This window comes from Rhinopithecus roxellana, chromosome 3, assembly GCF_007565055.1.
Source record: "Rhinopithecus roxellana isolate Shanxi Qingling chromosome 3, ASM756505v1, whole genome shotgun sequence".
In the NCBI taxonomy this organism is placed as follows: Eukaryota; Metazoa; Chordata; class Mammalia; order Primates; family Cercopithecidae; genus Rhinopithecus; species Rhinopithecus roxellana.
In genome coordinates this window covers 28,947,610-29,019,698 of record NC_044551.1, presented here as the reverse complement: position 1 = coordinate 29,019,698, position 72,089 = coordinate 28,947,610, and the positions used below count along the sequence as shown (strand labels likewise).

Genomic DNA, 72,089 nt, shown 5'->3' with positions numbered 1-72,089 from the left:
AGATTTCATTAGACTTACTTACTATCATGAGAACAGCACTGGAAAGTCCTGCCCCCATGATTCAATTACCTCCCCCTGGGTCCCTTCCATAACACATGGCAATTCAAGATGAGATTTGGGTGGAGATACAGCCAAACCATATCATTTCATCCCTGACGTCTCCTAAATTTTATGTCCTCACATTTCAAAATAAATCATGCTTTCCCAACAATCCCCACAAATCTTAACTCATTTTGGCATTAACTCAAAAGTACACAGTCCAAAGTCTCATCTGAGACAAGGCAATGAGCCTACAAAATCAAAAGCAAGTTAATTACTTCCTAGATACAATGGTGGTACAGGCATTGGGTAAACACAGCTATTCCAAATGGGAGACATTGGCCAAAACAAAGGGACTACAGACCCCATGTCAGTCCAAAATCCAGCAGGGCAGTAAAATCTTAAAGCTCCAAAATGATCTCCTTTCACTCCATATCTCACATCCAGGTCACACTGATGCAAGAGGTGGGTTCCCATGGTCTCCGGCAACTCCCACCTGTGGCTTTTCAGGGTATAGCCTTCCTCCTGGCTACTTTCATGGGCTGGCATTGAGTGTCTGTGGCTTTTCCAGGTGCAAGCTGTTGATGAATCTACCATTCTAGAGTCTGGAGGATGGTGGCCCTCTTCTCACAGCTCCCCCAGAAGGTGGTCAGTAGAGACTGTGTGTGGGGCTCTGACCCCATATTTCCCTTCCACACTGCCCTAGCAGAGGTTCTTCATGAGGGCCCCACCCATACAGCAAACTTCTGCCTGGGCATCCAGGCATTTTCATACATCTTCTGAAATCTAGGTGGAAGTTCCCAAACTTCAATTCTTGACTTCTGTGTATCCACAGGCTCAACACCATGTAGAAGCTGCCAAGGCTTGGAACTTCCACCTTCTGAAGCCATGGACCAAGCTCTATGTTGGCCTCTTTCAGCCATAGCTGGAGCAGCTGGGACACAGGACACCAAGTCCCTAGGCTTCACACAGCATGGGGACCCGTGACCTGGCCCATTAAACCATATTTTCCTCCTAGGCCTCTGGGCCTATGATGGGAGGGCCTGCCATGGAGACCTCTGACATGCCCTGCAGATATTTTCCCCATTGTCTTGGGGATTAACATTCAACTTCTCATTGCTTATGCAAATTTCTGCAGCCAGCTTAAATTTCTCCTCAGAAAATGGGATTTTCTTTTCTATCACATTGTCAGGCTACAACTTTTCTGAACTTTTAAGCTCTGCTTCTTTTATAAAACAGAATGCCTTTAACAGCACCAAAGTCATCTTTTAAATGCTTTCCTGCTTAGAAGTATCTTCTGCCTGAGACCCCAAATCGTCTCTCTCAAATTCAAAGTTCCACAAATCTCTAGGGCAGGAACAGAATGCTGCCAGTCTCTTTGCTAAAGCATAGCAAGAGTTACCTTTGCTCCAGGTCCCAACAAATTTCTCATCTCCATCTGAGACCATCCCAACCTGGATTTCATTGTCCATATCATTATCAGCATTTTGATCAAAGTGATTCAATAAGTCTCTAGGGAGCTCCAACATTTTCCACAGTTTCCTGTCCTCCTCTGAGCCTCCAAACTGTTACAACTTCTGCCTATTACCCAGTTCCAAAGTTGCTTTCATATTTGCGGGTATATTTTCAGCAGTGCCCCACTCTACTGGTATGAATTTACTGCATTAGTTCATTTTCATGCTGCTAATTAAGACATACCTGAGAATGGGCAATTTACATAAGAAAGAAGTTCAATGGACTTGCAGTTCCACATGGATGGGGAGGCTGCACAATCATGGCAGAAGTTGAAAGATACATCTGATATGACATCAGACAAGAGAAGAGAGCTTATGCAGGTAAGCTCTCCTTTTTATAAAACCATCAGGTCTCATGAGACTTACTCACTATCACAAGTACAGCATGGGAAAGAGTTGCCTCATGATCCAATTAGCACCCACCAGGTCCCTCCTACAACATGTGGAAAGTCAAGATGAGATTTGGGTGGAGACACAGCCAAACTAGATCACTGAATAAAGGGGAGTCTGTGCAGTGATTAATAAAATATGCTGGACATATATTAACAACTTTGGACAAGTTAAGATTAACAATCAAAGGATTTGCAAGTAAGCTACCTGATTGCATAGATATAACCATGGCACTAACCACACCCATATCTGGTCAACTATAAAAAAGTCTTCACATGTCTCACCTAGTTTTTTTCCTCTCCTAGAACCTTTGATAGCTATTTTGTTGTTACTAAATTTGGGTCCCTTGCTTGTTAAACCTCTTAGTAAAATTCGTGTCTTTTAGGCTACAACAGTTCCAGGTAAAGACAATGCTGGTACAAGTCTTACAACCCATCCCATCTACTGACCTGGAGAATAAATGTATCCTGCCTCTGAGCTCTTTATATCAGGTATCCAGAGATTTTTACTTCTCCAGTGCTAGGCAGAGCCTATGCCCATAAGCTCAGCAGAAAGCAGTTACAGAAGACAGACCTCCACCCTTTAATAGACCCTTAAGTTTGAGGAGGAATACCTAATCTCTAAGGGTGGAATTATATGGGAGGTGGGACTCAACTCCAGAGGTGGGGCTCAGATACTGGACCAAACTGAAGACTAGCTAAAACAGGTCTGGGGCAGAAGCGGTTTTCTATAAGTCACATCCACAAGTGTGCCTTGTCAGGTTACCATTGCCATGGTAACACTCATAGTTACTGCCCCTTTCCATGGCGATGACATGATGATCCAAAAGTTACTACCCCTTCCATGGAGATTGCTGCATAAACTGTCCCTTAATCTACATATTGTTAAAAGTGGCTATAAATGTCACTGCAAAACTGCCCTGAGCTCTACTCTGTGCCTGTGGGTTAGCTTTGTTCTACAGGAGCAGTCACAGAGCTATAACCATAGGAAATGTAACACTACTGCTTTAATAAAGCTGATTCTTCTACCTCCAGCTTGTCCTTAATTTCTTTCCTGGGCAAAACCAAGAACACTCACAGCCTAAGGCCCACTGTGGGGCTTGCCTGCCCCATATCAGCTTGATCTTCTGTTTAGACCACTCAGACTTTTTCCATATGAGCAATAATACTATTTCACTTTCTTGTCATTCACGTGTTCACTGAAGTAGCATTTTTAATATACTTCAATAACTTTTTCTTTGCATTCACACATGGCTAACTGGCATAAGAAACCTAGCTTTTGGCCTATCTCATTTTCTGACATGACTTCTTCACTAAACTTTATCATTTCTAACTTTTGATTTAAAGTGAGACCTGTGTGGCTCTGTTTTCACTTGAACACTTAGAGGCTGTTGGATAATCTTTAATTGGCCTAATTTCAGTACTGTTGTGTCTCCAGAAATATGGTGGGATTACAGGGAGAGAAATGGGGCAATGGCTAGCCATTAGAGCAGTCAGAACACATTTATCTATGAAGTTATTCATCTTATACGGTCGTGGTTCATGGCACCTCTAAACAATTACTAGAGTACCATCAGAGATCACTAATCATAGATCACCATAACAGTTATAATAATAAAGTTTGAAATATTGTGAGTATTAACAAAATATGACCCAGACATGAAGTGAGCACATGCTGTTAGAAAAATGACACTGATAGACTTGCTTGACATAAGGTTGCCATAAGCATTCAATTTGTAAAAAAGAAATGCATTATCTGTGGAGTGCTATCAAATGAATTATGCCTCTATACTATAATTTTGCAGCATACCAGTACGAGGGGAAGCTAGTGAAGTGTATTTGTGAAACTTTTCTGTAAGTGTAAAATTATTTCAAAATTTAAAAAGAGATCAAGTAATGATGGAGATTAATTTCAAGTCCACTAAATCTTACTGAGAAGCTTGTTTTATTAATACCAAAGTTGATTGCAACAATCTAAAGGAACAATCAGAGACCTCATTTTCAGAGATTATTTTTCATTTAGACAAGATGTTGATTCAAGGTCACAGGCTGACTCTATAATAATAATAAATAAATAAAAAACTCTATAGAACAAGGAAGGAGAGATTCAAAAAAGGAGGGAATTTAAAAAATCTTACCAGGGAAGAAGGGAACCTTTGGATAGTGTCCATAACATATATTCATATGTTATTTGTAGGTTTTTGAGTTTACACAGACTAAACAATGCATAACGTTATATTTGTTATTACAAAAAAATTGAAAACTTGCTCTTAACTATAACTTTAACTTTACTAGTTAAATGGATTTATTAAAATTATCATTGAGATTTTTAATAATAAATTGCAGGCATCTTTGATAACTTTCTTGAAAGTGAAGGGATATTGCTTAGCATTTATTTATCATTCCCCATCTGATGAGTCCTTTCTAAACATTAAATTCTTATACATCTGTATAGACCTAAAAATAAAATCTCTAAGACAGAAATTTTAAAATATCTGTGCAGATCATAGAAAGGATGGTGTTCTAGTCCTAAAAGAAAATAAAATTTCCCTTTGCCCTTTAGCTTCTTCTATTTTATCCCAACCATGTTATTTTTCAATAGATTTTATTATAGAAAAGTGAATGTGAAATGTTTCATCTCCTTAACTATAACATTCAATTACTGCAGTTCTCTACTAAAAGCCTTTTATCCATAATGAAAGGAAAAGTGGGTCAATATAATATTCAAATAAGATTAATGGATACGTGATTTTAAAGTACTCTGAAAATATAAATTGCTCTTCAAATATCAAATATTATAACATATACTTTCCTCCATGTAGAGTTTTATCACAAAATGTACTAATATTTAGATCAAGTAGGAGAAATTTGTTTCAATGTCAAGAGATTTTACAGTGAAGATGTTAAAGAAAGGGAGAGCTAGAAACACAAAAGGATCATTTGCACATGAAATAGTTTGAATTTACATTAAATTTTATGACGTTTAAGAAAATTCTGAAAATTGTTTAGTCAAAGCTGGAGATTATAGAAGAATTTGCAAGTCTAATAAAACTTTCAGTCTCGCAAAACAATATTTAGAGGCTGCATGATGTGACACATACTGCAGGTAAATTCACTCAATATCCATTTAAACCTTTGTTCCTGATGTCTTTCAACATAGAAGTTGAAAGGATGCTACCACTCTTTCCCAATCTGCCTTTCGATTAGGAATGGTTATGTGATGCAAATTTCACACACGCGGCTTGTGTAGCAATGAATGAGTATTCTAGCCTCTTTCTCCCTTTCTGGAATGTGGATATGATGCTTCGATTTTCAGCATCTCTCTTGTGAACATGAGGACAAAGGCCTTGCCTCAGGAGCGTAAAACAGAATATTGGAAGAACTAGACTCCTTAAAAATGTCAGTAACCTGGCACAGTTCCAGACTGTCATTGATGTTTGAGAAAAACAAACTCCATGATTGTTTAAGTGAATGGAACATGTTTTTTCATTCCTCACAACTGATTGTAATTCTATTTGACACACATGACCTTCGGGGCATGAGGAAGAGACTATGTCTGATTCACTTCTGCTTCACAATGCCAGGCACACAGAAGATATGGAGTCCTTATTGCTAAATCATGGACAATGCAGGATGTTACCAACAGAGAGATAATGGGACTTTATGACAAATGGTCAGAAAGTCAACAAAAAAGCAGGATATATGGAAAAGAATGCTGTTACACAGGCAGCAGATACTAAGAAACTTGTTAACAAAGGAAGGTGCTCCAAATACTTCTCTGGCAATCCAGGATGAGACACCAATGTCTAGTGGAGAAGGAAGTTATGTCACAGGCCTATTCTAGAAGGAATAAGTACTAAGCATTTTATCCACTTGGAATTTAAGCACAAAAACAAGTGGAAGATTCAGTCATTCCTTCATGCACTCCACAACATTTATTCGACCCTATGTGATTAACAACATGCTAGAGTAGGGGTCAGCAGTCTATGGCCAGCAAACCAAATCTGGCCTGATGCCTATCACAGTAAATAAAGTTTTATTGGAACATAACCATGGTCATTGGTGTACGTATTGCCAGTGGCTGTTTTGATGCTACAATAGCACAGCTTAGTAGTTGTGATAATTTGCCAGCTCCTGAGCTAAAGGATGGGGGCACAAAAATGCTGCTGATGAAGGACTGATCCCAGTCCTCAAGTAGCTTCAGTATAGAGTGATAGGCAGAAATATCAATGAGCAATGTCTATATAGTCATTAATGGATAGAGACATATATAAAGAAGTGCCATGAGAGCACAGGGAAAAAAAACCCTGTCTCCATCTGGAATTCAATAAAGATGCCAGGAGGAGGTGTCTCCTGACCCGGGGAAGAATAATAATAATACTTTTTAAAAAGGTGGAAAGTGAATTTCTGGGGGACAAAAGCCAGGAGCAATGAGGCATAAAATAGACAAAGTGAGAAAATATACTCATTTTTTGTTCTAACATGGGAATCGTGAAGTGTAGTCTCAGGAGACTACAGTAGAGTCAGAAGCAGGGCCTCTGGATAGTCATGCTGAAAATGATTTGAACCAGTCAAAAGCAAGAGTTTGACAAAATTCAAAAATCTGGTTTCAGAGTGGATATTTCTTTTCTAGTTTTTTTTTTTTTTTTTTTTTTTTTTTTTTTTTTTAGGAGATGGTGCAGTCAAAATTCAGTAAGGAAAGAAATTGTGGAAATGGGATAGTTTATGGATGAATTTTGTTTCTTATTTACCTTCTTATTCATCTCCTTATTTATCTTTGTTTCCCAAACATTCGACACTGCATGGCACACAGTACTTTTTGTTTAAATGATCGTCTTTCCAATTGCCCTGAGAATACTTAGTGGCAGCACTTGCCGCTGTGGTGTTTACCCAGAGATAACTTTGCTAAGAAATAGCTCGCTTCTATTATTATTTTTGCATCGCTCTAGTATATTAACTTTAGAAAGAAAAGATATCATTCTATTTACAGTATTCTGCTTTTAGTAGTGGTATTTTCATTTACATAATACAGTAATGCTTGATTGCTTAAAATGTCACATCCTAGAAAACGTAGCATTCCTACGTGTGATGCTAACATCGTTCTCGCACAGTTGTTGTTGGCTGAAGATTCATTTGATGAATCTGATTTTTCCAAAATAGATGAAGCTGATGATTCGGAGGATTCTGATGCTAGTCCTGTTTACAAATAACTCTGAAAACAGTTTTTATATTTTATTTTCACGTTGAAAATCAGTCAAGTTTGCTTCAACCTCAAAGAGAGTGTTTATGTAAAATTAAATGAGACCTGGAAGTGAGTTGCATTTTTTTTCTAAACGGGAAAATGATAAAAATTAATAAAGAAACAAAGGTTAGGAACTGTGTAAAATAGAAAACAGGAAAAAAATATTGTTAAAAAACTTTGTTTAGTAAAAAGTAGTGTGAATAGAGGGAGTAGTGTGGTAGTATGTATGTCAGAAAGAAAAATGGAGAGTCCAAACTTTAAAGCATCCTTACTGGTTAACAGTGACTATCAGATTACTCACAGGTGCTACTTTTCCACCAGGATAAAAAAATTAACGGAATAATTGTTGTGATACTCCTGTAAAAAGAAGAGTTTGTTATTCCCAATAGCTATGGCAAGAAATATTAACTCATGTTGAAGTGAGCTGGTGTGTTTCTTTCTTCCTCCCCAAGTTACAAATTTAATAGTGGTAGCCAGGAATGGGAACTCTTTTGCTACTCTGAATATCAGAATCATGTTTCTAACTGTGTAATGAAGCAAATTGGATTGCAAAAAAGAACCGGATAAAATAATATCATATCCTTGGAAGATTTACACCTGACATAAAATGGAAAGGAAACAAGTAGCTTTTCTGTGTGGAAAAGTAAACATATTTTACATAGAAATTTTAAATGCATATGTCCTAAGTCCTGATTCCACCCCACTGAACAAATTATAAGATATACTTAAAGACTTGGCTGTCAAAGTATTTCTGAGCCATAGATTTTTCAAATAAATGCAAATTTTATAAGAATCAGACACTTGAGTGATGAAAGAGGAGGTTCCAAGAAGAAAGAGTGTCTTTTCAATCAGAGGTATCTGATTACCTGTAATATGTAGGAGGAAAATTAAATAATGAAAGTGCGTAAGTTACACATGCAAATAAATATTTCAAGGTCTAAGAAAAATCATTCCATAGAATTCATTCTTCAACAAGTTAACCAAGAGAAAGATTATTTCTTCATATTTCCAAATGGCCATTCCCTAGGCAGAAGAGATATTGACAACTTACCTATTCTCCTGCCTATTCATGTCTTTTGATCAAAATGGAATTATTCATTTTTGTTACCTGTGTTAATATTTTAATACTGCATTAATACTTTAAAATAGAAATTAAGAAAATTCAAAAGTAGGCTGTCTATACAAATAATTAAAGATGTCTATACAAAATCTACTTTAAGGTTCAGAATTAATCATTGGTATAGGAGGAACATGATATGGTTAACTGACCCTACAGAACAATATATTTGGTGTGTATGTGGAATTTCTACATATGGATATCTTCAAGCCCGTGATGATTTGTTAGGTTTGATAAAAATCATATGCATCTGGACATCAGAAAGAACCCTTTTACAAATACTATCTTTCATTTTACTCTTATAAAACAAGATTGAATGGAGTTTAATGGCAGAGAATTTATTAGAGAAACAGAATCTAGGTAATGAATGTTGTAACTGTATTTGTGGACATTCAATGAAAGTACATTTTCCCCATAATTTGTTATTTTTTCACATTCATTTTCTGTTGGAAGACTTGATATTTCATTTTAAGTGCTGTATTGAAGGGCCATTGAACAGAAGGTGCTAGTTAAAAAAAAGTGACAATATAAATGGAATCAGTTGTATATTCCAATTATATATGGAGAAACGAAGAATATTGTGCAGTCCCTAGGAACTAACCTAGCACATTTAGAACGTAGCTTTTTAGTTGAGTGCTTATTATCATTGTTTCCTCTAATTTTTTGTGTAGAATTTGTTTTTGTAGGTATACCTACACTCATCTTAAAAATACTAAAAGCCTGAAAGTAAAGATAAAATTCAGTGAGGGGCATGGGAAAGAAAAACCAAGACAAAGTTTGTCCTCATTTGTGACTTACCCAGGCTTCATTTATATCCCTACTTGTGGACCCTTGCTCCCTCCAATTCATCCTGTATGCCACTGTCATTCTATTGGTTCTTAGGGTCCTCTGCAATGCAAGATATCTCATCTAGTTATTATTTTCCAAAGACTACCCAAATAAATAAAACAATATAAATTGGAGAAAAATCTTTTTAACACTAGATAGAATGGCTAGAAGGAGGAAAAAAGAGAGAAAAAAAGGTAGAGGGGGAATGGAGAAGGGAGAGGCAGAGGAAGGCAGAGTAATATATATATATATCAAATATATATCAAACATATATCAAAATATATATATTAAAATATCAAAATATATATCAAAATACATATATATAAATATATATATATACACACATTGAGATGGAGTCTCGCTCTGTTGCCCAGGCTGGAGTACAGTGGCGTGATCTCGGCTTACTGCAAGCTCTGCATCCCAGGTTCATGCCATTCTCCTGCCTCAGCCTCCTGAGTAGCTGGGACTACAGGCGCCTGCCACCACGCCTGGCTAATTTTTTGTATTTTTAGTAGAGATGGGGTTTCTCTGTGTTAGCCAGGATGGTTTCAATCTCCTGACCTCGTGATCCATCCACCTTGGCCTCTCAAAGTGCTGGGATTACAGGTGTGAGCCACCACGTCGGCCTAAAAAATGTTTTATGATGTTTGAGAATCACCACAATATTATACTTAGGATGTGACTAGAAATGATTTATATAGTACTACTTGTACTTCCATTTTTCCACAGTTTTGTGCAATTAATATGCACATTATTGTCATAATAAATTTTAAAATGCAAAAAAGAACCTTTTGCTATCTGACACTCTCTTACGGATCTCAACTTAATCTTCCACTCCTTCCAGATTTCTACCTTCAGATGCAATTCACACTGAAAGTAATCTGGCAACACACCATGTACATCTTTGAAAAAGTAAAATCCATGGACTTTTCTTTATTCTTTGAAAAGTTCACCCACTTATCTTTTTCACTCTTCTTTAAGGTCCCTTTATTGACTACTACATCCTTTCTTCATTTCTCTATCTTCTGTTTTCTGTAAATAATGATATTAGACACAGAAAATGTAATACAGAAATATAGAATCAAGTTGTAATATTTAAGATATTCTGAACTTACTTATTTGAAACCTTTTCAATTACTTAAGACCAAGAAAGATACAGAAAAAATTCCGTTTCCTTCCAGGGCTAGCAAATGTGTAAACACAGGGTAGTCACTAAAATATCTCATTGATTTTCATTCCATTTCCCTCTTTCTTTCTTAAGAAATGAATCATCCAGGGGCTCCATTATATTCAATGGTTTAGAAATCAATAATCACCTACTAAAGGGCTTAGAATTTTAATTATTAACATAGCTGCCATACTGTGTTTTCGTCAATCTTCATATTCACTTTTATGCAAGTAATTTGCTTTTACAATCAGATACAAGCAGCAATTTAAAACCAAGATATTAAATAGATCATCACTGCAAGTGTATAATACCCAAGGCAAATTTGTTCTTTGAGAATAAAAAAATCAAAGTTTATATTTATAAATCTCATCAAAGTCCATATTTTTCGGACCACCTATAGTTGATAGGCCTGTTGTCAGGCAATTCTGTTCCAGGTTTGAAGACCACTATTTTATTTAAGTATCATAGTAGTAGTAGGTCTCAAATACTCAAAGGTAAATTTGTCAGAATCTAAATGTTTCACTTTCACTCTGTCTCCCACTCATAGAGGTGTCTGAAACCATTTTAGTTCATCTATATGCAAATTTACATGGTTCATCTTCCTAGTCTATTATAACAAAGAAAGCAATTGAAATGATACAAAATGATTTTATCCATTCAGAGCTTTGGTTTATAAGAAATAGGCATTGATTTTTTATGTAAAAATATTAATGCTATTTGAATTTAAGACTAATGAAGATTTATAAACAGTGAAGGTAAGCTAGTAGTTGGTTTGTGTAAAATGAATAACATATAAGAGCATTATGTCACTCAATAACCGAAGATGTTATTTCTTGTCCAGATCAACTACATTTAATACTAGCTAAAAGTATTTATTATGTCTTTAATGATTCTTCCCTTGCTCTGGCACTGAAAATATTGTGTTGAAAATCTCACAGAAATGTTATCAATACAATACCAGAGCAAATAGCAAATTGTGGTTATATTGTTTCTGAGTACCACTCAAATTATGTGATGTTGTGTTTGAAAGAGGGATTAAGGTAGGAATGAATCTGATGCTAAATGAAATAGCTTCAGCAATGACAGGCAGTCACTTTTGTAGAGATAAATGTTAGCTATCTATGTTTTAATTTCCTTATGAAAAGTTACTGCTGAGAAGAAGCCGCCTATCCAGGAACTGTATTTTCTATTCCTTATCCCCATTCCCATCTCCTTTGAATGTAGGTAGAACCACGTAACGAATTCTTGTTATGAGAATAGAAGTGACATGTATAACTAAGACATGCTTTTAGCTAAAAGGAATGTCTAGTGAAAGCCAAAGTAGAAGGATTCTGGTTTCCTGATTCACCATGTAAAAGAAAACAGCTTGCTGAACAAGAAAAACAGTATTGGACTACTATGAGAATAAAATATAAACCTCTCTTGTACACATCTACTGAAACGTTGTAGTTTGTTTTATGCCACATCTAGCATTGTTCTTACTGATTTTTTAAAAATTATATATACAGACATAATTTCAATTTCAGTAAGTACAATGAAGTACAAAATTAATTTGAGATATTCTGAAAAGATACTGAATAAACTCCTGCACAGAGTACCGATAAACTGAGAAAAGGAGTGTGACCATTCACAACGAAATGGTGAACATTAGAGGCATTCGTATAACATCAAAAATTGTAATATATTACTTTCATGTTACTTTACATTACTTAGAAATACAGACAATTCAGTAATAAGGACACAGAATATAGTGTCTGATCACCGTAAGAGGAGAGATATATTATTCACCCTTGAAAATACATTTAAATAACAACACGAAAAGGAGCAATTAGATTACAAAGATTATAGATGTATTGAATGTTCAGGAAATTGGCCAGAGACAACAGATATTAAAAAGTTGATAGTTATTAATATTCAGACAATAATAATCAAGTTTATAGAATACTATGATTAATGAACATCAACAACCTTTGTGAAAATAACTATGAAATTTCACTCAAATTTTTGAAAAGTACCCTGAAAGTCACAAGCTGACATGAAGTTTCAGAAAAGTGAATAAAAATATCAAATAGTGTGCATGAGACCATATATATATTTTATTTTAATTTATAAATTTAATTTATGAAATAATACTATTCTTTCAATGAACATAACAATATATATGTTATTTAATTTATGAAATAATATTTCTTCAATGAATATAATAAGTGATATCATAATCTCTATATAAGTAATGGGATATTTAATATAATTTTGGATTAAATATTTTGACATTTATATGTACAATTTATTTACTTTCTATGTCAGGGTCTGTGTCAGATTTTAGTATTAGCACTGAATTATCACTCATAAAATAGTGTACATAATGATGTAAAGTTTTAAATAATATTTTAATGAAATAATATGACATTTAAAGTTTAGTGTCAGCATTGAATGTCACTCAGAGTGAACATAATTATATAAAATTTGAAATAATATATTAATGAAATAATACGTCATTTAGCGTTTAACATAATTTACCAATCCATATGTTTCTGGGTGTTCCTTGAGATTATTTTTCTTCCTTAAAGTTTTCTTCCTTAAATAATTGCCTAGTGACAAGTTAGAATTATGTAGTAATTATTTAAAGGTATTTTACAATCTATTAGGTTTTGTACAAGTACAGTGCTCTTTTATATTTTGTTAATCTTCATACTTACTGTTATTTCTCTGTGTAATTGGTGATTTATTATAGTAAGCCATTTTAAGTAATTATGTTTTTCATTTTAATATTGTTTTTGTTACATGAAGCCCCTTGTAATCCATATGTATGTGGGGATCATGTTTTCTACTTCTTAAAAAAACACTATTAAAATATTTAAAAGGATCGCAGTAAATCTGTACATCAGTTAGGGGAATATTGTCATCTTAATAATATCAGATGTAATTCATGAACAAGGGTGGTTTTTTCATTAGGTCTTGTTTAATTTATTTCAACAATGTTTTCTAGCTTTTAGCATACAAGTCTTTCACTTCCTTTGTTAAATTTATCCCCAGAAATTTTATTCTTTTGGATATGATTGTAAATAGAATTTTTAATCATTATACTATGTACCTTGCAACTGCTGGATTTGCTTATTACCTCTAGTAGTTTGTGTGTGAGTTTCTGTGTTTGTGTGTGTGTGTGTCTATTTTATGGAATATTCTCTCTATAAAATCATTTCATCTAAGAATAGAGATAGTTTTACTTCTCTTTTCCTAACGTGGATCCCTGTTTTATTTTTCCTGCCTATTTTTAACTGGCTAGGACTTTCAATACACTGTGAAACAGCAGTGGCAAACTTGGTCATCCTTATCTTGTTTCTGATTGTAGAAAAAAAAAACCTTTCAGTCTTTTTGCCATTGAGTATGATATTGGCTGTAGGTGTTTTATAAACACCCTCTATCACGTTAAGGAAACTCCCTTCTATTCCTAGTTTGTTGAGAGTTTTCATCATAAGGGACATTAAATTTTGTCAAATGTCTGCATCTATTGAGATGTTTTTTCCCCCTTTGTCCTAGTATTTTGGCGCATTGATTTTCTTATGTTGATCATCATTGCATTCATGAGGTAAATCACACATCTTCAGCATATGTCATTCTTTTATTGTGCTCTGAAATTTGATTTGCTATTATTTTGTTGAGGATTGTTATGTCTGTATTAATACAGGATATTGATTGTAGTTTTCTTTTCCTGTAAAATCTTTCTGTGGTATCATGGCAATGCTGGACTAAGAATGTGTTAGAAAGTGACCCCTCCTTTTCCATGTTTTGGAACAACTTGAATAGGATTGGTGTTGATTCTTCTTTTTTGTTTGGAAGAATTTATCAATAAGTGAAGTCACCACTAAGTAAGGTCATAAAGTTTTTGTTGTTGTTGTGAGAGTGAGATGTTTGATTGCTTAATTAATTGCTTTCTTTATTATAGGCCTATTTTGATTTTCTAGTTCTTCTTGAGTCAGATTTGGTAATTTATGTGTTTCTACAAATTTTTCCATTTTGTGTGGATAATCTAATTTTCATATGTGCAAACGTACTGTACACATAAAAAAGCACAATATAGGCCGGGCGCGGTGGCTCAAGCCTGTAATCCCAGCACTTTGGGAGGCCGAGACGGGCGGATCACGAGGTCAGGAGATCGAGACCATCCTGGCTAACACGGTGAAACCCCGTCTCTACTAAAAAATACAAAAAACTAGCCGGGCGAGGTGGCGGGCACCTGCAGTCCCAGCTACTCCGGAGGCTGAGGCAGGAGAATGGCGTGAACCCGGGAGGCAGAGCTTGCAGTGAGCTGAGATCCGGCCACTGCACTCCAGCCCGGGCGAGAGCGAGACTCCGTCTCAAAAAAAAAAAAAAAAAAAAAAAAAAAAAAAAAAAAAAAAAAAAAAGCACAATATATAAAGTATCGTAAGGCAATTTCCTTATCATTATTTTAGTTTCCATAAGCTCACTAGTAATGGCCCTGCTTTCATTTCTTTTGAGACGTAGTCTCACTCTGTCACCCAGGCTGGAGTGGTGCAGTGGCATGATCTCTGCTCACTGCAACCTCTGCCTCATGGTTCAAGCAATTCTTCCACCTCTGCCTCCCGAGTAGCTGAGATTACAGGTCGCCACCACCACATTCGGCTAATTTTTGTATTTATTAGAGATGGGCTTTTGCCATGTTGGCAAGGCTGGTCTCAAACTCCTGACCTCAGGCAATTCACCTGTCTCCGCCTCCCAAAGTGCTGGGATTACAGGCATGAGCCACCATGCCCGGCCACTGCTTTAATTTCTAATTTGAGTTATGTATCTTCACTCATTTTTCTTAATCTAGCTAAGGGCTTATCCATTTTGATGATCTTTTCAACAGACAAACTTTTGGTTTATTGATTCTATTATTTTTCTGGTTTCTATTTTGTTTATCTCTATTTTTTTCATTTTCATTTTGTTTGTTTTGGGTTTAGTTTTCTCCTCTTTTTCTAGTTTCTTAAGGTATAACATTAGATTACTGATTTAAGTACTTTTTTGCTTTTCTATAGGCATTTACAGCTATACATCTCTTTGTGAGTACTGCTTTTCCTGCATTCCATAATTTTGCTATCTTGTAGTTTTGTTTTCATTCATCTCAAAATATTTTCAAATTGCTCCACTCATTCATTCTTTGACCTATAGCTTAAGAGTACGTTGTTTAACTTCCACCTGATTCTCCAGTCTTCCTTCTGCTTTTGATTACTAATTTCATTTCACTGTGATTGAAAAAAATACTTTTTGTGATTTTGCTCTTTTAAAATCTATGAAGAATTGTTGTATGGCCTAAAGTTTGTGCACCTGAGATAAATATGTATTATTCTGTTGTTGTGTGGAATATTCTGTATGTCTGTTAGGTACAGTTGGTTTGTAGTGATAAGTCTTTAATTTCTTTATTGATGTTCCATGGAGAGGTTCTATCCATTATTGATAGCGGAGTATTGAAACCACCAACTATTACTGTCTAGTTCTCCTTTCAGTTCTGTCAACCTTTGTTTCAGTGTTCATAATAAATTATTTCTGGAACATAGTTACACTCATGCAACATATTTTCTGTGGCTGCTTTTGTGATATAACAGCAGACTTACGTATTTGAGACAAGAACCATATGGTTTTCAAAGCTTAAAATATTCACTATGTGGGTCTTACAGAAAAAGTTTGCCAACCCCTGGTCTAAAAAATGGCAGAACCTCGGAAAGACAAAAATAGGCTTTCCACATGATTGCCTTTATGGAGTTAGAGATATATTTAGGGTTGATCATGACAAAGTCCAGATATTTAGTATAAGAAAATGTTCTGTGGATTAATTAGCAATCATTTCAAGTATAGAAATAGAAAATCCTCTTAGCTGGCCATGTTATAATCATTGAGAAAGAAGAACTATCATGACCAAGTAGAATTGATTCCACAATTTCATAAATAACTTAAAATGGAAAAATCTGTATTTGTCAGCCATTATATTAAGTTAAAGAAATAAAAAAGCCCACAAAAGTTGTAAAAATTTCTTATATCCAAAAACTCTTTTATGATAAAATGTATTAAAACAGTAAGACCAAAAGAGAACTTCCTTAAATATGTAATGGTTATTTTCCAAAATCTATCCAAGCCTTATACTTAATAGGGAAACAGGTAGAGTCTCTGCATATAAATTAAAAGGACAGAAAATCATGTTTGTTATGATTATATTTAATATTTAAATAAGAATGTTAGTGAAATAATATAGGGTAAACAAAGGTGATAATTATGGGTTGAAAAGAAATGAAATCAAATTTTTATTATTCACTGATCAAACCACAAACCAAAATCCAAAAAAAAAATTAAACTTAAAGAATATAATTCATACACAGAATTCAATAGTACTGCAAATACTAAAAACATAAGTAACAAAGTTAATTTTTTAAATCCCATATAAAATATCAATGTAAACTATAAGATAGTATATGTATGCATACTCTATTTAGAAAATTATAAAACTTATAAAAATTATAAAACTTCAGTTAAGGACATAAAGGAGACATAGATTAATGAAAACACATACCATATTCATAGGTGAAAAATTCTAAATAATAGGGAGAGATACACATTATTCCTAAATTATACCTATACATTATTCCTAAGTTATATTCCTAAAATATAACTCGTGAGTTATATGCAAGTTCTATCAAGACTTCCATCATCTCCTAAAGTTTTTCTTCACAGTTCCCATAACAAGGAAGGCCTCAATTAAGATTGTATTCAAAGTATGCTCCATTTCTATTCTGTTTTGTTCTCATCTGTAGTTGTTACTATATTGACAATTATATAGACAATAAAAATTAACTGAAACAGATTTTCTGGATTAGCAAATGCATGTATAGTGTTCTATACAGAAACCCATGAGTGGACACCAGGCTGTTAGTTGCAGACACTACCAGTTGTTTGAGGATTTACCTACTCTGACTAGTAAGCAGTAGGCACTGATGATTCTGCATACTGCCTGTTTTTCAAATGTTCATCAGCTTTCTCAGCTCTGGTGGGTGAAAAGATTATAAATGTTGCAAACAATTTGTATTTTAAAGAAAAAGATTAAGTCAAATTTAGGTTTGTCTTTATTCATTATTTGTTTGCCAGTGCTTTCCTTTATTACACAATATAATAAAATTTCTTAAAAGAGAAACCTGCAAGGCACAAGTTCAATATGGGGTGTGTTTAGGGACATAGGACTTCCATGCCAAGATTTACCCTATTCTTTAACAATGTTTACTCAGGGAATAGGAGCACATAATGCGTAACATCATTATCAGACCAAAAGCTAGTATTGGACTTTTCAGCTATAAGCAATTACTACCAAGGATGAAGTGGAATATGTAAATTGTAATTAAATATAACAAACGTGTAGCATCTTTAATAAAATCAGTTTTTGAATACAATTTAAGAAGAAAAGTATTTGTAAAGTGAGCTATAAATAGGTATAAATATCTATAAAATATATAAAATAGGTATTTTGCCTATAAAATAGGTTAGGTAGGTATTTGAGTGACAGAATAATCTTATCTAATTGTTTGAATATGATGACTTTATCTTTAATTATACCCCTTATCTGTGTCAATAACATAAGCAATAATATAATCCTCCAAGTCATCATTTTATGATGTCTCTAACATACTTTAAAATCAGATAATTTTCTCTGTAATATGTAAGCCAACTTCCATCCTTCTTTTTACCTACTTTCATTTCAGCTTCTTTAAGGGCTAATTGCCTGGAATGCAAAAAAAGAAATAATCTTTTTCTTTTTCTTTTCATAGTTTTCTCAGGATAAAGAGATTTCTAGAGCCCATGGTGTGCTTTTATCTTAATGATTTGTAACTTTAATTTTTAATTGACTAAAATGTTATAATTTAACCTAAAATGTTGCTAATAAAATGATTATTCTACATAACTATAGTATTTGGTAATTTCATTACTTATAAGCAGTTGAAATTAAATAAATAAAATATCCATGTATTATATAACCATTTCACATTCTTATGTTGTCTAATAACTAGTTTAATAAAAATATCCTTGTTGCATATGTTTTCTCTCCTAGAGAAACAAATAAGAAAATATTTATATACTTTAGTTTCAATATGTCAACAATCTAAAAATAAATTCTCAACCTTCCCATGAAAACAAACATAAAAATATTTTTAATAAAAAGAAAATACTGTCAACTCTACTACAAATGAAAGTTAGTGAAAACCATAGCTCATATGTGGAGATTTCTCACTAATTGTGTATCATCGAAGCAGAAGTTCATTTTTAAGGAGTCTATCACATGTTCTTCCTTCTAAAACAGAATTGAACAAATTATCTCAAGAGAAGGAGCATTTTATATCATATTCACTGACACTATTTACTTATATAATTCTTTTAAAGACTATCTCCCAACTATGGGAACTGTTAAGTGAGAAAAAATATTATTATTCCCCTCCCCTTAAAATTATTCTTCTCAGACCAACTGTTCAGAGAATATAATACACAGCACCATGCAATGTGGTAAGGAGAGAGCTACCCTGAAGTTCTTTTATCATGACCGAACAGACAGGGGAAACAGATAACTTCCAAATACTGTGTTGTTAAGAAAAGAAAAGAACTTCAAACACCACTGAATTCTTTAGGTACATATTTGGAGCAAGAGAGGATATTTTCTGAGAAAATGTTCATTGGATGTTGAAGACTACCTATTTTAAAAACTAGAGGCTGGGCATGGTGGCCCACACCTATAATCCCAGCACTTTGGGAGGCCAAGGCAGGAGGATCACTTGAGGTCACGAGTTCAAGAACAGCCTGGCCAACATGGTAAAACTCTGTCTTTACTAAAAATACAAAAAATAGTCAGGCGTGGTGGTGCATCGCCTGTAATCCCAGATACTCGGGAGGCTAAGACAGGACAATCACTTGAATCCAGGAGGCCGAGGTTGCAGTAAGCCGACATTGCACCACCACACTTCAGACTGGGGCACAGAGTGAGACCTCATCTCAAAAGAAAACAAAAATTAGATGTACAAGCCTAGGTTTAGAAGAAGGAATGTATGAATGCTCAAAATTGTTGATGGAGAGAGTTGAAGAGGTGGCAATAGGACACTCAAATCAAAACACACAATCCAAAGTGTTAGAGGATGTGGCCCCGTGTTCCCCACCCTAGTAACAGCAAATATCTCCCAAAATGGAAAAGCTGATCCTTCAGAAATGAAAAAGCTTGTTCTCACATTCATTTGAAACTTCAAAGGACACCAGATTGCCAAGAGAATGTTGAAAAAGAAAAATAAAATTATAGGATTCCCACATCATAATTACCAAAAGTTGTATGGTACTGGTATAAGCATACACACAGAAAGCAATGGAATAGAATTTGAAAGCTTAGCAATAAACCCAAACATATATAATCAATTGATTTAAATTTTATATAATTTTTAAAGGTGAAAAAATAATATCTCTTTCTTTTATTAACTATTTATAATGCTAAAGTAAACAATTCTTAGTTCACAACCTATACAAAAAGGGTGATGAGCTATGGTTTGGCCATCCTAAAAGGCAAACTGATTTTGCTCAAATTTACTTTCTTCTCTGATTTGATAAGTTTACATACACAAACACACACTTTTAGGTGTATTTTTGTGTGTTTAATATATTTGATTTATCACAGTAATGCTGAAACATCATATCCAGAAAGTAATACTCTTCCAGTATATTACTTATTAATTTCAACAGTATTTTATTTCTCTGTGTTTCACATACCATTCTATTACTTTGTCTCTCCTTTCTTTTGGTCAATAATCCAAACTATAAACTTATATATCCCATAATTTCTTAATTTGTTTAATGTCATCAGAAAATTTCTTATTCCAGAATTTCCTGTACCATTTATTGCAGCAACATTGGGACACTAGCTCAATAAGAGTTGTAAAAGGTACTAGCTCTGATTATCTTTCCACTGATAACTTTGTTTTTAAACAAAGATTGCATCGCTAGTGGATTCTTCTCTAGTCATTAAAGAACAGAGAAATTAGTTGAAGATTGAGATGACTAAAGAAAATACCATGTTCAAAAATTTACATTTTGAGAGGACAGATATCATTTCTATTTGATCACAATGTATCATCTGCATAGAGACTGAGACATAAAGAAAGCTATCAAAATGTTTATTGCCATGATTTACTCATAAACTGAGTGTTTTTTGGTGATTACATTTTCCCAAATCCCAGAATGGGTGAGAAGAGCCACATTAAGAAAGATAAAACTAGGGCGAGGTGCGGTGGCAATCCCAGTGATCTGGGAGGCCAAAGTAGGCAGATCACCTGAGGTCAGGAGTTCAAGACCAGCCTGGTCAACATGGTGAAACCCCGTCGCTACAAAACTACAAAAAAATTAGCCAGGCATGATGGCGGGTGCCTGTAATCCCAGCTATTCGGGAGGCTGAGGCAGGAGAACCTCTTGAACCCAGGAGGCGGAGGTTGCAGTGAGCCAGGATCGTGCCATTGAACTCCAGCCTGGGCAACAGAGTGAGACTCTGTCTCAAACAAACAAACAAACAAAACAAAACAAAACAAAACAAAAAAAAGGAAAGAAAGAAAGATAAAACTTACAAACAGTGTTCATTATATTAAGAATGGGTAAGGAAAAACTACTTAAAGTGTATTTGGTTGTTACTTGAGGCTCTGGTGAAAAGAAAACTAAGACTTATTAATTGAAAGTATAAACTTCAGATGATCAAGGCATGACTGGGTTTTTGTAACTTAAGTTTTGCATAGTCTAGAGTAAAGCAAGGATTTTCACAAAGTCACTCATCAATGGAAACAAACCATATCTAAGAGTCTACAGTAATTAATGTAATCTTAATATCAAAGACAGAAATATCTACATAACAGAAATAAAAATGGAGTCACAGAGCTCCACAAAAATGGTTTTGAAAGTTGTTACTGTCACTTGTTTTTACCCTTACTAGTAGACATCATTCTTTACAAAAAATGAGTGGTCACAAATTCATTGATCCATTGAACACACTGATTTTCTCCACTTTAATTCACTTCATAGTGTCCCAGAGGGAATATTTTTACAGCTGTGCGACCCCCCTTTAATGAATTAATTATTAAGTCTCCAAAGAATGTCATATTATATAATGATAAAATAAATTTTGAAAGGTAAGTCATTATTGTTCCCAATGCTATATATTTTTTGAAAGACAGAACATTCATATACAAACTGTAAAAAAAGTAAAGACATGATTAATTACAGAATTGTTGTTAACTCACTGATATGGCAAACCACATACATCTGGACTTTTCCAGGGAGACACTTTATTACATGTACTCCAGGGAAGTACAAAATGGAGAAAATGTTCTCTGATGATTGAAGGCCTTCTCTTCATACTTGAGTAGAAGAGTATGAATATGTAGTTGAATAATTGAAGTCTGGGCAGAAATTCTAAATAACTCTGATGTTTGAAGCAACTTTGCCCAATCGTAATCAATAGCTTTCTTAATAAGTAGAACAAAAAAACGTAACATTCACATCTAGTGAATGGCCAGGATGAGCCTACACATATGGTCAGCAGGAAATTCACTGTCAAGTTTCAGTGCCAAATGTGTCACATCTGATTTCATGCCATTTGGGGACTCTATGAAATTGGATATGTGTATATTTCACATAAAATAAAGTAAAAATGCTAGAAACCTCACAGTAGAAAATAAATGCAAGTTAGGCATAGCTAAAAATGAGGGGAGATGGTATCATTTTAAGTTATTAATTTTAAGAATCATGGTGGTAATCAGAGGTAAATTCTAAGGCAAAAACTTAACCCCATTTTGAAATATGTGCATATATTTAAAAGATATATGTGTGGCATTGTCATAAGTGAGAAGGACAAACGACAGAAATGCAAGTGTACAAAGAATTGACACAATGTGTATGCAGATATGATTTATATGAAGAGCAGACAAAAATCAGGAAAAGGATGAGGCTTATGAAATATATACATATATGTATATGTATATGTATATCAGCTGGGTTAGTGTTTCTGGTAACAGGATATTATACTATAGAATTGGAGAACATAAGAATATAATTTTTTTAAAACTACCCAATAGGGCACGAAAGAAGAAATACACAAGTCAATAAGGCAAACAGCAATATAAATTTTCTAAATATATTATCAGTTAGAGACCAAGAATGAATTCCCTTTAAGAAATAATGAAGAAAATGCATCAATAAAATAGATGAATAGCGATAGGAAATGTACAAAGTTGGAGAGAGAACACATAAAGAAGCCTATCTTTCATGTAAGTATGAGATAAATTATTAAAACTTCAGGTTACAATTGAGATAAGTTAGTGCAACCTATTTTTTTAAAGAAGCATTTCGAAGGAACTAGTTTATTAAAAGAAAAGCCGCAATGTTAAATCAACAGCAGCAAATACATAATCAATTAGGCCAGAATTGGTTCAGAAATCAAGTAAAAAATAGACAGAAAATGAAGGAATCCCTAGACTTTTCTCAATAATGAGAGAGATTCATCAATTAGAAAGAAAATCGGGAAGTCCAGAAATGAAACTGAAAAGTGAAACACAATTGTCAAGGCTGTAAAAAGTCAAAGATGTCCTTCCCTCATGTGTCCAGCAATGGCTCAGTTGAAGACCTTTTCAACCTATCTGGGAGAGTAAGCTGGAGAAATTAGTGACTTGATCACTTTAGTAATTACTTTTTATATTTAAGTAGGAGACATTGCCCATAGGAAAAAATGTGGACTGCACCTGCTCCACTTTTCTAGGAAGACATGCAAAAGAACTGAAGTCTCCATCCCAAGGAGAATAGGAATCAGGTGACAGAATTTGATCATCTGTGTCAGTAAAGTTACCTTAAATCACATCCAGCCACACCCTTCTTGTGTCATTTTGAACCCAGAGTAAGTTTTCTGCATATATTTGTTGTAGTGAAACTATGTCATAATAACTAGAATGATGTGATTTTGTTCACTCTGAAAAATTCACAAGCCCATACCAGTGAGAGATGCCCATTAAGAAAATTGTTTAATAGGCTTAATGAAAGAAAACAATTACAGTTCAAGACATGGGATTGGGGCCATGGTAGCTCACTCGTGAATCCCGGCACTTTGGGAGGTCAAGGGAGGATGACTTGAGCCCAGGAGTTTGAGACCAGTCTGGGGAACATGGTGCCATCTCATCTCTTTAGCCAGGTGCGGTGGTGCATGGCTGGAGTACCAGCTACTCAGGAGACTGAGATGAGAGAATGGTTGAGCCTGGGAGTTCGAGGCTGTAGTGAGCCAAAATTGAGCCATTGCACGTCAGCTTGGAAGATAGATTGAGATCCTATATCAGGAGAGAGAGAGAGAGAGAGAGAGAGAGAGAGAGAGAGAGAGAGAGAGAGAGAGAGAGAGAGAGAGATAGAAAGGATTGGGAATGATCTAGATGATAACATGTATTTTTCCAAGACCCATAACAACAATTTGCTTTCTTCTAGTCCTTCTAATCCTGAAACAAAAAAAAAAAAAAAAAAGAAAGAAAGAAAAGAAAAGAAAAGAAAAACCAGAGCCTAAGAGCCTAAGATATGTTGTTCTATTTATCTCCATTGCAGTACGACTGGATCAGTGTTATGATTTCCATACATTTTATATATATAGACACTGGAACTAGTCAAGGCTAAAGTAACTTGTCCAGTATCTGCTAGTAAATGGTAGAGCGGGGGTTGAAACTAAGGTGGTGTTACTGGTGCTTGAATGGGACGAGGATGTTATCAAGCCCTTGGAGACACAGAAAAGCCTAGTGGTTAAAAGAACTGACTCTGAAGCTTGACTGCACGGTTTGTAATCCTGATCAGCCACTTCTAGCTGTGTAACTTAACAAGTTTCTAAACCTCCACATATATCTTATTTTCCTCATCTATAAAGTAGGCATAATAATTGTACTACTTTAGGGAGTTTTTATAAATAATATGTGAGTTGTTTTATAAAATAAATATGTGGGTGAATAATTGAAAGCTGGACAGAAATTCCATTTAACTGTGAAATTTGAATGAACTTTGTCCAACTTTACCTGTAGAATGTTCTCTATGTGTTTGTTAAGTAACTTTTCATCTTCTTAGCTGTATAAGGGTTATTTGCATATGCTGGAAAGCAATTTTCAGAATGCTTGCCTTAAACACTCTATTGGCCTGTACTGCATGAACTAAATTATATTTATTTATTTATTGACCAAGTGCTATATGGTTTGAAATACATATGCTTAGAAAGTCTTTTGGATTTTGACCTAAGAGTTTCAGGCACAATTTAAAGCAAATGCATTTTTTCTGGAAGCCTTGGTCAATTATAAATAAGCAATAGTAAATCAAGAAATGTTTTGTAGCATCATAGCATTGTTCATTCTCTTTTGTCTCTTCCTATTTTTGTATGTTTTATAGTTCATGAATTGTGTGGGGATAATGCAACACATTACTAACAAAAGTGATCTTCATTGTCCAGGTATGTTTGATGTTTAAATATCCCTTGAGAATGCCAGGAAAACTTTGAGAATTATGTTTAAGATACAAATAGGGTCTGATTCATCAGATATCCTGGTGTCTCTTCCTGTTCTATATTTCTCAGGGACTTCTTTATCATTCAGGATTACTCTACCATGCTACTTTCTTCATCACATAGAAGAGTATTTCCTGTGCTTTTATCCTCATTAGATTACAGTATGTACTTGAGATAATAGAAGTGAAGATGGAATAAAAGCTGTTAAAATAATATTCAAATTATATAAATAATATTACTAAGGTGCACTCATGATTTTAACTATAATCCTCTGCAATGACAAAAAATTCCCATAGGTTTATGAAACTAAGTAATTTCTTATATTTGACTAGCTATATTCTACTTATCCACTGTCTTCATGATCTTCTAAACACTTTTAAGAAAAAAAAAACTGAACAACTTCAGGTAAGGCTTCACATGATCATTATTTAACATCTGATTGCTGTCATAAGGCACATGTCTATTTCAGAGTAGTGGTTGCCATACAATATCGAATCTACAAAACATCCTAGTTCATTAGTTTTGGCCAAGAGAAAGACTTGGTTCATTAGTCAGAGGAATTAACTCATCCATCATGCACAGTAATGTGAAAACTGGACCTCAACTGCCATTCTTTCTTTTACAAATGATCATTTCCCCTCTGATGTTCTCTACCCTATATTGATAAACCATTTGTTTTTCTTTTTACACTATCTCACAGTTGATTCATGTAGAGCTTCATTCTTTTTACAGTACAATTTGCTTTTTAAATAGAAATGACTTTTATGAAATACAAAAGTACTTGCTACCTTATTGATATATTACATATTAGAGCTATAGAATGTAATGAATTACATATTATTACTTTTTTACAAGAAAGCATATTCTACTTACTACTAGTTACTGCTTACTACTTCTAGTTACAAATGCTTACTACTTACATACTAAACACTTTTTATTGCACTGGAACTTCTCTCAACTTTTAATTAAAAGGATAGACATTATTCCATTCCATATAAATGAGAACAACCTTCTTAAGCCTCTCTTTACTCAGCCTTACACATCATAGTTGTAGAAAAGTACATATAGAACCCCCATAATATCTGCATATCGCAAATGTTCAAAATTTCAAATATTGACTAAAATATTCATCATTATTTCCCTGTAAAATAATACCAGTAAATACTTCTTATAGGAAAATAAAAAATGCAGAAACTGCAATGAAGAATATCGACAGTCAGGATGATTCATTCAAGTTAACAATCTTTCCACTTTACGATGGAGTGAAAGCCACAAATATTCGGTAGAAATGGACTTTGAGTACCCGTTAACCAAACTGTTTTTCACTTTCAGTATAGTATTCAATAAATTACATGAAATGGTCAACACTTCATTAAAAAATAGACTTTTTGTTAGATGATTTCGCCCAATTGTAGGCTCATATAAGAATTTTGAGTATGTTTAACGTAGGCTAGGCTAAGCTATATAGTTGAGTATGTTAGGTCTACTAAATGCATTTGTAATTTATGATATTCTCAACTTACAATGGATTTATCAGAGTGAAGCTCCACTGTAAGTTGAGGAGCATCTATTTATCAAGAGATAAGCATTAACATTTTAATGTTTCTGTCTTTACTTTGTAGGAAGATGTGCTGTCCTCAGCTGTCTATATTTTAACACATAGAAATCCATGTCTATGTCTTACTATCAGTGTAAGCAGATATATAAGAGGGTTTATCAGGAATACTCTGATAGCAAGTGCATGATTCAGAAAATAGCCTAGTCTGCTTACTCCCAGGGTACTCCCTGCTCTTCCCTCTGCACAACATTCTCCAAGGATATTTCAATGCTATTTAATAAATCCATATGACTTTTCTATTTTTATGAATTTGATCTTAGATGAAGCTATCTTTTTTTTTTTAAAAAGAAAGGGTTCTAAGTAGATATACTTTTCTACTTATCAGTTATATATAAAATTGATATTTCCTACTTCGAATAGGAATGCCTTAGAAGTTCTGCTTCCATTCCTTTCGAAGGACTTGGTTCCAGGTGATTTTTTAGTTTTTTTTTCTATGAAGATTTTCATCCATAAAGATAAGTGTCATTATCCATACTTAACTGGTAATTAGAATGTCTAATCAACACCATGGATTATGGTGAGGGAAGTAGACTGACTGTGAAGTTTTATTTATTGCATCATTTAAAAAATATTGTAAAACCTTTCTAGTGAGCTTGAAAGTGATGGCTATATCTGATTTTCTTTTCTCCCTTTCTTTCTTTTCCAGGTCTGACAATGTATCTTAAACTTTGGGGAAGCAAAATAAATATTTGTTAAATGGAATTTAATAATTTTTATACAGGCAATTTTATTTGTCAAATTCACAATAAAATTAAAACACAACCCAATATTTTTATTTCTATTTTGCAAGTCATTTGTAAATAAGACTAAAATAAAGAAGTTGACACAATGAAATTTAAATAAAATCAACTTACTTTGCTATTGTTTGAAAATGTTTTTATTTTTAACTCCAATTTATTCATAAAATTTTCAGTGCACAGAAATCAGAAAGTTAAAAAGAGCATATATGCTGCTTATCCATTTAAATATAAAATTTGACTTTGATGCTTAAGAAAATGGCATATTTTAATTAAACAAGATTGTCCACAAAAGGATGCCTAAAATAAAGAAATTACAAATGTTTGAGGTATCCCAATGAATATCCCAATTACCCTGATTTGATCATTACATATTTTATGTATATTATGTTTGTTTAGAGTAAATTTAGACTATAGATATAAAATATATATAAAATATGTTAATATATGATATATATAATGTATATGTATACACATCACATGTACTCCATTAATATGTAGAGTAATTTGTATCAATTAAAAAATAAAAATATAAGAAAAATGCCTCAAAGAACTTGAACCAACTTTCTAAAAATGTACGTATATTTATTAGTTAACTTCAGTGCTTCTCAAGGCTGGGCACCATGGCTCACACCTGTAATCCCAGCACTTTAGGAGGCCTTGGTGAGAGAATTGCATGAGCCTAGGAGTTCGAGACCAGCCTGGGGAAAATGGTGAAAAAACACAAAAATTAGATGGGTGTGGTGGCACATGCTGTGGTCCCAACTACTTGGGAGGCTGAGGTCAGAGGATCACTTGAGCCTGGGATGTCGAAGCTTCAGTGAGCCGTGATTGTGCCACTGCACTCCAGCTTGGGTGACAGAATGAGTCACTGTCTCAAAAAAAAAAAAAAAAAAAAAAAAAAAAAAAAAAAAAATTCAAATACTGCTATTTCTTTTTTTTTTCTTTTTCTTTTTTTTTTTTTTTGAGACGGAGTCTCGCTCTGTCGCCCAGGCTGAAGTGCAGTGGCCGGATCTCAGCTCACTGCAAGCTCCGCCTCCCGGGTTCACGCCATTCTCCTGCCTCAGCCTCCCACGTAGCTGGGACTACAGGCGCCCGCCACCTCGCCCGGCTAGTTTTTTGTATTTTTTAGTAGAGACGGGGTTTCACCGTGTTAGCCAGAATGGACTCGATCTCCTGACCTCGTGATCCGCCCGTCTCGGCCTCCCAAAGTGCTGGGATTACAGGCTTGAGCCACCGCGCCCGGCTGCTATTTCAATATATTCAACTCTAGCTTCTTTTATTTCTTGTTTTCCCACATTCTCACCTTCTCTTTGGCATTAACTCCTCTCTAACTTTTGATGTATAGGGATTATTGTAATGCCAATCTCAATAATTTCACTTAATTTGAATTGATATTTCAGTCTAATCTATTCTGCAAAATAATACTTTTCCTTAAGAGTCCACATAGCTGTTTTTCTTCTTTCTTCTTTTGCTTTATTAAATATATTTATTCTCTGGATTGCATTTTTAGACACCAGGAGAGTAAAGATGTATCACAACTTCATGAAGAGTCTTTGAGGTGATAAAAATCATCACATCCCCCCAATGTATCACAAAATAATGAAACGTCTTCACTTATAGCTATTGTACAGAGTTAAATAACTTTCATATTAAATGTGTTTTTTCTGTGAGTTATTATTTTTAAAACAATACATTTCTTTCCATTTTTATTTTTCCCTAGGCTTTGAATATATTCACACTGTTTACAAAGTTAAACCAAAATATATTATTTACCTCATATTTAAATATAATAAAATTTACTCTCAATCCTTATTTAGTAATGACAAATATAAGAGGTACATTTATAGAAATATTAGACGTATTTATAAAATCGATGTAGGAAATAGAATCATTAGGCTTAAAATAAACTGCTAATTCAAAATGGACTGTAGCTTAAGGCATTAGAATTTTTCCACTTTTAAAATTGATCGGAGGTTATCTCAGGCAATTTAATTCCCTGGGAATTTAAAATCCTGGATGTGGTATTTGTCAAGCAGCTCAGAGTGTCTGCAGTTTTCTCTCTATCAAATCAAAAGGGCATTACTGCTATTCTTTGTTTGAGGAGTGCATGCCTTCTTGGATTTTTATTGTTCTCAAGGCTATATTGTTGATTCTGCTGTCATAAAGTACTCTGATACATGGGCACTGCAATTCATAAATTAATAAATAATAATGCTCGTCTAACCACAGGCACCAAGGCTTCTCTGCAGCATTTGTTTCCTAGAGTGTGTTTAGCACCCTCTTTCCATTATTTCAGATGCTGTTTTAATTAAGTGGCAGATATTAAAAGGCAGTTGATTTTCCAGGGTGATGGCAAGGTTCCCTATCTATAAGCATTTGATTCTAGAATTACAAACTGACTGCCATTTGAACCTGTACCAAAAGAAAGCAAAAACTGATGCAATTACCTAAAAAGGAGATGCTGACTGTTCTCAGCATTGCATCTGTGACAAGGATAAGACAGACTTAATGCATTCTCTTTCACAGCCATCACTTGATATACAAACTTTTTCATTACATTCTATCAACAAAATAAGAAGATAACAGGCTCATGTTTGGGTATCAAATGTGACTAGCAATCCAAAGTCTTGATTGTAGTGGTTGGTTGCATTGCTATTGAAATAATTTCACTGAACTTTGCAACATTAGGCAGAATCTCTAATGATTTTCTTTTCAAAATTACTGTAGAAGCAGAGATATTCTTGGGCATTGACCATTGCTAACTTAACTTCTCATGTATATCCATCTGACTGATGTTGGCAAAAGTAATTTGAAAATTGCAGGGCATCATTTCCAATCAAAATAAAACAGCATGTCATATTGTGGAGAACAATGAATGTAAAAGTATAATATTTTCCATCTTTAAGTTAGGCCGATATTACATGTAATTCAAGAGATGGCACTAATCTGTTCATAATCATGTGGCAATCATAAGCAAGAAAATATTTGTTTTACATAGGTACGCCAAAGGAGAAAGTAGCTGTGTTTCATTAGAGTAAGTGATGTGATCAAAACTATATCTTTCTCAATTCTAAAATAAATTAAGAGTTTATCTTCAAGATTTAGGTAAAATAACTATATAATAGAAGTACCTTGGTGAATCAAAGCAGTACAATACTTATGCTTGCCATTTACTTAAAAAAAAAGAAACAGATAGTCTTCATAATTGTTCCATGCCTAAGGAATAATAGTTGATATCTACATGATTGTTTCAATTCAGTGATACTTTTATTTCTAATAACCTTTCCACCTGTTATAATTTAAAAATGCTTATGCTGTTCCAAAGTTTTTGTTTGTATGTCCCCATCACCCCCTAAAATATATGCACATATTTGCCTGTTACTTTTAGTGTTTTATAAGTTTTGATCTATAGAGTTTACTCTAAAGTAGAATGTGATCAATATGAAACAAAACTTATATTTTCCATATGGCAAACCATATGTCTACATACCATGTATTCAAAAAACCTAACATTAACCTATAGGTTTCTGATGGACCTTTGTAACATACTAAAACATTGTGCATAAGTGTGTCGCTTTTGGAATTTTCTATTCTGTTTAATTTTTTCTGTCTGTTCATGTGCCAAATTCAGATTTCATTTATTGAAGATTTATAATATGTTTAGGTAACGTTATTCCATCCTCTTTGCTCCTTTTTACAGAGCTTTTCTGAATATTCTTAATTCTTCATTTTGCAATGTATACATTAAGAGCTCTTAGCCTACTTCTGGGAAAGAAGAAAATAGCATTTATTTATTTTTAGTCACAGACTTAGCATATTGTTGTGGTTAAGAACACCGACTATGGGTTAAAATCAATTTCAATCTTGACATTTGTACTTTCCAGCAAGTTATCTAACTTCTCTGCTTCAATTTGCCTGTCTATAAATAGCAATAGAATTAATACTTTCTACCTCTTGGAATTACTTGTCAGATTACAGGAATTAATATATGTTAAAACCTTAAAGGATGCCTAAACAGTCAAAGAGTATGTAAATTTACTTGTGATTAATGGTATTGTGTTGATATTAAAATATGAATTGATATAGGTAAATCTGATGTCTCAATTATGCTGTGTATCCTTATCCAAGATAATAATCTATATTTCCTTCTATATTTCCTTTTGTAGAGGCCCACTTTTTTTTTTTTTTTTTTCTGAGAGAGGGTCTCACTCTGTCACTTAGACTGGAGTGCAGTGGTGAGATCTCGGCTCACTGCCACCTCAACCTCTCAGGCTCAGGTGATCCTCTCAACCTCAGCCTACCAAGTAGTTGAGACTACAGGCACATGCCACTATGCCTGGCTAATTTTTGTATTTTCAGTAAAGATGGGTTTTCACCATGGTTCCCAGGCTGGTCTGAACTCCTGAGCTCAAGCAATCCACCCACCTCCGCCTCCCAAAGTGCTGCCACTACAGGTGTGAGCCACTGTCCCCTGCCAGAAGTCTATTTTTTATATCCAAAAGTATTTTTTAATGTTTTCCAATTTAGACATATTATATTTATTCCCAGTCCTTTTCCTGATTGCTTTTAATATAAATATCAGAATTATATGTATAAGATTAAGTGCTTGTAAGAAGTAATAGTCCACTAATGACTGGAGAAATGACATACAGTTTACCAATTTAAAGGAATACTATACTGAAGAAATAATGCTATTAAATACTACTAAATATAATATATCTAAATTGAGAAAGCATTAACAAACATTTTTGGATATAAAAACTAGACTTCTGGCAGGGCATGGTGGCTCACACCTGTAGTGTCAGCACTTTGGGATAAATAATAATAATGATATTATATAGTATTATTTCTTCAGTATAGCATTCCTTTCAATTGGTAGACTCTATGTCATTAATCCAGTCTGCTCTTGATTGGCATTTGGGTTGTTTCCAGGGTTTTGTTATTACAAACTATAGTGATATGAATATTCTTGTACCTGTTTTATGGTGCACATATGCAAGAGTAAGAGTGGAATCAGTCAGCTTTAACTTCACCATCTCGTCCCAAATCAATGTCCAGTTGACTCAATGCCATTTAATGAAGAGATCATACCTTTCTATGCATTGCAGTGATACCTTTGCCATAAATTGAATGGCCATATATGCATGGGTTTATTCCAATGTTCTATTTATCTCCGTCTGTTATTTTAACCAGAAATGGCAACTGTTTCAGTGGAAGTGGAAGTTAGTTACCTCTCCTCTATTCAGCTGTTTCCTTTTCCAGAATTCTTCAATATTTACTTTTCGGTTCCTGATTGCTTTAGGAGTCCTAGACGCTTTACACACACACTGTGTATATATAAAAATATTACTAATTACACATTATATGTATATATGCATACATACGATTTTAACATTTTAGTCTATAGGCAAATTTGCTGAAATTCAGAACATCTCTGGAGCATAATCCCAGCTCCAAAGATCTCTATTTTGGCTGAGGCATTTGTTGTGACATCATAGCAGTCAGACTTTTCTTCTATTCAATTGTAATTCTTTCATTCTCCCACAGGTGTTCTCCCAGATCTAATTCCTGGGGAACGTGATTTGTGAGATAGATTTTATATTTCTCTCTCTATATATATAAATGTGTGCGTGTACACGTGATCCTCAGTGTATATTTTTGCACCCTGTGGATCTCAAAGATGCATGCTGCTTATGGCAGAATGAGCATAAGCCAATCATTCTGGCCTCAGAGGCTTGGTTAGACAAATGGAGGAACACACACACACACACACACACACACACACTTGCATTTGAACTTTATCTGCTTTTTTTTTCCTTAAGCAGTTCAACTGTACCTAGAACTTGATATATCTGTACCTTACTTCTTACAGTCTAAAAAGAAAATAAGGCACCCAAGATAGTCAGAAACCAGATCATTAGCTTCATTTTCAACATTTTTAGATAAAAAGCCAGTCGTTAGATTCTGGAGAAGGTATTCCAGAGAAAGGCCCAGGGCTTGGTGAGGGAGTCGTGATAGTCCTGGTCACCATGTCCTGTGTGAAATGCCTTCATTTATTATTCAAACTACTAAATGGAATGTAAGATGAAAGCCCTCTTATTGTAGCCACTGAGAACTTACAGCTAAAACTGTACTAGTGCTATCAATACAGGCAAAATCCAGGTATATTCAACTTTAGAGTCTCAAATATTTTTTGGCCAACAATGACTAAAAAATATGACCCCATCTTTCCAAGCTTTTGATTCCAGACACAGCTGCACCTACGTTGTTCCACACCACCGATGTTCCAGAAAAGTCTCGTCCATTTAGCTAAGCCAGCCTCCATGCACCACATGTTTTCTGAGGCCAGGGTGACTGGCATATGCTCATTTTCCCATAAGCAGCATGCATCTTTGAGGTCCATAAGGTCTGATAAATATACACTCAGGATCATTGTCCCTATGTATTTGCTGAAATGAATAACCTCTTTATCCTTTTTTAGATGCTAGATTTTGTTTAATATAAGCAAGGTCTTCAGCTCTTTTTTTTTTTTTTTTTTTTTTTAAAAGCCCAATATTTAAGGTCTTATTCCTGTAGCTATCTGAAATACCTACTAGCCTATGGCCAAATAAAACATAAAATGCACCAATTTGCCAACTTGAAAATGCTACTTAGCTGTCATTTATTGCTGAAAGCCACCTGCCCAGAATCTAACCATAAAAACCAAATCATATAAGCATAATCATATAAGTCAGACTCATTACTACAAAATACTGCCAGAAGTCTACAGTTTAAAGGTGAAAGCTGTGCATTGTTCTCATTAAGAGAGTCTGTATAATTTGTACCTCCAAATAGACATCCTTTATAATACTATTTTAAATTTAATTTTCCTCCCAAATCTGAAGTAGTCTCCCTCTGCAAAGTTATGCAAGAAGAAGAAAAATATATGCTACCTTCTGGCTGGTTTGTTCAGAAAAGCAAGAGGAAAAGAGGGGAAAAAAAGCTGCCTCAATATATCCATTGCCCCCTCTCGAAATTTATCAATTAAATATGTCACAGTATATAGTGTACTACAAATTTCTCAATTCTATTTATACTTAATTTCAAAGCTATTTCATTCTCATAAAAGTAGTTAAGAAGTAAACTTTCTTTTACATTCTCTGGATGATTTTTTGGAAGAATCAAATTGTTTCCTTAAATGTTTGGTTGATGTTGTAAAATTACTTGGGAGTAGTAATTTTTAAGTGTTTGTATATGGGTGATTCTGTGTGTGGGTGTGAAATGTTTAACTTATAAATTCAATTATACAAAGATTATGAGAAAATTCTAATTTTCTAAATGTTTATGAATGAGTTATGTTGAAAGATTATATAAATTTTTTCTAGGAATTTTTTATTTAGACACATTTTTCAAGTTTGGGTGTTGACATGAAAATGTTCATAATAGTTACTTCTCATCTTTCTAATAACACTTGCAAATATGATTATTTCCTCAATATAAATTTTATTTATGTATGTCTTTTATTTTCGTCTTAGTCAATATTTCTAGAGATAAGACCTTTTTTTTTAGTTTAAACAACTCACTATATTCTGGTTCTATGTGATAGTTCATCATTTTATATTTAATTTCTTATCTTTTCTGTTTTTTTGTCATTTTGCTCTCTTAGAGTCCATTGTGATATCCTTCTTTTAACTTCTTTTAAATTGAACATAAATCTCATTAAACTTCAGCCTTTATACTTTTTTAATGTATCGATTTATGGTTCTAAATTTTGCTCTGTTATCACTCCAGTTATATCCCACATTTGAATGCTCTTACTAATAGTTTCAACTTTTTCTCATGATTTCTTTCTTGAGCAATTAATTTTAATTCACAAAGATATATGAACTTCTATCTTATTTAGATTGTTTTCAGGTATAAAATGTTTATATGTACCTAAAAAATAAATGTATCTCCTCCATTTTGTGTAGAGTGTTCTATAGATTTATGTAATTGATCTTCTCTTACTTCACTGACATTTTTCTCCTAATGTATATTTGCTAAAAGTGGTCCATTAAAACCTATTGTGATTATGATTTATTGAATTATCATTTTAAATATTTATTTTGGCTGATGTGGTTTGGTTCTGTGTCCCCACCCAAATCTCATGCTGAATTGTAATCCCCAGTGGTAGAGGAGAGACCTGGTAGGAGGTGATTGGATCATGGGGATTGATTTTTCCCCTTGCTGTTCTTATGATAGTAAGTGACTTCTCACAAGGTCTGATTGTTTAAAAGTGTGTTGTACTTCCCCCTTCGCTCTCTCTCTCTCCTGCTGTCATATGAAGAGATGCTTTTTTCGCCTTCACCCTTCTGCCATGATTGTAAATTTCCTGAGGCCTCCTAGCCATGCTTCTAGTAGAGTCTGTGGGAAGAAAATTGGCACCAGAGAAGTGGGGCATTGCTATAAAGATATCGAAAAATTTGGAAGCAGCTTTGGAACTGGGTAATGGGCAGAGGCTGGAATGGTTCAGAGGAATCAGAAGAAGACAGAAAGCTGAGGGAAAGTTTGGAACTTCCTAGAGACTTATCGAATGATTATGACCAAAATGGTGATAATGATACGGACACTGAAGTCCAGGCTGAGGTGGTCTCAGATGGAAATGAAGAACTTATTGGGAATTGGAACAAAGGTTAATTTTGCTATGCTTTAGTTAAAAGACTGGCAGCATTTTGCCGCTGCCCTAGAGATCTGTGGAACTTTGAACTTAAGAGAGATGATTTAGTGTAACTGCTAAAAGAAATTTGCAAGCAGCAAAGCATTCAAGATGTGACCTGGCTTTTTCTAAAAGTGTACATTCGTATATATGAAGAAAAGATGGTCTGAAATTGGAATTTATGTTTAAAAGAGAAGCAGAGCATAAAAGTTTGGAACATTTGCAGCCTGACCAAGCAGTAGAAAAGAAAAACCCATTTTCTGGGGAGAAATTTAAACAGACTGCAGAAATTTACACAAGTAACAAGGAGCCAAATGTTAATAGCCAAGATAATGGGGAAAATGTCTCCAGGGCATTTTTAAATTTTAAGTTTTAAAATTATTTAAAATGTAGTACTCTTTAAAATTTAGTGCTCTTTAAATTTAATTAAATTTAATTTAAATTTTAAATTTAAAAATTTTAAGGAGTACTAAATTGCATCAGAAGGATTAAAGAACAAAAGTGAAGTCACACTTTGAGCAATGATCAATTTGATCATCAATAAGAATGATAATTGCAATTAATTTTAAAATATCAAATGTGTTTTAATGAGTTTATAATAATACTAAAAAATATGGTCACTTTAGGAGGATGCTAAATGTTTAAGGTTTTATTTTAAAAATTGATACCATTTTTTTTCTGCCTTTCCTACAAAAAGATCGTTTTAGTGTAACCAAATAGTTGGTAAAACCAGTTAATTTTATTAATGAAAATAATATTGTGTCTAAGGAATTATCGAATTAGAACATCATAATTTTTCAGCTTCTAGTTAAATAATGGATCTAAGCAATAATTATCAGTGTTTGTTAACATCACCATGAGATAGCCAACTGAAATTAAAATAGCATTTTGAATTGAACTTGTCAAATTATCAAGACAGAGAAACATTTTAAACACATTATATGACAGCATGGGATTAAAATAGCAAAATCTAACTGTGAGAACGTCTGTAAGACACATGACCCCACTTATTCAAAAAGAAAATTATAACACAAAGAGAGTAAGAAAGAGAAATGGGTGGGGGAAAGGGAAGGAGAGAGAAAGTTGGGGTAGGGCTACGATTTAAATTCATAATTTAATTGTTAAAAAGCATAGTAGATATATCATCCAGTTGAAATGCATGAACCTTGCTTTGATCTTTATTCAGCAAATAAACTGTTAAAAATTATGAATTAGAAAAACGTGGGAATTTGTTGGTATTTACTAATAATCATTGTTCTGCTCTTAAGTATTACAATGTTAGTTTAAAGAATTCTTACCTCTTGAAACACTTCTGGATTAAATGGCACAGATGCTAGAATTTATTTTAAATTAATCTTATAGGGGATTATCTATTAGGTAAAATAATAATTCCAAGAAGATTGGCTATGATTTAATACTTGTTGAAACTGAAGGACAGATATGAGAATTTTTTGTAATAGTTTTTTTCCATTTAGAATATGCCTGAGGTTGTTCATACTACAAAGACTTTTTTTTTTTTTTTTTTTTTTTACTTTTTCAGATTAGTCCTTACGTTTGTCATTTTCTTTGTCATTTTTCCTTTGTTTACACATTGGCAATTTCTTTAGTCAGAATATACTGACAGTAAATTTTCTGTTTTTGTCTAAAATTTGTTTTCCACATTAATCTAAAGATAGTTTAGCGCTCTTTAGTAATACATGGAAAAGAGGAAGGACAAGGAATTTATTTGCCTGACTTTACCATCTCCAATCTCCACAACTCAAATTTATTCCTCAGAGAGTTAATTCCCCCAAGACTTCTGGATTCTATCATTTATCAGCCACTCAGAAAACAAGATTCTCATTCCAAGTTGTGGTATTTTGTAGTCAAAAGCAGAGAACAGTTTGTGGCATGGATGGAACATTTACCCAAATAAATGAAAATAACTTTATGAAGCCAATAAAATGCCCCTTGGAAAAACTGTCCTAGTATTTTGAATAAATGGGTCACTTTGGCCTGTGCATAGGTAATCAATGGCCCCACTTTCTGACAAAGCCAGGAAATAAGGTATTTTGGAGACTTTGAGAAGAGAGGTATTCAACTAGTCTGCAAGTAACTAATCTACATGCACAATTTAAGGAAGAGTCCTTGGCTTTGCTTCCTAGCCTCCAGAGACTTTTAAAAGTCTAATCTGGACTGTGTGCAGTGGTTACACGCCTGTAACCTCAGCATTTTGGGAGGCCAAGGCAGGAGGATTGCTTGATGCCAGGAGTTAGAGACTAGCCTGGCCAACATACTGAAACTCTGTCTCTATTAAAAAAATAATAATAATAAAGAAAGAAAGAAAAAAGAAAAGAAAAACATTAATTAAAACTCTAATCTGACATTTCTAATGAAAAACTCCAACAGAATTAAAAGGAACCTATATGAACAGTCATTTTTCTTGTAATGATCAGGCCTTTTCATGTAAATGATCAGGCCAATTTTAATAAAATTAAACTTAGTTTACATATAAATTACACTTATTTAGATTGTCTTTGATAGAATTGGGGTACTTGAGAGAGAAAAATTACATTTCAAAAGAAAACTATAGTACACCTGTTAGTAGATTCTAGCTCATTATTTTTGAGATTGTATTCCTTGTTAGAAATTTGGACTGAGCTCTCTTTGGTCCGTACGTCCAAAATGACAAAGAAAAGAAGGAACAACGGTCGTGCCAAAAAGGGCCGCGGCCATGTGCAGCCTATTCGCTGCACTAACTGTGCCCGATGCGTGCCCAAGGACAAGGCCATTAAGAAATTCGTCATTCGAAACATAGTGGAGGCCACAGCAGTCAGGGACATTTCTGAAGCGAGCGTCTTTGATGCCTATGTGCTTCCCAAGCTGTATGTGAAGCTACATTACTGTGTGAGTTGTGCAATTCACAGCAAAGTAGTCAGGAATCGATCTCGTGAAGCCTGCAAGGACCGAACACCCCCTCCCCGCTTTAGACCTGTGGGTGCTGCCCCACATCCCCCACCAAAGCCCATGTAAGGAGCTGAGATCCTTAAAGACTGAGACAGACTATTCTCTGGAGAAAAATAAAATGGAAATTGTACTTAAAAAAAAAAAAAAAAAGAAAAAAGAAAGAAATTTGGACTGAATCTGAATTTCTTACAGTTTCTTCTAATATTTGGATGTGAGCCTACAAACTAATATTCCCAATTTTCTCCAATTTTTCTGACTTGGAACCACTGAAATTAAAACTGTCATTTTTCCTGAAGCCCTATAAACGAAAACTGGTCAATCTCATTTAATCTAGGAGGAAATGATCGTGACACTTTATGTGTAGACAACTTTTTGTACCATGAAAACTGCAAACTAGAAGTCTGTCAGATTGCCACGACCTTCTTCCCCTCCAACTGAAGACGCTTCACACCCCATCTCAACCAATTGCCCTCAAACTGTATGAGAAACTAGCTTATAGTCTGCTCCAGACCTTAACTTTTATTTATTTTTTTCTGTTTCCATAGGAATGCCTTTTAATAAAGAACCATTTTCCTGTTTGATATAAAGGCTTAACTTTGATGGGACCCCTGCAAACGCCACTTCCTGAAATGAGACACAACTGTTTAATAGGACTGACGTATTCGCAGGAATGGAAGACTGGTTTCATGAGATCTTTTACCACTCAGCTACTAACCTATTTTTTTTCTTTTTTCAATCTGCATGCACCAACTCAGCTTTTAGTATGTGAAACTTCTCGGAGAATTTCAGTTAGGGCAATTCTGGGGCACAGAGAATGATATAACTAAGTGTGATGCTTTGGTGTGCTGAACACCTTTAAATTAAGAGAAACTGTAAGGCCTTGGAAGTGCTTAGAAGCCAAGGACCTTCTTAACTTTTCTTGTTTCTCCCTGCCAAGCTCTCGGAGGGGCTCTCTTTCTAAGTTCCCTTATCAGACTGAGAAAAACTTCTTCCCAAGGAAAGGTAATTGGCTGGCTGGGCGCGATGGCTCATGCCTGTAATCCCAGCATTTAGGGAGGCCCAGGTGGTTGGATCACGAGGTCAGCAATTTGAGACTAGCCTGGCCAATACAGCGAAACCCCGTATCTACTAACACTACAAAAATTAGCGGGGCATGGTGGTACAGGCTTGTAGTCCCAGCTACTCAGGAGGCTGAGGCAGAAGAATCGCTTGAACCTGGGAGGCAGAGGTTACAGTGAGCAGAGATTGTGCCACTGCACTCCAGCCTGGGTGACAGAGTGAGACTCCATCTCAAAAAAAAAAAAAAGAAAAGAAATGTGATTGTCTTAAAACTCCCTCCCTAGAAATCTCATCAAATAAAGAAAAAACACTGGAGAAAGAGAAAAAAACTGTAAGTCCTCACCATGCCCAGATAGACTTTTCATCTATTCTTTTGAGGGCAGCTCCAAGAGATTACCTGAGAGGCTTTATCTGCATAATAAGACAACTTTTGTTCACAGTCAAGTTCCGTCCCTCACCTTCATGCAATTTGTCACCATCTCCACCAGAACTCATAGGAACTTTGTCCCAGACCATTGTCTGTTCTCTGGACTTATTCAATTCCTATAGAAATTATTTACCACCCTTCAAAATTGCCTTCATACTCTATTTCCCTCTCCCCTATAAAAGACGGTATTTAAGCCTTAACCATATGGTTTTTCATTGAGTCTCACATTTTAAATGGTTCCTGTGCATACTCAATGTTAAGAAATTTGCATGCCTATTCTGCTAATTTATTGTCCTTTTACTTCAGCAGACTAGAACCTTCAGAGAGAAGGGGAAAATTCTCTTCACCTGTACACTGTTTGTGCGTGTGTGTTTGGTAGTGGGGAGGGGTTGACAATAAATTAACTATTTCTAGAATAAAGAAAAAAAGTAGAAAGCATGAGAACTGTGAAAAACAAATCAACATAAATGATCAATCCAATGAGGCAAATATCCAACCAATAAGAGCTCCAGAAACAATTAAACATGTATAAAGCAGATGAGAAGATATAAAATATAATTTGTCAGACAAATGCCATGTGCCTTCCAAGTTCTCGACAGGGTGAATGAGAAGGAAGAATAACAAATGATACCAAGATGTCTTTTTAGAACTCTAAAGAGAAAAAAAAATGAAAAGAATATATATTTTAAACTTGTAACATCTTGTATAGGGGAAAACAAGATTATCTACTATATCTATTAAGGAATAAGGCATCACATGATTCATGATCAAGACCTGAGTATCACAGATACAGTATCTGCTGGAAAATGGTTTTTGTCAGGTCTGTGAGCCCAAGCTAAGCCATCATATCCCCTGTGACCTGCACATATATATCCAGATGGCCTGAAGCAAGTGGATAATCACAAAAGAAGTGAAAATGGCCTGATCCTGCCTTAACAAATGACATTCCACCATTGTGATTTGTTTCTGCCTCACCTCAACTGAGCGATTAATCTCGTGAAATTCCTTTTTCTGGCTCAGAAGCTCACCCACTGAGCACCTTGTGACCCCCGCCCCTGCCCATAAGAGAACAACCCCCTTTGACTGTAATTTTCCACTACCCACCCAAATCCTATAAAACGGCCCCACCCCTGTCTCCCTTCTGTGACTCTCTTTTCGGACTCAGCTCACCTGCACCCAGGTGAAATAAACAGCTTTATTGCTCACACAAAGCCTATTTGGTGGTCTCTTCACACAGATGCATGTGACAGTTTTGATCTAAAGAACAAACAAAAACAAATTATGTGTCAAGAGTAATAACATAACTTGGCTATTCAGACATGTGTGAAGTATCATATACCTATAATCACCCAATGGATTCATATTGCCAGCTGTCCAGAAAAGCCAATGCTTGGAGAACAGCAGGTTTTTGTAGAAAAAAAAAAAAAAAAAGTAATAATCACAGCACTGGCCAGGAGGAATCATGGAAATTAATTCTCAAATTTGTTTCCCTGGTAACTCAGAGGCTATGGTTTTCATGGATAATTTGGCAGGCAGGATGTAAGAGTTTAAAAAAGAGGAAAGAAACATGAAAAGTGGCTCAACAGTCAAAGACAAGTTTATTTTCGAGAATAAATCTGAGAGGGGCTTCTGGACAATTTCAGTCAGGAGCACCCTCTCTTACAGACTAAGAGTATTTACTGGTTTTAGGATGAGAGAGCTTATCACAAGCTTGGAATGTTTTGGGAGAAGTTTATGGTGGGGTTGGAATGCTTCTGGTCCTGGGGAGATTATGTTGGGACTGACATGTTTCTGGCTGGAGGGGAGCTTATAATCTCAGGTCAAGCATGTCTCTGGTTGGGGAGGGGTTTATCTTATGGTTGGAATGTTTCTGGTCAGAGGTGTCAATTGTGATTTATGGTCATGTTGACCTTAGCCATTAGGCTGATGCCCTTTGACTTTAGGCAGTTTTTGATCAAGGTGAACATTAAAATGGTGGTGCTTGTCCAAGATGGTGATGTTCCTGCTCTGTCATGGGGCATCTGGGAATGGGTGCTGCTGATTGGTTGGGGATGAAATCATAAGAGTGTAAAAAATGGTCCTCATGCAGTGAGACACCCTCTGGGTAGGGACCACAGGATTAGTTGAGTCATGAGTCACAGTTCCAGGTGGAGTCAGTTGACAAAATGGAAATATCTGAAAAAGCATCTGAAAAGACCAATCATAGGTTCTACAATAGTAATATTTTAGCTATAGGAGCAATTGGGGAAGTGATCTTGTGATCTCTGGCCACATGACTCCTGAGCAATTAAGGGATTATAGAAGAATAAACCAGGAAACAATGGCTGGTTATAATTTAACTATGCCTCGATTTTAGCAGAATTCAGGCCCCTCTCATAGTCCTGATCTTGACGGCTTTCATTAGTCTTATGAAAGCTGTTTCAGTCCCCAAACAAAGAAAGGGTCAGTTTTATGGAGGGATTATTATGATCCTTGCTTCAAAGTTAAACTATAAACTAATTTCCTCCCATGGTTTGCTTGGCCTACTCCCAGGAATGAGCTAGGACAGTCAACCTATGAGGGTAGAGGCAAGATGCAACCAGCTATGCTAAACTTCTCTCATTGTCATAATTTTTGTAAAAGTGGTTTTATATCCACCCATGGGAAGTTCCTTGAGAATCAAAAAGGGAGTAAAGAAAGAAAAAATAACACTCTTGTGATCCAGTCTCCAACACTGCTGTAAGGTAATTGTGGGAAAAAAAAGAGAAAACAAGTCACCAGCTATATGTGAGTCATATTGTTTTCCTTATTATTATTACTATTTTTTTGAGACAGAGACTCACTCTGTCACCCAGTCTGGAGTGCAGTGGCATTAGCTCACTGCAGCCTCTGCCTCCCATGTTCAAGTGATTCTCATGACTCAGCTTTCTGAGTAACTGGGATTACAGGTGTGTGCCACCAAGACTGGCTAATTTTTTTTATATTTTTAGTAGAGACCAGGTTTCACCACGTTGGCCAGTCTGTTCTCCAACTCCTGGCTGCAAACAGTCTCCAACTCCTGGCTGCAAGCAATCTCCCTGTCTCAGCCTCTCAAAGTGCGGGAATTTCAGGAATGAGCCACCGTGCCCGACCATATTGTTTTCCTTTTATTCAGCTGAAAAATACATTGCCATGCCCTTTAACTGAGTTTATATTCTGCAAAATATTTATTTTTAAAATTTTCTCTAGCTAAAATTTTCTCCTTGGAATGTAAGTAGTCCTATTGAGAACAGTGACTGATACATACTGATGATATTAAAATGCATATCTCTGGTCATGATCTCTCTTTTGATGTCTAAATTTGGAAAAGTAATTGTTTACTTGGCATTTCCCATTGGAATATATAACAGATAAATCAAACTGAACATGATCAAAATAGAACTTTTAATTCTGCTGTCCCTTCCTCAATCTATTTATCTTCCACTTTTCTACATCTGAGATATTATAATCTTCTAAATTGTTAAGGGATCTTGGAGGCCAAGACTCTTGGCCCTCTACAGGTTCATGGAAAATCACCAACATGAGGCAGATTGATTAATAGATAAAAAGACATGCAATTTTTTTTAATGTGTATACACAGGACCTTCAGCATGAAGACAAACTTCCCAATAAGGTACAGAAGCTTATATGCCATCTTCAAGTTACAGAGAAAAATGGGGACTGGATCTTGGTAAAACAGGTTATGGGAAATAGGAAAAGAGGAATTCTAATGAGGGGCAATAAATAAATGATGCATATAAACTATGATTAGATCTGGGAACAGTCATTTTCTTTCTTTTTTTCTTTTTCTTCTCTTTCTTTCCTTTCTCTTTTTTTTCTTTTTTTTTTTTTAGACCCCAGTTCAGGCTGGAGTGCAGTGATGTGATCTCACCTTATTGCTGCAGCCTTAACCTCCTGGCTTGAACAATCCTCTGACCTCCATCTCCCACACAGTTGTGACTATAGGCACACACCACCACACTCAGCTAATTGTTGTGTAATTTTTGTAGAGATATGGTATCACTATGTTGCCCATGCTGGTCTTGAATTCCTGGAATCAAGTGTTCCTCCTGCCTCAGCCTTCCAAAGTGTTAGGATTACAGGCAGAAGCCACTGTGCCTGGTCTCAGTAATTTTCTTGACAAAGGGTCAGTTCAGGTGTGGTTACATTTTTGGTCTTCTTTTTTGCAATAGACCATGGGATAACAAGGAGGGGCACAAAGAACAATCTTCTGCTTGGTGGGTCAGTCCCATCATTATGTAGACAGGGGGGAAAAAGTCTCTTTCAGCACTTGATGATCTCTAAGTGTTTTTTGAAATACTCATACACTGGAGAGCCATATTTTGTAGTGAAACCTATTGATTTCCTTCAGGATATGATAAGAGTCATCTCCCTGCATCCAAGCCATTCACACATCTCACTCTAGCAACAAAAATGTATGTAAAATCCAATCACTTCTCTGTCTCTGCTGACACTGCCACAGCCCCTGCTACCATCATTTTTAAATCAGGATTCATGCAATAGCCTCTTAACTGCTCTCTCTGCATCCATTCTTATTACTTATTGTCAATTCTCCCCAGATTAACAACAAAAGTAATGATAATCATAATAATAAATTTAAAGTGCAATCCACTGGCTTTTCTTAACGGAATACATTTTAAACTGTTTGTGACTTTGTTATGGTTTATGCCTAGTTATCTCTGAAGATGTCTTCTACACTCTACTAACTTCTTCCCTACCCAAGTATTCCTTTCTTCTTTTAGAAAGGGAGGAGAGATGAAAGGAAGAAAGAAGGAGGAGAGGAGTATGGAGAAGAAGAAGAAAGAAGAAAAGAAAAACAACTTTGCTTCTCTCTGGGCTTGCATACCTTACTTTGCCCTGGCTGGCTTTTCTAGTCAAGAAAATTTTTCTTTAAATGCCAACATGTCAGGGAATTCTGCTTGTGTCTACCCTATCTGAAATATTTCCTGTCCTTTGCCTGACCTAGTAAGTCTCTATTATCCCACAGCGTCTTTTAGCTTCACAGCAATAATCTTTTTCTCCTAATTCATCTTTTAAAAATTTCATTTGTTTATTTATTTATGTGTTTGCCACTAGAATGTAGGTTCTATGAAAAGAGACTTTGTTTATTTTTTTGCATTTCCCAAAAAATGTATCCCTAGCAATTACAACAGAGTCATATTATGGACTGACAAACAAACAAACAAACAAAACCGAGCACTAGAATGAAAAAATGAATGAATGAATGCTGTCACATGGGCAAATTTTACCTAAGTGTCCTTTATATATCCTAATCTCCTTAGTGATGGCAGCATCAAATTTTAAAATTATTTTCCATATTAATAAATACATCCAAGAAAAGCATCAAAGACAATTTCTAATTAAATATTACTGTTGTAAAATAGTAATGATTTAGTTGATATTACCATTCAAGATTTCCTGATACTTGAGTTATTTTCCTTAAAAGAAATCAGAACTGTACAGTTATTTTTAAAGCTTCAAAATTAGAAAGAGCAATATGATCTATGCCAGACATTCTGCATGAAATACCATTGCAAATTCATGCCTGATTTAGTAAGTGAAGAATGCCATTTTCTTCAGCATCCCTATGATTTGTGGAGCATGGAAAAATAACAAAAATAGCTTTGGAAAGGAACACAAAGGAATTTTATCTTTATCATAAGTTTGATAGAAATATTTAAGTCCCAGACATGTGGTAATGTTTAGGGGCCAAAAAAAAAAAAAACTCATTTAAGGTTTTATGATTTCCATAAGCAGAAATGCTTGGAATATTTTTAGGGAAAACGAATTTCTGCTAATCTCTCAGAGTTTTAAGCTCTGGTAACTAAGATTGGTTTATTTTGCATTACTTGAAATATATTTTCTGAAAATTATTAGTATTTTGATAATTCCTTTTGATGCTATTAGTAAAGGGAGCAGCACAAAAATGACAACTAGTACTTGTCAAGACAACTGAAACAGAGAAACTGCATTCAAGGTATTAGTGAAATATGTCTAGGCTATTCTTAAGAATAGAAATGACAAGCTTCTAAGGCCACATTTACATAATTATTTACTAAAATCAATTTTAATAATTAAAACTAAAAATGGAAAAAGTGATGGATGTACCACCAATTGTAAACAACCTAAAAATCCCATCAGCCATGCTGCAGTCAATTAAACCATTGTGCATAAATGCAGCAAGAAGAACTCTTTCCAATACTTCTTTCTCAGACTATTCATGAGCATAATAGACCGTGCTATTTCAATGCAAAATGCAGTCAGTTCTTTATTATCCTCACTAATGGTGCAGATAATCCAAAGTGTTAGATAATCCCCAAACCATTTATTGTGGCATAGAAATAGACCTTTTAAGGTTAAAAAAATCCTTCTTAAAATTGGGGTTGATTTATCCACTGAGTGTAGAGAAAACTGAGACCTTTCTGTCCTTGCAGCCAGCAGACAGAAATTAAGATTCTTCTAGCCCTTCATTCATATCACAACTTTTAGTCTATATTTTCATTCAGTGAGACACTATTTTGCAACACTTTCATAGCTTTATTTTTTAAAATTTTACTTAAACAAGTTTTCAAATAAGAGGCAGGTGTACACTTGCATAAAAAGTAATGGATTCAAATTTCTTGTATAACCATTGTCTTACACTTTCATTAAATAACACCCAAACTTTTGAATTGTGGTTTGAAAAACAGTGTTGCACTTATCCACTCATTACTACTCTTCCATGTTATTTTTCCCTGTTTTTTTAGGGCATTTACCCTTTAGCTAACTGTCACCCAATAAATGTACATTATTTAAATATTGATCATAAAGAATATGTCCTTATTGTAAGAATCCCTAGATTACAGAGCCATGAAGTCTGAGGGTGCACTATAAATCCTTTCATGATACAAGTCAACTGAGTAAATAGGGAACCAAATAGATCAAATAACTTGCTGGAGGTCAAAAAGGGAGCAGAACTGATAGCTGAAACTTGTGTGTGCGTGTGTGTGTGTGTGTGTGTGTTTTCCTTTCTGAATATGCTGTCCTATTCTTAACAAATACTAGAATGTTCTACATAATGCTAGATAATTCCATAGAATTTTCTACTTGAGTTTAAATTCAATTATAGCATCATCCTTTTCTTGTGTGTTCTCTCTTTCCAAGAATAGTACATGTGGGCTAAAAGTTTGCTTTGCATTTTTTAATAATAGTTTTGTTTTCTGAACAGAAACTCACAGACTTCAGGAAAAGATGGATCAGAAGTGTACTGTGTAGCTGAGGCATATCATCTGGGAACTTCAAATTAATTATGGGTAATAACAGTAAAAAAAAAATCAGTCATTGACTGGAGATCATTTATTTCTCCTTTTTCTTTCTTGTAATCACAGAGAAATATGTATTGAAAATTACAGTTTCTATTCAATTATACCTAAAAGTGTTATGCCTAGTTGACTGCTTAGTCTATACTCAGAGAGAACAATTAGAAACTTGTTTCTACAATTACTCAATTTAATATTTCATTGCATGCCAGTGCTTTAAAAAGGGAGTTCCATCTCAGGCATTTTTAAAATGAAGCTTAGTATAATTAAAAGACAGGATGTCCCAGAAAAGTTACACTGATGTTTTAAAAATTTGTTAATATCAACTAACAATAACACTAAATTAATAAAAATATGCACAAGAAAAAGAGTTTACTACAAACTAACAATTATATTAATGCTTAATATTAACACTCAAACACAAATAAAGTCATATACCTAACTTTAAAATTGGAAAACCATAATTTAAATACTCAACAATTTTTTAAAAATTGGCTACTACCCTCATAACACTAATGAATATATTTTTCTCTTGTTCTCCTTTTATAAACATTTTCCCAGCTGGGCATGGTGGCTCATGCCTGTAATCCCAGCACTTTGAGAGGCCAAGGCAGATGGATCACAAGCTCAGGAGTTCAAGACCAGCCTGACCAAGGTGGTGAAACCTCGTCTCTACTAAAAACACAAAAATTAGCCAGGTGTGGTAGCATGTGCCTGTAGTCCCAGTACTCAAGAGACTGAGGCAGAGAATTGCTTGAACCCAGGAGGCAGAGGTTATAGTGAGCCAAGATCACGCCACTGCATTCTAGCCTGGGCGACAGAGCGAGACTCCATCATAAAAAAAAAAAAAAAAGAAAAAAAAAGTTTTCCTGTCTAAATGTGACAGGAAAATGGAAATATATCCCTCCCTGCCTCCACCTCATGGTCAAATATTTGATAGTATTCATTTATAGATAATATTAAGTTGAACTACGTGAAATCCTCAATATATGAATTTTTTGGCCCAAAGAAGCTTGAAAGTCTAGTCTATGTGAGGGTATGGTAGAGGTTCTGTTAGCATTTAAGACTAGAAAGCAAGATTATCACTTTTTAAGAGGGAAAATTATCAATAATTATGGATAGCATTGAGTATACCATATTTCAGACATTTTTGACATAAATTATCTCACTTCATTTCCACCCTTATCCTAAGATTATTATTGACACTATTTTAACTGATAAAAGAGCGAATTTTTCAGATTTTAAGTAACTTGACCTAGATTACAAATCTGTGAAATGTCCAAGATGTCATGCTCCTTTTCTGTTGTGGTATAGATCACTTTTCTATATTTTTCCTGAAAATAAAAGTCATGTGTTCATAGTGATGACACTGTGCTTCATTATATAAATTAACGAAGAAAAGACACCCTCCCTAGAACATGAAAGTCACCAATACTTTCCCTCTATCATCCAAAAAGCCAGAACTTTTTGCCTGGGGAGCCATTCATTGACATATAAGTGCTTCTTCTCTTCCATTTAAGTTGCAGGAAGAAAACGGTTGGAACTAGCAAGTACTGAAAACTAGGATGTTGGTAAAACCAAAAAAAAAAAAAAAAAAAAAAAAAAAAAAAGACTGATAAAAAGGCATTTCATTATTCGAGAGTTGGGGCATCTTCGGACGGGATGAATGGCAGAGACTATCAGAAATGAGAAGAGGAAAGTTGCTTAAAGGCGAGAATCCGAAAAAAAAAAAAAAAAAAAAAAAAAAACAGAGAAAGGACATTGGAGGTGAGATGGCATTCTTAATGCACATCTTCCTATGTTTTGAAAGCTTTTATATCTAACACTAATGTAATTAACTGTACTTGATGCCAATTTAATAGGCAGCTGACTGCATTTGTGTTGTAGACTTCCTGGAAGCAAAGAGATCTACTACTGGATAATGTGTAGTTGAAGGATGAGTAGGAACAATCCCTTAGACTTCACCCACTGAGAGAATAGGTAGAGCAAAATGAAACTGGAGAAAGGAGCGTTTACATCAGGTTAATTGTTTCTGGCTATTCTAGTTTCTTTTGTAACCATCTCACTATATTTTAGGGATCTCTCTACTTTTTTCTTTTTCTAGATCCTAAGGAAACATATGCTGGGCATTGAACATTCCTCATTTATCACTATTTTGTCTGATCTTTAAAAAGTGCCAAAACATGGTAGGTGTTTAAGAAATATGTGTGGAAAGAGTCATTGACTGATATTAATTAATGTTTTCTAAAGATTTAGGAAAGCAGCATCAGGTAATTTACTTTCTGAATAAAAGGAAGTATTCAGCCCTTGTAAAAAATAATCAAATGCATTAGTTTTCCTTGTAAGTGAGTACAATAAAATTATTTGCTGTTGGAGCAGGGAATCATGCTTGGTCTCTTCTGAAGCTTCCATAACATGAAGCCTCTCAGTGGATATAGACTGATTAAAATAAAAATTGGTAAAATAAATAAATGAGTTAACAAATCATGTAAACTGTATCAATAAAATCAAGGAAATATATTATTTTTCTCTGAATGTCTAAAAATTATCCCACTAAGGCTAATATATTGTGGAGCTGGCAATCTGCTTTACTGAATGATTCTTAGGGTACTGAAAGAAGGCAGCAATTATTACAAGTTAAACTTAGGGATAGAGCTTAAAAACTGCAAATCTGTAAAAAGACTAAGATTTATAGTTGAGATAATAATTTCTATTGGTATCTTTGAGCTCCGATTAAGTATACGAAAAACACTGAGAGGAAAAAAACTGGCTAATCTAAGCAAAATGAATTTTCTGCTGGATGTGTAAGCAAAAACACAGATGAGTTTTTAAAAAAGGACATCAATAAATTTTTAGTTGGATCAGCAGCAGTTGAACGTACTTAAAGACTTGTATATATATTCGTCACACGTGCAGCCCCCAAGTTTACATGTAAGTGGTAGTACAGTTATAATTCAAATCAGCAAAAGCCATGAAACCCAAATGCAAAGATTAAACCATAATTTACACCACTGAGTTTTCTTTTTTTTTTTTTTTTTTTTTTTTTTTTTTTTTTTTTGAGACGGAGTCTCGTTCTGTCGCCCAGGCTGGAGTGCAGTGGCCAGATCTCAGCTCACTGCAAGCTCCGCCTCCTGGGTTCACGCCATTCTCCTGCCTCAGCCTCCCGAGTAGCTGGGACTACAGGCGCCCGCCAGGTCGCCCGGCTAGCTTTTTGTATTTTTAGTAGAGACGGGGTTTCACCATGTTAGCCAGGATGGTCTTGATCTCCTGACCTCGTGATCCGCCCGTCTCGGCCTCCCAAAGTGCTGGGATTACAGGCTTGAGCCACCGCGCCCGGCCAACACCACTGAGTTTTCATGTCCCTTTCCTGGCTCCATCTGAAATTCCCCTTGAGAATCTTAAGTCGGAACTCTGTCTGGAAGAAGTAATCCTGAGGATATCTAAGATCCTTTGTTACCACTTAGGCAAAGGAGATTCCACAAGACCTAAGAAGTATGGAGTAATTCTTCCTAGTATCATAATGTGCAGACCTGTATACTCAGCGGAGAAAAAAATCCAACCATATCCTACAACCACAGTGTATTTACCCAAAATGGAAGCTATTTTTGGCATGGCTTGCTCACTGTAGATGTTATTTCCTTTAGCAATACATTGAGCAATGCATTTGTGGTTATTATAAATAAATAAAACTCTCTGTGCAACTACTACAGTGAAATCATTTGAAAAATTTGCTAACCTATTTTTTAGGATAGAAATCTTTATGAATTTCTTTAATAAAATATCATTATTCCAGTAAGACAAGGGCTTAAGAAATTATAGATGCCTCCCCCCCCAACTTAATCATATTAGCAATCTAAGTAAAACCTTCTGAATGCTTTCTGAAGTATTGATTCCCCTTGTAGAAATCTATCTGAACTATATCATAGAGTCATTAGCAGGTAATGCTATGCTGTACAAATTATGTACTGACAGAATTTACTGGTGAGGTAAGAGAATCAGGACACATTAGCCATTTGCTCAACTAATTGTTGCTACTGTGTGCATTTTAGTGCATGCAATCTCTGCAAAACAGTTTTTAATGAGGCCATTAGTCTTTTTCTTATATTATTCCCCTAATTCCCTTCTATATTCTTTAAAACCCTAATCAGCAAAATCATTCACAATACCCACTTCTAAAAGTGAAACAGTTAGCTGCAATGTGGTATCAATGGACTTGGCACTGTACCTTTAATATGTGTATACTATACATCTCAAAGGGAGTTAACTTCACATATTTGTTCAGTAAACAATAATAATGATCTTAATAAGGTACTATGCATATTTGATGAGTTTTAATGTAAAGCATATTTCCTAATATAGAAAATATACCAAAAGTAATCTTTCAATTCAAGTAATTTTGTTCCCTAGAATTTATTAAGGGCAGAAACTTCCAAATGAATATAAATGAATTATATATAAATGATTTTTTTCTAGAAAATCCCACTCATCCAAAAGAGTTAATACTGAATAAAAAATAGACATTCAAATTAACTGTGGTTCAAGCATTAAAAGTATGTAAATGCTGGCCAAAAAAGCTAAACAGCCAATGAAAAACGACAACTGTAATTCAACAAATTTAAATCCTAGGCCCAAGTGTAACAAAAATGTATGCCCTAATAAGATTGTTCTAACTCAGATTTTCAGAGGAATCACTGTTTCTGTGGAATGACTACAAATAGTTTCTAATGCTATTATCAACAAAATAATAAAAGCCTGGAGGCAAGGTAAAACTCACATCAACACTTTATATTTTAAATAACACAACATACTTAACAATCTTAGGCATTATTCTTTCATTTTGATAATATTCAAACTCCAATGTAGTTTAAAATATTCCAATGGGAAAATTTTGTATAAATTTTTAAGTGTCCACTAGATGTGTTGATTGTAAATTTCTTCTCTATACACTGATTTATTATTATTTATTATTATTATTACTTTTTTTTGGGGGGGGGGACGGAGTCTCGCTCGGTCGCTCAGGCTGGAGTGCAGTGGTGCAATCTCGGCCCACTGCAATCTCGGCTCACTGCAAGCTCCGCCTCCCGTGTTCACGCCATTCTCCTGCCTCAGCCTCCAGAGTAGCTGGGACCACAGGAGCCCGCCATCACGCCTGGCTAATTTTTTGTCTTTTTAGTAGAGACAGGGTTTCACCGTGTTAGCCAGGATGGTCTCGATCTCCTGACCTCGTGATCCACCCGTCTCAGCCTCCCAAAGTGCTGGGATTACAGGCATGAGCCACCGCACCCAGCTATATACTGAAATTTTAAATGAAGTCAAGCTAAAATTTATAAACTGAAATATTGTGTGTGTGTATGTATGCACGTTCATTAGAATAAAAGCTGAATGTAATTGTATTCTGTTAATATTGATCCCCAAATTAGTAAACAATGCCTGAATTCTTAATCTCTAGCTAAAGTCTGTATCTCTTTTTCTGAACTTCAGAATTTCATTCTCATCATCCAGATACATCACACTTTAACATGTAAATGACCTCCCAGCTGAACTCATTTTTTCTACTCCATTCTCTCCCTGTCCCACAATTTTTTAAACAGGTGTTAGAATGGATCGTAGTTTATAAATTTAGTTATGCAACACTTTTGTCACAATTTGTGGAATAAAAGCTATGATCCCTACCTTATTCTACAAGGCTACATTGGATTTGTTCATAGATGTTATTCAGTCTCATTTCCAATACCTTTTTCATAAACTATTTTATGTCTCAGTCTCTTTGCAGGTGCTCTTCCTCCTTGCCTGGGATGCTAGCCTCTATTCTGATATTCCAATGGCAAACACTTATGCATTTTCAAGGTACATGAAGGTCACATTTCTAAAGTATCTTGCCTGATACTCCACTCTCAGGTAGAGTATTGTTTCTTACATTATGCTGATTTAAACATTTATATATTTAACTCCCATATTAGCCTATCAGCTACTTGATATGGGAGCTCATTATTGTGTGATTGTTATCTGTTACAGTTCCAGGTGTATGATAACTATGCAACAAATATTTCATAAAGGGTACTTACTTGGTATTTTGTAATCTCTTTAACATACACTCTACACTAAAGCCTACAGAACAACTCTAGAATTTTTTTTTGCAGGGGAGGTCATAGTAGCTAATTCTTCTAGTTGATCATCTTCTGTTTTCTAATTGTTTTAGATATTGATAAACCTAAGATAATTAACACATTACATTTTCTGGCCACAGAAATAGGTTCAGGAATGGACCTTGACCTAATACAAGTCAAGAAGCATATGAAGATTTTGGGAGGTTCCCTTGCACTTATGAAAGAGCTTCAGAATTATGCTTTCATCTGGACAATTTCATATAGGGATGCTTTAAACTTAAGTATTCCATTACATCTAGGATTTCTTTGACGGAAGCTTCTATATTTACATTTAGCTTATTACTTACACTAATTTCAACCAAAGTCAGCTAGAGATACAGCTGGTTGAGCCCATAATATTACAAACAATTTCAAAAACATAGGTCTTTTTAACATTTCAGAATCAATGTAAAGTTTTATCCTGAGTTATCTACTTGTTTTTACTGCATCCTTTTCCAAATTCATCCCTTGATCTTCCCATGAAGAAACTGTCTTTCTGCTCCATCTTAATTGCCCTATACGTTGTGTTCCTATAGTTGTTTTCATTATCGTATGGAAGAGTTCCATTTCCAAGTTAAGTGAGAGTAATGAAAGGACTTGTCTAAATTGGATTTCCTCTATTGCAATTGGTCAAATTCTGAGTATTTCACAAGAATGTTATAAAATGTCAAAAGAATGTAAACTCTTTTTACTCTCTTTCTTCCTATTTTGTCTGCTACTCCACAAGGTGTTTTAGGCTTGACAAAATTTCTCAGAATGAACTTTTACATCTTTCAATTAAATTAAATAACCACTTAATTTTTCTCTACCTTGTCTGCATGAATATAACCTTTTATTAAATTAAATCAATAAATAAAGTTTTATTATATTCTACATTCCCTAGTGACCAGATGAAATGCCAGTTTATTATGAGCTTCAGGTTAAAGTTAACATCCAGGCTGTGCAGTGGCTCACACTTGTAATCCCAGCACTTTGGGAGTCCAAGGAGCATGGATCACGAGGTTAGGAGTTCGAGACCAGCCCGATCAACATGGTGAAACCCCGTTTCTACTAAAAATACAAAAATTAGCCTGGCGTGGTGGCACATGCCTGTAATCCCAGTACTCAGGAGGCTGAGGCAGGAGAATTGCTTGAACCCAGGAGGTGGAGGTTGCAGTGAGCTGAGATTGCATCATTGCACTCCAGCACTCCAGTCTGAGTGACAGAGCGAGACTCCATCTTGTGGGGGGAGGGAAGTTAACATCCAGAGGAGAAGAGAAAAAATAAGTTGTGTGAAATGGAGTTGGAAATCTGATGCAATTTTGCCTGATCATTATCTTTGTTCTAAAATTTCTCTCTAATGAGAGTCAGCAAAACCAAGCTGTATTTTAAGCTACCTTGAGTTTGTTTTTTTCAGCAGTAAAAATAGTTCAAATGATCACAAGATTTTATATATATACATATATATACACATATATATATCTATATATCTATGTATGATAGAATGGGAATAGGAAGACATATTACTGATAAGACATATATAAATCAGGGGATATATATATTTCTTATTAGTAATAATTATATTATAGTAATATAATTATACTATCACATAATATATAACATACTTTGTTATATAACACATAATATATATTATAATTACTATAATATAAATATAAAGTATATGTAAATATAATTACAAATATAAACATATTTAATTTATAGCCTTCATTTCCAAATATGACACCAAGTAGAGAGAAGTCTTCCATGGGCTTTCACATAGCAACTCTTCTGTGGGCGTTCAACTCCATAGAGTGCCCTTGAGTGACAGAGACTCACTCAGGGGCTGGATGGAGGACACAGTCATACTCAGATGTCCATAGTGACATCAAGATATAAAGGGAGAACTAGGTTGGCCAGAGTGGCATCAGTCCCCAATCAAGTCTGGAGAGAGACCTAAGCATGTAATGCACAATAGGAATCTCAATGTCAAATGTACCCACTAACATGAAAGTTAAATGCTTTAATAGTGTAAAAATTAATAGTGTGAATGCCACCAGAATGAATAGTGACTAGTTGGGCAAGGAAACTTGTCATGGCTAATGACTAAAGAGCAGTCACAGTAACAAAAGGACACTCACAGATATGAAAACCAAACCTTTGGACCAAAAAAAATTCTGCCATTTTAAAGGTGTCATTTAAGCATTTTGAGTATGGAATGATATTACTAAATTAGACCCACTCTTAGCTTTTTCTCCATCTCCCAACCTCATCAGTAGGCAATGGATTTGTGAATTGAGAAGGGAGATTGGCATGCTTCATTACCCACTTAAATATCAACTAGGGAAGAGCAGGTAGTGTGGAAGAGATTTGAAAGTCTGGAAATATTTTCAAAAGGGAGTCGGTAACTTTAACTGATTGTCCACTTACGCTTTTGGATCAAACTTATTCTCCTCTGGCATCTGCTCTGTGTTGCAGCTGATTGTATACATCTCTTTCTAATTCCCCGTTTAGTCAAGTCACATAGATAGTTTGAAATCAGTCATGGTGGGAATATCTCTACCACAGAAATCTGTAGCCAATCAGATGTTTTTCTTTCTAGAGATCATTTTACCACTGTGCTAGTTTTTGGAGGCTGAAAAAGAAAGAACAGTTATATCCTTTCATGAACAAAGGTACTATCTTGGGTAAGGGAAAGGGTTTGCATCAAACATCTCAAAATCTGAGCACTTATCCAAAACATAGTTAAGGTTTTGGGATAAGAGATTAGCCTGAAATTGTCTTACTGAAAAGTCTTAGTTTTGTTTTCTCCTGACTTCTTCAGCACATGAGGAAAATTAGAGCAATCTTCTCAAATAAGTGGTAGTTTTACTGTCCATCTGAGTTCATGTTGAGTGATTCTTTTTCCAGTAATATGCCAAAGAAATAAATGCCACAGTCAAGGAATGTAAAAAAATATGTAAACAACAACCATTACTAGCAAAGAGAAATAGAAAATGTTGTTTTCTACTTTTTGAGCCAATAGAATGGTGCATCTTAGAGACAGGAATACTGATGTAACCATAAACGAACAAGTGATGGCCCTGGTACTAGTTTAACTGTGTAAACGAAGGATTCTGTCATTTGATCACAACATGTAACACCCAAATATTTTTTTCCTGTGGAATGAATCTACGTGTTTTATCACAAAATAAATGTAACTATGTATTATATTCTTCTTCTCATACAAAAATATCACTCCAAGGCCGGGCGCGGTGGCTCAAGCCTGTAATCCCAGAACTTTGGGAGGCCGAGACGGGCGGATCACGAGGTCAGGAGATCGAGACCATCCTGGCTAACACGGTGAAACCCCTTCTCTACTAAAAAATACAAAAAATTAGACGGGCGAGGTGGCGGGCGCCTGCAGTCCCAGCTACTCGGGAGGCTGAGGCAGGAGAATGGCGTGAACCCGGGAGGCGGAGCTTGCAGTGAGCTGAGATATGGCCACTGCACTCCAGCCTGGGTGGCACAACGAGACTCCGTCTCAAAAAAAAAAAAAAAAAAAAAAAAAAAAAAAATATATATATATATATATATATATATTTCACTCCATATTAATATGTGTTTCCCCTGTACACACATGATAAATCAGATAATTTAAAATTATTTACTATTATTTTATTTTAAAGCTTATACCGAGACATGTTATTTTCTATTGATAAAGTTATTCCAATGATTATTATCAAATTGTTTTATTTAAATGTGTATAACATGAAAATGGAATGTCAGTTATAATTCCATCAAAAAATGGAAGGTGGTTGTTTCTGTGTAAAGTCAAAAATAATCCAATGGAGCTGCATAAACTTATTTGATTGTTTAAGCACTTAACTTTAATATAAAGTCATAAACTAAACATTAAAACTTGGGATATGTGGTGATTCTGGACTAGAGAGCTAAAAGGAGAAACAACAACAATAAATTGGCCATGGTATGTTGGACTACCTAGATAATGCATTTATCAGAAATCATGTTACCTAGTATCATATAAAAATTGTGATTGATACACTTAATGTGTCTATTGTTTTTATAGACAGTCTTTTATTTTGAGTCTCCCAAATTATTTTTTGAAATGTTAGTTTGTATACCAATTAAACACCACCCTCCAAAAAATGACAAAATTATAAAGCACAGTAATAGCAAAGTTTTTCTTTCATATATACCTAAAATATCTGACTTCATAAAATATTAATTATTTCTTTAATTTCCTATGTAGGTTTTTGACACTGTAATAATGAGTTAAATTTTCTTCTCTCCTTATTCTATAAAACAGCATCCTTTTTGAAAATATGAGTATTTATTACACTAAATATTAATTTCCTCATTTTCATCTTGTTTCTCAAAATAATTATTTGCTCTGCTTTTTCCAGCACTTTATTTTACAGAACATGCTGAATTATATTTCCTCTTTTTTCTGAAGTAAAAAGAGGTAATATAATTTGTATTTTCTGGCTTTTTATTTTGTTTAGCAGCAAATGGCAGCAAAGTAGTGCTATGCTTCCGCTTGTGGGCCACTGAATTATAAAGTGGAGAAAATTACCTTGTAAATGAAATTCTGTAGCACTGCTTGAGTCCTCTTTTCAGCAATGTTTTAATCACCTTATTTCGATTTTCACATATTACTGATGACACAAATAATCAAATACATAATACAATGATTGCTTTTTATATGACATAATTTTACACATTGTGATGTTTGAGATATTCAACTGAAAAACATCACCGTTTGTAACACTTGATTGTAATTAACTAAACCCAAAAATAAGACGAGGAATTTAATGGTCAGAGAATTTAGAGGGTCATTTGATTGATTTTTCCATGAACCAAAATCTTTCTGCAAACCATAATAGAAGAAAGGTAAAATTTTTAACATAAAAAGCAAAAGAAACTTTAGAAACATCAGTTTTGGAAATATGGTCTAGTGAATAAATTACAATATAGAGTTAGTTCATAGAAGTGGAGGTATACATAATTGTATTCATTCATTCATTCATTCATTCACAAAGTTCTATTGTTATGAATACTACATAGTATGTTTTTGCCTCTAAAAACATTAATCTTAGAAATGTAAACAAGTAACATGCTTTAAAAGACGTGAGTGCCAAATAGTTTTAAGAATCAGATCTATCTTACATTTTTTGGAAATAATCTTGATTTCATTTATATTATTTAAAATTAAAGATGTGACTCTAGACAATGATAATATCCTATCTGAACTTCCTACTCCTCTCTTACCTCTCTTGGATTCAATATTTACACAATAATCTGTTGTTTTGTTTTGTTTTTCAATTTTATTTGGAGATATTTTGTTACAGATTTCAATTGCTTAATAGAATGATTAGAGAAAAAATTAACCCAAAATCTAGATTTTATTATTTAATGTTGTAAGAGTTTTACAACTTTCTCATTATTTTTTCCTTTATCCTTTTTATATACTGTTGTGTTATGTGTTGTACAATGCAGTGAAATATGTACATTTTAAATGCATTTTTAGATATATTTATCGGTTGCATTATTGTAATATGCACTCTTTACCAATATATTGAATATTTCCAAAACTCCAGAAAAAATTTCCATGCCTCTTTCCAGTCAATACCTGCCACATTTCCCACTACAGAGACAATCACCACTATGATCAATTTTACTGTGTATTAATTTTGACTGCTCTAGTACTTCATATAAATGGACTTCATAAGCATGTACTCTCTTTGTGCTTGACTTCACTCATCATTCTTTGAAGTTCATCCATGTTACATGTATCAGTGGTTTCTTTCTTTTCTTTTCTGAATATCACTGAGTAGTGTTCCATTGTATGTTTATAACATAATGATCAATTTTCCTGTTGATGGACACTTTTGTCCCATTTTTGCATGAATTAAACTATTCTGACTTTCTTGTTTAAATAGTGTAGTGTACATTTTATTCTCTCTTAGATAAATACTTAGAAGTAAATTTGCTGGATCACAAAGTAGGTGTGAGGTTTATTTTAAGAGGCATTGTCAGACTGATTTCCATAGTGGTTGTATAGTTGCATATGCCCACAGTCAAAGTATGAAAGTTCCAGTTGTTTTACATTCTATCTATCTATCTATCTATCTATCTATCTATCTATCTATCTATCTATCTATCTATCTATCCATCCATCCATCATCTATTTATCACCTATCTGTGAATCAATCATCTGGGTTTTTGCTGTCATTCTTTATGATTTTAGTTATTCTAGTTTACATGTAGTAAAATCTCATTATGGCTTTAATTTTTATTTTCCCTAATAAGTAAAAAATTGATGAGTGTTTTTTCATTTGTTTCTTGGCCATTTATTTATCTATCTTTTAAACTCCCTGTTCAAGTCTTTTGGCTGATTTTTAAAATTGATTAATAGGATTGATGTTTGTTCTACTTATTTTCTGTCAATTGTATCATGTTAACATCTTAAACTATAATTTTCAACTTGTCAATAATTCTCTTCAGGTTGAATTACTTTTGCTTAATGTATTCTGAAGCTCTGTTATTAGGTGTGTACACATGAAAAATTAATATGTCTTACATGCACACATGTTTATGGCAGCACAATTCGCAACTGCAAAGATAAAGAACCAACCTAAGTGACCATCGACCAAAGAGTGGATGAAGAAAATGTGGTATATATACACCATGGAGTACTACTCAGGCATAAAAAGGAATGAAACAGTGCCTTTTTTAGCATGTTTGATGGAGCTGGAGGCCATTATTCTAACAAGAGTAATCAGGAATGGAAAACAAAATATCATGCTTCACTTATGTGGGAGCTAAGCTATGAGGACATGAAGACATATAGAGTGATATAAAGAATTTTGGGGACTTGGGAGAGGGAGGTTCGGAAGAGGGTGAAAGATATAATACTACATATTGGGTACAGTGTATATTCCTCAGTTCTCAGATGCACCAAAATCTCAGAATTCACCACTAAAGAACTCATCCATGTGACCAAAAAAACACCTATACCCCAAAAACTATTGAAATAAAATAAGAAAACAATTTAAAAAATTAAATTACTATGTCATCTTGATGGATCCACATTTTATCATTATAAAATGTCTGTCTATCATTATAAAATGTCTGAGAATATTCACTGTTCTGCAGTTTACTTTAAATGATATTTACATAGCCATTCTAGATATCTTATGATTAGTATTATCAATTCTTATTATTAATATCCTCTATCCTTTATAAAATATTTATTTATTTGAGTGAGGGTCTCACTCTTTCACCCAGACTGGAGTACAGTTGTGCGATCTCAGCTCACTGCAATCTCTTCCCCCCCAACCCCGGGCTCAAGCGATCCTCCCACTTCAGTCTTCCAAGTAGCAGGGACTACAGGCACACACCACCACGACCCAGCTAATTTTTGTATTTTTGGTAGATATGGGATCCCGCCATGTTTTCCAGATTGGGCAACTCCTGCAGGCAAGCAATCCACCCACCTTGGCCTCCCAAAGTGCTGGGATTATAGGCGTGAGCCACTGCTCTTGGCCTATCCTTTTATTTTTAACACATTTTTGTCTTCATATTTAATGTATCCTTCTTTTCAACAGAATATATTTTATCTTCTTTGTTCATTTTGACAATGTCTGTCTTTTAATTGGAAGGCTTATTACATTTGCAGTTAACGTAATTTTTCATATGACTGAGTAAAAGTCAAACTTATTTCTATTTTTCTTCTGTTTGTCTTTTCTGATCTTCATTATTTTATTCTCTTCTTCCCAAATGAAAGTTCAAGAAGATATTCTAGACAATTTGAGAAGACTGTGGGGCTTACGCTACGTCCCTTTCTCATGAATCAGAATCACACTTAGCCTGTTCTATGTGTGTAAATACAGCTATTGCACATTATAGATAAATTGAATTTTTGATTTCCTTATTAACTTTTGGATATTTAATAAAATTTACTTAATTTTTAATTAGTTAGAATTAAAATTGTTTTGTTTTTGTTTATTTAGAGTTTTATTGTATTATGGTCAGAGAAAAATATGTATCAAATATATTTTTATTAATATTTCAGAAAAATATTTTTTCTGAGATTACAGGATAAGATAGAATTTACAGATACAAATATGAATGGAAAATAAGTTTTTATCTGATAGACTTATTGCCTTAATAATTATTTTGCTTTGATGTTTGATACATTTTGGGTATGTAACATTTCATGCAACTTTGCTTTTCATAAAAATAATAAAATATTGTATATGTTATGGTATTTGTTATTCTCTGCTGTATTTTCTAATGGTAAATAATATATTTTAGTGTATAATGTAGTGCTACTATAATAATTATTTTTGTAGATAACTTATCTATTGATTGTTTAATATATGTCAATTGCTGTAATATGTACTTTTTTTGTGTTAGATTACTTCATTTAATTTATTGAAGTGCACAATAAGGCTGGTACTGTGACATTTACTTTTTGTAGATGACAAAACTGTTGCTAAGAGGGGCTAATAATCGAGCAAGAATAACACTCTTATTTATGCCAGAGTTGGAGTCTAAACTACTTAACTACTATGACAAGGTCTTAAAGTTAAACTCAGTTTTTAAATTTTTTTATCATTCTCAAATATCCCTTTTGCCCCTTTTTTCCCTTAAATTTTATTTTATATAATATTAAATAAATATTGCTCTTTGGCTTATTTTATATTTGAATTTAAGTGCTCTCCTTGCACATATTTTCATTTCAAGATTCTTCTATGAGAGAGAGTGCAGATGTGGTGTTTAACAGTAGTTAATTTGGACACTTGGATGGGAACATGTAGCATATTTACATACATATTGTATTAAGCAACATTCTGGTGTTTAATACTTCCATCTTATTTCTTTTACATTGAGCTAGTTAAATTCACATGTAAGCGCAATATACAAGATATAATTTGCTATAAAATATATTCAACACAATAACTGTATTATTATTATTATATTGTTTTTCAAAATAAGAAGAATTTAAGCAGATCATATTTTGTGAAATGTATTACTTACAGCCAGGTAAGACTTACAGTGCAATCAGTTCCCAAACTCACCATAGCTTGGTTTCTTTATTAAGAGTATAGAAGTCACAATCTGCTCATAATTGTAAATCACTATAATATTATTCCATGAAATACTATTTTCACAGATTAGTGCTTTAGGTATTTTCCCTTTATAATGAAATTTTCTATATACATAACTAGCAGTTATGTGTGCAGTTAGAGAAAAATTGATGAAACTGTACTCTCAAATGGTAATAGTTTTTTTAACTAAATAAATGTTTACATATGTACGTTAAAAAATATCAAGCTTAATGGAATAAGTAACATTAAATATATGTTAGCGACTGACATGGATTATCAACCCATCCCACTCTTTCCAGATTTGTCTTTTATTTTAATTACTTTGAGTTTGATGGCATCATTTACAAATTGGAATTATTATCAGTGTTTAAAATATTAAGGCATAAAAAAGGGGGGATAGGTCAGGTGCAGTAGCTCATGCCTATAATCCCAGCACTTTGGGAAGTCAAGGTGGGTGGATCACTTGAGGTCAGGAGTTCAAGACCAACCTGGTCAATATGGTGAAACCCTGTCTCCACTAAAATATTCAAAAATTAGCAGGGCATGGTGGTGCATGCCTGTAATCCCAGCTACTCGGGAGGCTAAGACATGAGAATTGCTTGAACCTGGGAGGCTGAGGTTGCAGTGAACCATGATGGCTCTACTACACTCCAGCCTGGGCAACAGAGTGAGATTGTATATCAAATAAATACATAAATAAGTAAATACATAAATAAAGAAAATATAACTATTAAAGATTTCTGGAAGGTAATGTTAATAAATTTCTACTCTTTTCCCCTCTAGATGAATCCTAATACAAAAGGTAAACATCACCCGTGTCACTGTACACATTTCTACAAATCTCTACCTTCTGCCCTCTCCCTTCCTCTCTCTGTCTCTGTCTCTCTTAATATATGCCCCTACCAATACTAATTAGCGACAATGTTTTTCATTTATTGAATAAAAGAATGGAGATAAATACATTTACATTTAAATATGCATCATACTTTTTAAAGTAAGAATGTAAAACAATATTAAACTAATCCTTATATAGGAGGCTGCCTCTATTTTTGATTATTAGACAATAGTTCAAGGAATCTTCTATGTACTTCTGCGCAAATTTGTTCAATGACAAACTTCAGACAAAATAAGGTTGATGTAATTATTTTTAAATTTATAAAAATGGATATATTTTAATACCCTTGAAATCGCTGCTGATTTTATCACTGTTAAAAGCTATTCAATTTCAGTAGTAATTAAAGAAACAAACAAAAATAAAGGACCAATAGATATTGTCTCTTCCACATTTTCAAATATTTATTGGCCATTAATGTGCTCTACATGTGTTACCTTATAATATTGTATTAGAGTTACTTAAGAGATACCATATAAGTGGACATAGATTGTTTCTAAATCTCTGCTATTATAATTTTATAGCAATGATTACCATTTAAGATTTTATGTAATTCTCAGTTTTTCCATTAAAATAAATTCTTAAAGGTAATATTGTTGGCCGAATGGTATGTACTTTCTAAATGCCTCTGATATAATTAAATATATACACCTGTACATGCATATATACACATACTGCTATGATCATATTGTTTGTATTCCAGAAAATCTCATTAATTTACACAGTCTTAAGTAGAATATAACACTTTTACCCATATTCTCGTAAAACACTCCTCATCCTAAAATGACCACTATTTATAATTTTCTGAAACATAGTAAAATGTGATTATTACATGCATTTTTAAATGTTATTATTTATAACATATAAATGATAGAGTTTAATTGCAATTTAAACATTTATAGTCTCTGTTTTTATTATTGAATTTAAAATGTTAGAATAGAAAGATGTTTTAAAAATTTTAATTATATTTTGATTTTGTTTACTTCATCATAGTGATTAATATTTTATATAATTTGAGACCGAATAAATATTTTTCACTGTAGATTGAATGCATCTTCAATAAAACATCACCATTTGTTTCATGTAATGCTATTACATTCCATTATGTGTTCTATATTGATATTAAAATTGCTGTTTATTTTATGCTAACATTTTTCCTTGCTTATTTTTGCCTATAATGAGTGACTTGTTCTTGAAAAACAGTATGTGAAAGTATTTGGATAGCCTTCTCAGTCTTAAAAATCCCATTATTTATTTCATCATATATTGGTTTATTAATATTTCTATAAGTTGACTTCTTTCTGTTTCTTTGCTTATTTCTTTGTTTTTTTAATTTTTGCTACCTATATTTTAAAGTTTTATTCTTGTCAGTGCAGAGATTTTTATTCATAGTACAAATTACTTTATCTCAATATTTTAAAATAAAGTTAGTGTAACTGTTTAAATTTTTACTTTATGTATTGATTGATTGATTGATTGATTGATTTTTTAAGACAGGATCTCTCTCTGTCACCCAGGCTGGAGTGCAGTGCCATGATCATGGCTCACTGTGGCCTTGACTTCCCAGGTTCAGGCTATCCCTACACCCTGGCCTCTAAAGTAGGGAGTACAGGCAAGTATCACCACCCCTAGCTAATCAAAAAATTTTTTTTTGCAGAGATGAAGTCTCACTATGTTGCCCGGGCTGGTTAGTACATTTTTTAAAACTCCTGAGTTGTTTTTTTATTTTTTTATTGATCACTTCTTGGGAGCTTGAATCTTACTTTTAAACAGGTCATTTTTAGCCTTCCATTGAGGGAAAGCACACATGATTATTTTAAAGATGTTGAATATGTATTTGCATTACATTCTCATATGAATACATATTGGTTGGAACAGAGCTGTTATATATCACTACTAATCTTCAAAACTCTATGATTTCATTATACTTTGACATCTAATATTTACCAGGAGTAATCTATATTTAGAGTAATATATTTGCTTATTTATTTATTTATGGGAGACAGAGTCTCTCTGTCACCCAGGCTGGAGTACAGTGGCATAATCTCAGTTCACTGCAACCTCCACCTCCCATCTAGTGATTCTCATGCCTCAGCCTCCGAAATAGCTGGGATTACAGGCATGCAGCACCACACCCAGCTAATTTTCGTACTTTTTTTTTTTTTAAGACAGAATCTTGCTCTGTCACTCAGGCTGGAGTGCAGAGGCGCGATCTGGGCTCACTGCAAGCTCCACCTCCTAGGTTCACGCCATTCTCCTGCCTCAGCCTCCAGAGTAGCTGGGACCAAGGGCGCTGGCCACCACGCCCGGCTATGTTTTTTTTTTTTTTTTTTATGTGTTTTTAATAGCGACGGGGTTTCACCGTGTTAGCCAGGATGTAATTTTTGTACTTTTAGTAGAGACGGTGTTTCTCCATGTTGGCCAGGCTGGTCTCAAACTCTTGGCCTCAAGTGATCCACCCGCTTTGGCCTCCCAAAGTGCTGGGATTACAGGCGTGAGCCACTGTGCCCGGCCAGCTATCTTTGTTTTCTAACAGACTACATTAAATCAAATCAATTTATCAGGCCTATCTGAGCAATGGTCGCATTTCTTTATTTTTCCTGAAGATAAAGGTGGCTTACTTACTGAAGTTTTCTATGCATCAGGCACTAAGGATTTTTGTCTATAAAAGCAGGTAATGCACATACCAAATATGGAAATAGGTAATATTATTGTTATTTTTAAGTGAAAACAAGAGTGGCATAGAACATATTAAGTCATTTGGATTGCAGTTTCACCTTATAAGTAGACATGGCAGAGTATGAACCCAAGTACCATGTTCCTAGTGATACTTTCATCTTACAACGAGTCATATATTTCTTCAGATCAGGTATGTTAAGCCTATCATTATTTGATTGCCATTTTTACATTTTCCTTCTGTACACTCACATTTGTAATTAAATCTACTATCTTTATACAGATGGCATTAACCTTTTAGTTCTCTGTATCTGAACTGGGTAAAAATCTTTTTAATCTTTATATTACTAGTTCAACCACTGGATGTGATAATAATTTCTCCTCATACATTCTGGTGTTGCTTTAATTTCTTGTACAGGTTTAATATTTTATATTGGTCATTACTACCATTTTCATTTTTTGTTCTGTAATCTCACAATCTTCTATATATTGTTGCATAAAATCCTTGTTTTTTCTTAACATCCTTGATGTCAAAAAGAAAATCCTATAGAAAATTTAATTTAAGGAGGAAATATTATTTTTCAACAATCATTTCTGTTCTTTTTTCTTGTAAGTAATGTTCATTTTATTTTATGTTATAGAACATTCTCAAGGATCTCATTCTGTACATTATTCTTTTGGTTTCCTAATTGGTCACAGAATAATGAGGAAACCCTTTTACTTTACCTTCATTGCTGACTTGGATATTGTTAAAGAACCTCCCATATAACATAAAGCTGAAGACTAATTTATCATATTTGATAATTTAGAATCAAAAGGAAAATCATTAGGGCTATGGGTAATTCTAGGATGGGAACGTTGCTCTGATTAATTTTGTTTTATTTTGAACTTATTTATAATAGAAATAATTTTTCTAATTTTTTTTTCCTGTTTCTATATACAGAAATGACTGTTATATGACTGTACATAATCACCTTTCCAGTGAATACGCTTGCCAGTTTGGGTGATCATCATTTTTCCAGGTAGAGAAAGGATATGTGAAAAGAAGGAATGGTAAGAGGACCCATTTCTAATTATGCAAAATGCTCCCAGTTTAAGATGAACTGATATATTGGTGAAAAATCTGGTTAGAGAAAAGCACTTTCACATACACTTTTGTGTATTACTTATGGTTAACTGGTTACAGTAGATATCTCTGTTTCCCATAAATTGGTAATAGTTAAGAATAATTAAATGGTATGGCAAGCCCTGTCCTCACCTTTTCTTAAACATTAGCTTTCAAAATAATAGTTGTTCTCTGTGATGGGGCTGTCATGGTGGCATTCTGATACCATTATGTGTGTGTATGTTCACTTTCAGTTGTATCTGATGTTAGGAGAGAATCTTCAGGGTTCTCTCATATTTCTGGACATTTTATCAAGGAAATACTACCTGCTTTTTTTGTCTGGGATAAATTTACAAGCACATATGTATAATGAGCAGCCATGGAAGCTAAGGACAATGTTTCCCTCTGAGGCAAAAGGCAGGTTTGCTTGCAGCCCGTTATACAAGATTAGAATATTATAGTCTTTGTAGCACCAACCCAGTATGTGTGCAGCATCTGCCTGAGCTTCTAGTCATCACTGTTAAGGGACTTGGGGTACAAAGAGAGCAGACATAATCACGGTGCTCACATGTCTTGCTGTACCAGAAGTAATAAATTCCATTTTATGTGATCTAAGAGTCTCATGTCTTCTGCTAGCATCCATGGAAGTATGAAGGGCTGAAATTGTACTTTGCAATAAGGTAAAATTTTAGATCCTTCACAGTTCTTGACACATGATAGGATTCATTTGCAACTAGCTACTCTGCAGTTACCAGAAAGAGGAATCACCAAACATTAAGTTGTCACTGTTATTCTAAAATATGTGCTTCCTACAAAAATAAAAAAGTAATTTTAGTAAAATAAAGTAGAACATTTAAATTTAAAAATCATGTTGAACATGATAGGAAATACGTTACAAAGTTTTCTGATGACAGTTAGTAGAAAAGTTGGAGGTAAAATAACAGTCATCCCAAACTGATCCCAACTTAACAAAATATTAACAAAAATGGGGAAAAAACAGTATCAGTATAAATTTGTGAATGGTGCAAACTTCATGCTAAGAACAAAAATATCAGCTAAACATGGTAGAGATGGGATGACTTTGTAAGAACTCATCACTGATTACTTAAAATGTTGTTTTCATTACTAAGTGGTAGAGTGTAGTAGAAAAGTACATCCTGGCAGAACACCACACAGAGTTGCTTTGAAAGATATAGTAGTCGGGAGGAGGAACAATTTGGGCCACTCACTTGCAACCACTTTGTTCCTGCTGACCAGTAGCAGCTGAAACTTCAGCCTTTTGCTTGAAGTGTAAGTCCCACCCTACCCAAAAGGATTACAAAGCCTATAGCTAAAAGCTTATAACTATTGTGTTCTTTTGTTTTCCTCTGTGAAAGAAACTGAAATGACTTCCCACTTAAATGTTTCTCTTCCCAGCCTCATGAGGCTCCCAAAGGTTTTTGCTTGACTTTTTACCTCTTACATATGACCTCTCCTTCCTGCTTAGCTGCTTAACTTTTGACCCAAGACAATTTTCAAATCAGAAAATTCCTTAGAGGTGAAAAGCAAGAAGGAATCTCAGAATCACCTGAATATGCGTCCTTCTTTCTGGGATTTTAGCCTGTAAAACTCTAACTGCCTTATTAGACCTTTCTCCAAGTTGTTCTCAAGTTTGCCAACCCCTGCTTTAGCTCACTTGGAAATAAAGCAAGAGAGAAAAGCCAAGTAAATTATGCAAAGGAAAGGCAACAAGAGCTGCACCAGCATTAGCAATTATTAAAATCTATTCTGAATCACTAGGAATTAAAACAGGTAAGTGTCTGTACAGGATAGACACACAGTTAAAACTAAATGGAAAATACAGAAATAAACATAGCATATTTATAATTCATAAAAATATGTAGTCATTTGGAAGCATTTTTAAAAGAACAGCAGAAATGTACCAAAATCAATATGGCAGTCTTTAAAAATATTGTTGGAATGAGAAACATTTGGGAAAAATTTTAAACATGCTAGAAAAGTAATAGGACATATATAACAACTGTTTTATGTTAAAAGCAATTGTGTAATCAGAAAAGTCATAGAATCTAATTTCTAGAATCCATTACAATTGTTTTAATAAATTAGACAAAAATAAAGACAAATTTCAATATGAAAGAAATATAAACAAATTAAATATTTAAACAACAATCTGGAGGAAATAATTGCAATATTCTTAGAGTCAAAAGACTAATGCCTTTAATTTTGTTTACATATAAATCCAGTAGAAAAAAACCTGAAAGGAAAAGTGGGAAATATATATGTAAAAATAGAAGACAGAAAATATTAATATTATAAATTGAAAAAATATACAAATATAAAGTTCTCTCAAATAGGTGAAAATGCTATGCCTCAGTCATAATTTGAAAAAGTTGTAAAATAAAATTATGCACTGAATCATACATTATATGTTATATACATTATATATAACATATAATATGAAAATAATAGTTTATTTTATGAATAACATATGAAAATAACGAATAGTTTTGGACTATAAACTATCTGAAAAGATTCTAACCCTTGGAAGTATTATGATAAATATTTCAAAGTTGAGGATGAAGAACCTGAAGTAAAGTAAGAATGTTTATCAAAGTTAAGTTATGAAAGCTTAAATTTAGCTTAAGAGTTTTCTACACATATATTTTTTTCTCTTTAAATTATTCTTTGTAAAAAAAAATCTGGCTTTTGTATTCCCATCATAAAATGTTGCATGCAAGATAGAACAAACACAAATGACACTACTGTTTACAAAGGAGTCACATGTTCGTAGCAATTCCAAAATCTAGCTAGGCTCTGCTCGCTGGGCTCTTGGTTCTGGCCTCAAATCATCTTTCTTTTTCCACAGGAAATTGTTCATCTTTGCAACTATCTTTCTCATTTTGTTTCCTGCATTTAGAAAATTGGACATACAGAGAATTATTTACATTTTGAACTTTCATGTTCCCTTTCAGTCCAAGCTATGATAACTCCTTTAAAAACTTTGTATTACTGTAGTAAATTTAAATAGATACCAGGCCTAAAGAATCTTTGAGCAGACAAAGTCAGTTAAGTGACCTTAACCTTGCTTGATTCGCAAACATAAGTGAAACTTAACTTGAGGTATTTATTCTAAATGCCTATATTAGAGAAAAGTAAAATTTAAGGCTAAACAATCAGAAGCCACCAACTAACTTGTATAAATAGAGACTTTCAAGATGGCTAGACCAAGTAAGGCAACTGTATAACTGTAACCAGTCAAATATTTTCTTTGCTTTACTTGTGCATTTAAAGCCTTTCCCTTTTGCATTTCCTTACTGGACCTTGAAACCGTCTTCACTTTGGTGCTTTTGGATTCATGAATTGCTGTTTGCTCAAATAAAGTATAAAATTGTACTGTGCCTCAGTTTAGCTTTTAATAGTATTAAATGATAATCTACTACATTAGACAAAAATCACACCCACAAATTCACTTAAGCCTTTCTCTACTTTGGGTAGCGAATTAGGGTGCTGTTAATACATTACCATTAAGTTCTTTAGAAGCACCTTTTTTTTTTCTTTTTTGGAGAGATGTATTGAAGTGTTTTACAGCTGCATTATTGATTTACTTCATCTTGGAGGCTATGTTTTATTGGTAGCACCTTGGATTTTATCACAGCCTTGAGATTATTTCTTACTTTGAGATTATTTTGTTGGCTGAGGAAGAAATGAGAAATATTTATATTTTCCAATCCAGCAAGTCCAAGGTTGGACGTTATTTCGTTTAATTTGGCTAGAAAAGTAAAGCATTGATTATTAAGTTGGTGCAAAGGTCATTGCAGTTTTTGCCATTGAAAGTAATGCACTTGCACCAACCTAATAGTTCACCTCTCTCTTGCAATATCTTTTGATTGATGACTAAAGTAACCAATTAGCATTTTAAACATTGTTCCTAGAAATCTTAGCTCTATTCACAAGTTTTTTAGATACATTTTTTATCTTGCATTTTTTTCTTTTCTTTTTGTTTTTGAGACAGTCTCGCTCTATTGCTCAGGCTGGAGTGCCATGGCACTATCTCAGCTCACCACAGCCTCCGTCTCCTGGGTTCAAATGATTCCTGTGCCTCAGTCTCCCAAGTAGACAGGATAACAGGTGCCTGCCACCACGCCCAGCTAATTTTTGTATTTGCAGTAGAGACAGGGTTCTGCCACATTGGCTAGGCTGGTCTGAAACTCCTAATCTCAGGTGATCCACCTGCCTTGGCCTCCCAAGATTTTGGAATTACAGGCATGAGCCACCATGCCCGGCCCAATCCCTAACATGAGTTCTATTTTCTCTGGCCTCCTGTAGCAATTTCCTCACTGACCTTCCAGTTTCCAATAATAGGTTGACTGCCATTCTTTAGGCCTCCTACGAGCTGGCCACAAACCAATGAAACATGTTTTAGTTTTATGTTATCTCAGTCAATAATTTATGTTTCAGTCATTTATTTCATAACAAACTATCCTAAAATGTCATGGCCTAATATTAGAATTTATTATTTTTCATAATTT

At 34.2% G+C, this 72,089-nt stretch overlaps 1 protein-coding gene across 1 annotated transcript; it reads left to right on the top strand.

Annotated features, from left to right (window-relative positions):
• Nucleotides 1–38,547: 38,547 nt before the first annotated feature.
• LOC104669194 (40S ribosomal protein S26-like) lies at nt 38,548–38,913 on the top strand. The gene has a single exon (XM_010372106.2). The coding sequence runs from the start codon at nt 38,566–38,568 to the stop codon at nt 38,911–38,913; it is 348 nt and encodes a 115-aa protein (XP_010370408.1). The 5' UTR covers nt 38,548–38,565.
• The last annotated feature ends 33,176 nt before the right edge of the window (nt 38,914–72,089 follow it).

Bases quoted from the DNA above. Each gene is read 5' to 3' on its own strand.
- LOC104669194 (XM_010372106.2), top strand. From the start codon at position 38,566: ATGACAAAGAAAAGAAGGAACAACGGTCGTGCCAAAAAGGGCCGCGGC.